The 72,089-nt window shown below is 29.9% G+C and overlaps 1 protein-coding gene across 1 annotated transcript; it reads left to right on the top strand.

Moving 5' to 3' along the window:
- The first annotated feature begins 36,091 nt into the window (after nucleotides 1-36,091).
- opa (odd paired) lies at nucleotides 36,092-62,201 on the top strand. The gene is made up of 3 exons (XM_035083827.1): nucleotides 36,092-37,310; nucleotides 58,502-58,671; nucleotides 59,413-62,201. The coding sequence occupies exons 1-3, from the start codon at nucleotides 36,389-36,391 to the stop codon at nucleotides 59,752-59,754; spliced, it is 1,434 nt and encodes a 477-aa protein (XP_034939718.1). The 5' UTR covers nucleotides 36,092-36,388; the 3' UTR covers nucleotides 59,755-62,201.
- Nucleotides 62,202-72,089: the final 9,888 nt, after the last annotated feature.

Below are 72,089 nucleotides of genomic sequence, written 5' to 3'. Positions count from 1 at the left end.
ATTTTTTTCGAGAAAATAGGGTCCTGCACCTGGAAAAAAGCGACGATTCCGCGACAGGACGTCGAATGTAACCCGACGCCATGTAAGATCTGCAGGTGCCGGTCGTTTGTTCGGCTCGCGGAGACCCCGCAGAGAACAATGAAAGAGGGTACCCTTTAAACGTTTTAAAACGTCTCCTACTCTATACATATATTTGTCCATCTTGTTCTTATAGATATATGAATGCATATATTGTTCCTTTGCTCTCTTTATCTTTGACCTCGACTCCTTGAGTCAATGAATCGAGATCGACCTTTGTATCACGCCAAATCCCCCGTCTACGATTTTACGCCTCGAGTCTTTCAACGACTGTTTGCACTCTTCAAACGTACTCCGCACGTGCTTAAAGTACGTTAATCGCTTCTGCTTAGGGTCCTTAAAGTCAAAAGAATTTTTATGCTCTAAAAAATCGTTTGGAATATCTACTTTTTCTTGCCATTCTTGTGTAAATATTGTTCTCAAAATTTTATTTCCAATTTTTCAAAATACCTGAGCCACGAAGTGACGATCCCTGGAAAATCCTTCGAACAAATCAAACTCACCATCATTACAATTACTCATTGTCGTTTCATGACAGATTGTAGTTATAAATAAATCAAAAAAAAAAAAAATTTTAAAAATAACCTGGTATTAAAGTGTATTTGTTTTTATAAACTACAAGCGAATGCAAATTAATTCTTCTTTATCTTTTTTTTTGGAATAAAAGGATCTGAAGCTTTTTTGGTATTTCAGTAAAAAGTTAAAGGACTTAATTGGAAAAAATAGTGAAGTAATAATCAATAAATTGCAGACGATATGTCTGAGGATCTAAGATGGCGTTGAGACAAGAAAACTCCTCAGTGTAACGACCGTTAAAAGAGTGAAACATGAAAGTTTCAACTCTCACGAGTGAGCACATGTGAAGCTCGATTGGTTGAGTGTAGCCTTTGGGCGGGACCACAATCGGTGTCGCTACTTGTTACATTCTCTTCTTTTTTATTTTTTTATTTTTATTCATCCAAGAAACGCCTGCGCACCATTGGAAATATAATAGTATAAAACTTGAGTAAAATCATCTTGTAAATATTATCGCACTATTTTTCTATTTTTTCGTCAGATTATCTGTATCAAATGAATAAATTGCCTGTTAGTTCTTTTTTCTTTCGTTTGAATTTTAAATTAAACACGTGACATCCCAAGTACGCTGTCGCGCACGCGATCGAGAAAACTGTAATGACAACTATCGCAACGGGTGGTATGACTTGGCGGCTCTAGTCCCAATCTTGAGATAGCCGACGACCAAAAGGGAATCACCAAAATATTTCATGTGGTTACACATAAGTAACACGTGAATTTTTTGAGTTTGTTTAAGTAACTGAGAAATTTTTTGCTTAAATTTATCATTTCTATGAATATTCATGAAATTATTAATCAGTTTGAAGTCTACTCATCTTATAATATTACTCCACTACACGCAGAGAAATGTATAGTAAAAATTACCCTGAATTTTATAGTAATTTGGTGACGCTGCAAGGTGAGGGTAACAATTACTGTGCATATTCTAAAAATTACCATACTGCATAGTAATTTTTAGGGTAAAATTCGGGTAAAAATTACTATGCAATATGGTAATTTTTCAAATGTGCACAGCAATTTTTACAATGTGTATAGTAATTTTTACCCTCACCCTGTAGTGTCACCAAATTACTATAAAATTCAGGGTAATTTTTACTATACATTTCTCTGCGTGTATTCATGCTAAATTTTGTAGTTAACGGAAGTGAACAAAAAATATATTCCTGTCAGTAATTTGTATACACCTTTGGTGTAACAATTATTTTATTTAAATGTAAACTTTCAGATCATTACATCCTACTCTCTAATTTAATTTAATCAGTGTAAAATTAATTTTTTTTTTTTCAGAGTAATTTTAATACCATTTATTTGGATCTTTAAGATGTATTAGATGGAATTCAGCTCAGAATTTTTATGTCAATATAAGAATTTAATTAATTAAAACTACAGAGTTTGAAAAAAAATTAGTAAATATTGTTGTAATTTTTGTTCTGTCATTAAGGATCTATTTAAATTCTCATCGAAGGACCACCTTCTTAATGCACTGACAAGCGGCTAAGTTGAGAGAAAGGTTTAGAGATGATGAAAAAAATAAAAGAGTGAATAAAAGGTATATAAGAGAGAGCGGGCGTATCATTGTATGAAGTTATTGTTACTCGATGAAGAAGCAGATGAGTTTTGCTCAAAGACTTTTTAGTCATTGTTGTATACCGACATTTTAAACCTTTTTTCTCTGATCATTATTACTTCGATCAGATGGAACGACCTCCCAAAAGTTTAATTTAAAAAAACATTATTTTATTAACAGTACAGTTTGTTTAAATCTCTTAACAATGTTATTGAAAATCAATTTATTAACCCGAGTCACAAAATTTTGTCTGTTGTATATCTAAAATTGATTATTTTACCTGTCTTACTCCAAAATTAGTCCGATATTTTCCTTGATTGTAGATCTACCACTGTGTTCCTCCCTTAAGCTTCAACTCATCTTCATCTGTTTTTCTCCGCTTCCCATACAAAGTTCAGAAACCGGCCCTAGATTGGGCCATTGCTAGACCAAGAATGTTGATTTAAGCAAAATTAATAGGTATAGAAATTATATACTACTAAAAATGAAGCTAAGATTATGGATCACTTTTTGGTTTTATTAGATTATATTTTACTTGGTTAAATTGTCATCATTCATCACTTCTCCAATCTTCCGTTTACTGCCAATAAATTATTTTCCAATAAATTCGAGGATTAGGTGATGAAAGTCGCAGTGCGCTCGCAAAATGCGCGAATGGACCATAGTCTTACTAGTCTAGTCCGGGTGCAAAATGAAATAGGGTAATTAAAAAGTTTCATATACACACCCTGCGATTGTACTTTTCTCATAGAAAAAATTGTGTAGATTCTAAAAAAAAATTGATTGCAGACAGAAAACCTGCCGGCGTCATACTTTTAGAAGGCAGAATATATAAATATATTTTATATTCTAATTCTCTCCTATTTTATTATTTCTACGATTCTATTTCTTTACCTTGTTTATTAACTACATACAGTAGAATCCCTCTAATGTTGACAATTCGGGCGAGGATCATTCGATAATGTTGACATTCCCCTTTATCCCCACTTTTCATGCCTTGCCTTTCTCCTATCCCGAGTAGAATTTATTTTAGGCATGCCTAAATACCTATTGGGCCCTTATTGGGAATTGAATGGGTTAGCGTAAATTAGGCATTCCCAACCTATGCCTGATCAATTTGTTTTTAGGATGAAGTAAAATTTGCCCAATTTCGCACTAACCAATAACTTCCCAATTACAACCTTATAAACTTAACTGAAACGATGTCTTAGTTCGTCATTTATTAGGAAATGTTTATCAGGTCCGCATTAGGCTAACAAAAATTACATCTAAATTAGGCACATATTACATTATCCTCATTAAAATGTTTAAAGAACAAATAAAAACTTTGTGAGGATGAATTTAAAATGAATTTGTAACAATATAAAAATTTTTTATTAAATTAAGTATTTTCTTTAGATTCCCATAACAAAGTATTGTAATAATAAATATATTTTCAGATATTGTTTTTTCTTTAAACAATAGTTAATTGTTTTTATTAAACCTTAACTGAATTATGTTGACTGGAAATATATTGTAGTTTCAGAAAAAATAAATAATTTAAACGCATGAAAATATTTAAACCATTAACATTATTTATTATGGAGATTTAAAATAAATAATGATTTACATAAATCTTTTAAAAGATTATACATATGGATTCGTTCATATTAATATAATAGTAATAATTTTTTAATTAAATGAATAGCCGAGCGGGTAAAGGCACTGGTCTCAGATGCGAGCAAGCTAGCGATCGTAGGTTCGAATCCCCCAAGGAACAAATTTCAGCATCTGTATTTTCGCGGAAATTTAATTATAATACGTTTAATAATTAGTATTTTAACAATATAAAATCATAAAAAATGAGATAATCAAACAAAACTTAGTTTTTATATTTAACTTGCCTTAATTAGGCTTTCCTCACTTGGTCCTAATAGGGACAAGCGTTACATTCCCAATGTGGGCCTAATGTGGTATCCCATTTGGCGCCTAACTTGAATTTAGGAAATTTGAATTGGATGCGAACTCTTTCCCAAAAATAAATTCTACTCGGGATGCGCATTAGCATGCACAGAACACAAAATCGATTGAAGGATCCATGTGCACGGATATAACCGCAATAATTGTATTTAAAGTACGCGCCGCAAAAGTAAAATTCTATTGGACGGTAAAAAATCATAGTGGAGGAAAATAAAATTAACAGTAACGGGATTATCCTGTCAACATTAGCGAGAGAGCAACATTAGAGAGATTCTACTGTCATGTAGTTTTCTTTGAAAATCTTCTTTTGTTTATCGTTTCTCTCCTCTCAAAAATGTTGCAATTCGATCAGTACTTCTTCCGATGCACTTGAGTTTATGTCAACTACACTTGAAGCTGACGAATCATTTTTATCTTTACAAAAACATAAAATTTTTTTGAGCTATCCATTGTATAGTAGAATCAAAAAAATAGTTCCGATTCGTATATTCTATCATATAGAATATACTATAGTAGTTTTTCTGTCTGCGATCAATTTTTTTTTTTGGAATCTACGCATTTTCTTCCGTGAGAAATGTACAATTGCAGGGTGTGTATATGAAACTTTTTAATTACTCTCTTTCATTTTGCACCCGGACTAGACTATACCTTCTTCTTTACCCTATTGCTGCCATAAAACTACCTATTACATAAATAAGAACTTAATGGTCTTGATTTTATTGTCTTTACTAAACTTCAATTTACTTCTTTATTAGTGCCATATCAAGCAATGCATCCAAAAAATGAAGTGTACCATATTCAGGACTTTAGAGTTAAATTGCTAGCTAGGCAGTTGCAAATATAGAGAAAACAGAGCGTGCTAAACGCGTGCCAAAGTCAAACTTCACGAAAAACATCTGGCCACTCGTTGAAAAAATCGAGTGGCAAAGTTCAAGTACACTTATCTAGAGAAAAAAAGCATTTCTGGGCTTTTGATCTCTTAGGTGTTCCTTAAGTACAGTGGTAAGAAACAGCTTGGTTCGTGCTATTATGACATTTTTTTAAAATTCTATACAATATATTACATCATTTTCTATATAAATACTCCAAAAAATTACACTTAAAAATTTTTAAATTTTATTTTTTATTGAATAATGATAATATATTATCAAATTCATTTAATAAATTATTTTTCAATCTAATGATTAATAATTTGATACTAATTATAATCAGGAAACTTGCTTTGTAAAATAATTTATAATTTTAATGAATTAATAAGATCTTCGGCATGCTTCTAAAAAAATTTATTCAAATTATTAAGTAAAATATTTTGTGGATTAAAGCAATTTTTTCTCAACGTCTTTACAGTTTTAAATATTTACTGATTGTTAGTGCCAATGCAATTACTGATTCACTTAGTGAAATCCAGTAAATAGTTACTGATTCACAATGCACTGCAAATCCAAGTGTGTTATTCTTGTAGACACTTTTAACACACTAAGCCTCTTCAACAAACTATAGATTTTTCACACATTAAAGTGTGTCAAAAGTAGTTTATACAATGTGTGTAGTAATTTTTACCGTCACTCTGCAGTGTCACCAAATTACCATAAAATTAAGGGCAATTTTTACTATACATTTCTCTGCGTGTATAATAAATAAAAAATCTTTAATTAATTTAAATATAAATATTCTCAGAGTTATTACTAAGTAATTATACATAGTTTATGGCGCTCATTTGGCATAAAAAAAGATGTAATAATTAAGTATGAGGTTACTGCAGTGGCTTTCTAATGTCATGAATTTTTTGAATGATGGATGAATCAAGCCACACTTTACGGTATTTGTGTAGTACAATTATCGTTTTGACGTATGCACATCATACCGGACATGAACTCTAGAGCATTGGATGACCCCCCACGGAACCTCTTCTTCGCGTGCCACGGGGGTCCACGTATTGTCGTAAAGGGAAAGCCTCCAGGGTTCCGCATCGACTCCTGAATGCCCTCTCTTGCACCCTGGGAGGCATCATCGCGCCCGCTCTGTAATTTCGCGATCGACTTGACGTTTTTCATAGCGACCTGCGATTACTTCGTGTGCGACGCGACGGTTGATCCCAACAACTGTGCAGTCAGCTATACACCTGGTTTATGAGCTTTTACAGATCGGGGAAAAAATTATCCAGTGATTGGTTAAGGAAAAAGTGATCAAAAAATTATAAAGCTAATTGTTGGAATCTAACTGCCTGATTCTTTTCTTTATTTTTATTCATTTTTTTATGGCTTTCTGGAGCATAGACTTTTTTCTAACATGTCCAACAGTCTCTGACAATTAATTAAATGCTTAAATAATTTTTTACAAGATTGTAAACATTTTTAAAGTCTTCATTTAATATCGTAAAATAATGACACGAGAAACGATTAAAAATAACTAAAAGTTTATTAAAAATGGTAGAGGGCAGATAACGTAAACTATTACTGGACCATTCAATTATTATTTCTGGATGATAACTTCGAGCAATCATTGGTAGTAAATAACATTAAAAAAATACTGGTCCGGTAATGGCAGTAAAGAAAAAAATTAATTACCCAATAATTAATGGTAATTTTAGCAACAATAATACTGATAATCATAATGGCAATAATAATAACGTATGATGAAAGTTTTTATTCTCATTTGAGTCTAATTCGAAGTAATTGATATATCCCTGATTTATTTACTAATTTTACAATAATTAAATAATTAAATTTATAAGGCTTGTTCGGATGATGTGCTCTACTTTCAGTTGTAAATTGATATTTTTTTTAAATTTAATAATCATAATTAAAATTTCTTGTATAAACATTAAGTAATTCTGCTGTATTTATTTTTGTCTTGAATGTTTTTGGTTAGAGCATAGCTTAATAGTTGTAAACCAATTAAATATAAATAAATAAGTCAAGTATTTTTAACAACAAATTCCGTCGTTTGTTGCACAAAATATAGATGGAAACCGACAATTATTTTACAATATTTCTTAAAACATTTTTATGGAGCAATATAAATGATTGGAAATTATAGAAAATGTTTTTAATTGTTTTTATGATTAATTTTCTATTATAAGTTGATAAATAATAAATTATTAAGGACTGGTTTATTATTTATCAATAAAAAAAATGGTAAATAAGTATAACTGATTGAAAAATGTAATGCAAATTCACAAGTAAATCTGATTTATTGAATCGAAAAAAATGAAGAGGTGGGGGACAAATCTTTCAGGGTGACACGAGTTTTTCGTTTAGCGATCATTACGCATTTGGCACTCATGTTTTTGAGTTGCTTGCCTCCCAGTGAGACCCCCCATTTCGCTTTTATTCTTACCGATGGGGATTCCCAAGCAATGGGCATAGTTTAAAGGTGTATGTGGGCTATGGATTCTTTGGCCACCGTTGCTGCTGTTACTCCGTATGTCGGATAGATGTACGTGCCCCCCACGTGCTTTACATGTGCCCCCCGTATCGCGAGCAAACCAAAAAACCACCTAAGTTCTAGATTCTTTAATTAAATATTTTTTCATGTAGTATTATTTATTAACAAAGCTCTTAGTCGGCTGAGAAACTTTTTTTCATTTTATTCCTAATTGTTTCGCGACTATTGATAGCACGTGATCAGTTGGACCATTTAAATTTTCTCAAGGGTCTTGTTATGGTTATTGTCAACGTCTTTGTAAATTTTTTAGGAGGGAAGTTCTTAGGTGTGGACAAAATGTTGCATGGCTCTATTAAATTTTCACAAATGCAATGTGCGATAAAGTTTCATGAGTGAGATTATTTATGACTGCAGAAGTTACGAATCAAGATGTAAAGCGTGGGCGATGCGACAAGATATGAAGGTATGGTGCAAAAATATATATATTTAAAAGAAGAAAAATATTTAAGGGCGAGAAATGTCTCAGACAACAGTGAGTTATTGAAATGTTATTTGTGGCCCATAGAAAGCTCCAAAAGAAGTTGTAAAATTTTATATGAGAAACCAATAATTTTATTAGATATTTTTTAAAAATATTATTGATCCAAAACAAATTTTTATTGACAATTGAACAATCAGTATAAATTTATTAAATAAATATTTAATTTAAAAAACAATTTATCATTTTAAAAATTATTATTCATTTTCTTTGATAATTTTTATTTTAAAACCAATTATTAATTAATTATTTTTAACATTATTATTTGAAAAAGAAGATTATAAAAATTCTTAATAATGAGGTAAAGTTTTGTTTTCTACACTGGTTTGTACTTGAACAAGAATAAAATTGTTGGTTGAATTTTTATTGTAGTAAAGAAATGTTTATTAACAAATAAATCATACGAAAATTTGTAAAACACGATCAGAGGAATTTTGACATTGTCTGTACTCAACTTCATAATTTTCACGTCCTACGCAAGCGACTATCTTGTGAAATAATCATGTGTATCTCGACGATGCATAAATTATATTGCCATATGACATTGGCAATATAAAATGTCCTCTAAAAATTATATATAGAAAGTCAATATATTCCATAGAAAAATATGTGTCAATAACTTGAGGAAGAAACAATTATATAAAAATAAATGAAAGAGTTGTATAAAATACTGAAATTAATATTTAAATTCATAGAGATATTCTTATAATTAAGAGGAAAGAAGAAGAAAAATTAAAACAATTTTTATTGGATAATAATTTTGGATAATTTAGTAAAAGGGTTCTTATACAGTAATATATGGATTTTAGGTTCTCTCAAGTCGAATAAAACATCGAGGAAATTATCAATGAATGTAGATAAGAATCATCGATAACGGACAGAGGAGATATAAAAAATAAAAAAATATTAAAAATGGTCTTTAAGGTCTCCAAAGTCTCCACGTAAAGAAGTCTAGACATTTTAAATTTGAATAATATTTTTATGAATGAGAAGACGCATCATAAATCCGAAGAGAATGTCAGAGAGGCAGGACTTTTTTCTATTATATTTCTATCTTATTTTTTTTCATTTTTTTTTATATTCTCAAATTTATTTTCTGTTTGATTTTTGGCTCTCTAATTCAACGCAGTGTCTATGACCCCATGACTGATTGACTTTATTATTCAATGTTATCATGTATTTATTTCTATAACGAGATGATTTCTTTTTTCAACTAAGTAGGGTCGCGATCCCAAGAAGAATAAGGTTTAAATTACCAGGGGATGATGCATAATCAGAAGCTAGGTCAACTGTTTTAAATATTCCACCACTTTGTCATAACCAATTTCGAGGATCAAAAAAAGTGATGAAGGTCAAAGTGAAGTAGGACATTGAACCACAACAGAGTTAACTATCAAGAAGTTTGGGGGAAGCTGAAGGTAGAATTTCAAAACAATGCTTTCATTAACTTGCTGAGAAATTCATTTTTTTACCTGGATGTTTGATTAGTGTGATGTCATAATTGATTTAAAAGACATCCAAAAGATCACTTCTTTTTAGCCTACACTTAGTGTAAAAGCTAGGATGGAATAAGAGGTTGTTACATTAGGATTCAAAATGATAATGATTATTTTTTAATTTAAAATAAATTGATGGTGGGACATTAATTGAATTAACAAATGAATTGAAAGCCCATTAGGAATTTATTAAATTAATAATTAAATTATGATTGTGAAATAATACAAATAATTCTAGCACTTTACCAAAGTCTGCAAATAAATTTAATGTTGAAATATGATGTTCTTAAGATTGTCACGAAAAAGTTACAAGCAAAACAAAGGTCAGTCATCGGCCATTTTGATGAAAAAATCGTATTTAAACATACAGTTTTATATATTGACGTAAATGAGAGTGAGAAAGAGTGCTTTTGACTTTATCGTTCAATTTTCCAATATTCTGTACTGTAAATACTTACGAAAAACGAGATCATTAATTCGGGAACGTTTTGAATAGATATTTTACAAAAAAATTGCAGCTGTCAAATATTTAATAAAGAAATTAATTAATTGAAAACTATAAAATCATGCATTTCATGTTTACAATACAGCCGATATGCAAGTCACCTTAAAAATTAATTATCAAATTTATGGTAATGATTAACAAAATATTTTTGTCATTTATCCAGTAAATACTTTAATCAATAATTCAATAAATTATCATTTGTTTATAAAAATTCAATGGGGCTTATTCAAAGCACCCATTAAATCCGCTCCTATGTGAAAGAACTATTTTCAATTTAATTTAAAATTGCACTTTCTTGGAAATATTTTTAATAAAAATAATATGAAGACTTTCTTCTGATAATTTAATCCAAATAATAATTTTTAATTCCAAAACTGTATTCCTTTAATTTGACAAATGATCATAATTAATTATTCTGAATAATTTTTATTATTAACAATTGAACACGTTAGATATTTTTAAAATAATAATAATCCAAAATAATTTGCATTGACACTTGAACAATCAGTACAAATTTATTGAATAAATATTTAATTTAAAAAACAATCTTAATATTTTGATTGTCAGAACTTAAGAGTCACTTAAAGGAAATTTTTAATTGTTACTATCAGGTACCCTTTTTTACATTTTTCATTGAATAATTAATTTTGATTGGTCGAAATATTATCGATAATTATCTCTTTTAATTTTCTTTTAACTTGTAAATGAATATTTTTGCGTGCAATGTTTCTGACAAAGTTTTATATTTCTTTGCATACTAAATTGCATCCAAAGCATTGTTAAATACAATCTGAATTAATATAATATTATAAAAAATATTTCTTAACATTAATTAATAATAATAAATTAAAAATTAATTTCTTAATTTTACATTTTCAAATTAAAAATGTATAGGCGCGTAGTACAAATTGCTAATAAAATTTAGTATCTAAATAATAAAATTCTTCAATCAACTTGGTAGTGAATAAAATTAGTTTCACACTTCATTAAAAATTATTAGAATAATTTCAGGATTATCCATTTCAAAGTAACGATAATAATTATTGAATACATGAAAAAATGAAGCTCCATGAAAATCCAATTTAGGAAACATTTGTTAGAAGAGTACAATAAAGATATAATGACACTCAATTAAATAACTTCATTGACATCATTGTATCTCATCTTCATCTCCCCTTGGGTCTTTACATAACATAAAAAGCTTTTTATCGATTCTCAAAAAATTAATTATTTAAAGTAACAAAATGTTTTTGTAACAAGAGATAGGTTGATTTATAATTTTTTCAAGCCTTCTCAATTTCTCATTCGTAACACTTTTGTTTGGAATAAAATTCCATCTGGCACGCGAGGCTTTAGCCAATTTGGGCGTCAGATCAGATCGGCAGGGACCACAAAATGTCTGCAGGCGGGTATGAGGTGAAGAAAGGAATGGTTGTAGGGAATGTAGAGAGAGCGAAAGTCAAGTTGAATGAGGAGAGGAGAGTTTATAGTGAATATCGAAGTGTATTATAGACATAGAGAGAGAAATATATTCGATGAGTAGAGTGAGGAGAGAGATGAGTTGGAACGGAGTAAAGGAACACATGTCGCTTGATGTATCCCGCAGTGTTTCGGATTCGATGCGTAGGATTCATATATTATATTGCGCGTGAGCGCGGGCCAAAACTTGTGAGGTAAAACTTTTTAAGGAGTCTATATTACACATTTGTAGTGGATTCAAGACGATGCATAGAGCGAAGCAAACGAGGAGACAGATGAACTAATGCTTTCGATCACGGGAGGGCGTCTCTTATACTTTTTACTTATGATTTATTTTGGGATTCGTAAGCAGACGTCAGTTTTATGTGGAGACAAATTAGTTCTTATCTAATCTATTATTTATTTCAAAAAGTTTTGAAGTTTTTATGATTTATGATACATTTTATTCTTTAAATTATTTTTATTTTCAAAATATTCTTTTTTTTTATTGCTCTTGTTGAAAAATAATTCACAATATTATGAATAATTGGTAGCTATATGACTGTTTCTACAATTAGTTCTAGTGGTTACTACAGGAAAAATGATATTTGAAAGAAATATTCTGCTATCATCATATACACCTTGCTGAATCGTTAGCCAGAATTGGATACATAAATGACCCTAGATGTAAATGTGGTGATGAAAGTGAAAGACTAAACCATGTACTTTGGCAATGCAAACTGTATGATCACTTGCTCCCTAAACCTATTAGAAGCCTAGCTAGCTGGTCCTAATAGCAAGGCTACGTGTAATATCGCTACGTGTTCCACTTTCTTTAAGACTGCAGTCTCAAGATTTAGCTTTTTATAATGTTTACTCAATTATAATGTCATTACTCTGTTTATCTTATTTTACCCTTATGTATGCTAACCATTCTTGCTTTTTTCTATTCTGTATGTAAACATATATGTCCATTATGTAGCTAATATAAGCTTCCACTGAAACTTCAGTTGCTTTTCAGGGATGCTAAGCAATGAATTGATAGCTGCATTCTATACTAAAGTGATCAAAGAATTTAATGTCTAATGAGTAGTTAATTGGTGATCAATTACTGGTTCATGGTAAGGTTATCGATTGACATCTAAATCATTGTTAAAACATTGTAAAATAGGTAGAAGATAGCTTCAAGGAAGTTCTACATTTAATTGAATATTCTTTTTTATGATCCAAGTTACTTTTAGATGATGATATTGAGAGTAGTAATGTGATACCAAGGACTACTTCCATAAAATCCTAATTGCTCGACAGTAAAGGTACAAGAGTGATAAATGAATGGACAATAAAGTCATGATGAGGTCATTATTAGTCTAGCATTGACCATCAAATGGTGTTATCACCTAGCCATGACCCAGTTGTAATTCAGTCATGGGTCCAATCATGCCCTGGTTGGGTTCATCCCTAACTAGCCCAGCTTCTTCAGTTAGAGCTATAAATTGAATTCGTTTCAGCCACCTTTTTTCCATGTTAACATACCAGGAATGAAGATTGTTGCAGGTACAAACCTCTGATTTGTTGTAGTAACAATATATTTCTATGTATTTCTCAGATTCTCATATAAGTGGAAATAAACCATTCCACCTGAATGGAATTAAAAGTCCATTTCTAAGTAGCTTTTTTGTTACAATCGTTAGTCAGAGAATAAATCTCTCATATCTAAAATGAGAGCTTTTACACAATATTTAACACCTCAGTACACAAAACATAAATGTACCAAACCCAACAAATAATTTATCTTCAAGAGTTCCACCCACTAACTGTCTAGAGAAAATTTATTTCCGTTAGATCTATCGAATTATATCATTCTCAACAACATTCTTTCGTTAGATTAGTTCAATTCATCGCTTGAAGGATTTTTTAAAGCCCGTTAGATCAACTAATAAATCATTTTTCATGTTATCTTTTTTATGTTATGATTCAGGAACATTTTTAAAAGATCATCATTGCGTTAAATGTGACATTGAATCATATGAACTCAAGATCATTTATTTAAAATTACCTTTTAGAATATTTACTTAGAACTTATTGTTATTAGGAAGCGTTTCTGCTAAAAAATTGGAACAGTTTTTCAATAAAATGTCAGTGGGCTTGCTAAAATTGTATTTAGGATTTATTGGCAGGTGTTTACTTATACTTTATAGATAGATCTAAAAGGAAAAAAATTAGATTCATAAATCCTGAGGACAGGTTTATTTTTGATAAGATAATTTACACCGCAAGGGGTCGTAGAAGCTGTCATCCCTTGGATCCAAGCATGAGAAAAAATTATGCTTTGGAGTACAATTTTTTTTTGTTAAGTTCTGCTATGTTTATTGATAAAATATTTTCATCTTATTGGAGTAATTTGTCATTTAGCTGAGAAATAAAATGGTGAAATTAGTGATTTAATATAGTAGGTTTGATCTAACAGTACTGGTTGAAGATCAATGACCTATTGCATCAATTGTACTTTCAGTATAAAGCAGCATAGCTAAAGTTGGATTTTATTGACGCCCAAAATTCAAACGAAGACGTAAAAAAAGTCAAGTTTCACTTTTCACAATGATATACAACCGTGGCTAGATCATGTGTAGAAAGAATACCTATGGCTTTATATTACAGGTCTAAACACCGTAAAAGTTTACGGCCGGTAGTGGTTTGCTGGATTTTTCTTTGACCAATGATTTACGATTTCATTTGGTACTGTGGAGATGACTTAAGTCAATTCTGTCGAAGAGAAATCGCAGTCGATTTTTTGTCCAATTTATTTCGTGACGCTATTAATAACGGTAAAATTTAAAAAAAAAAAAACAAGAAATAAATTTTTATTCTCATGATTATTTAATAATAGTTTATTAAATAATACATTATTAATTATTTAAAATCATTACATATTTAATTTTATCATTGTTAAAATATTAAATTAAAAACTATATTGGTTCTATTCAATTTTATTTGATCAAAAGCTAGATTTCATCAATGTTGAAATTTTTGTTGATCAATCTTAAAAAACATTCTCAAAGACTATTTCAATTGTTAAGTTACACTTTTATGATTATTTGATGATTTATTGATCCTTTTTCATCAAAAGTTGCTAACCAAGTTCCAAAAAAAAAAAAAAGAATTGCTTTCAAAAAAAACACATACCAAAAGTGACTTAACTTTTTTCCATAGATGTCAAAATATAAAAAAAGGTTTATTGAGACTTCACTATTGTCAATTTTTACCCACATTTTTTCTAATCATTGACAAGTCAAAAAAAGGCTAAAAAATACTCAATATTTTCCATGTCTATGCCATTATTAAAAAAAAAGTGACTGAAAATTTATTGGTACATAAAATGGTAAAAAATAAGTAAAGATACTGAGGTTATAAATTAAAAGACGAGTTAGTTTAAAGCCAAGTGTCGTGTAACTGGAAAAAAGGTAAGGCAAGAATTTTTTGGCAGAAAGCCTTGCGTTTCATCTTGAACGAGTCCTGGAAGATCATCGAAAAGCAGAGAAATAAAAAAGTTAAGGTACCAAAAAAGAAGAAGAAGAAGCAGCAGCAGTTAACAAAATAAGAAGAAGTATAAATGAATAACATGGATACAGAGCTAGGAAATAATAATAATAAAAAGAAATACGAATCAGAAGCTGGAGCAAAGTATTAGAGAAAGAATGCAACATCAGTTGGTATTTTCCTGCGAATGTCTAAATCACTTAAATTCTCAGAGACCTACCACGCGCCTATTCCTCCTTCTTTGACTCCCTTCACCACGAGTTCTTTCTTCAAATTCTATTCTATGGAATACAGAGAAGATAGCTAAAGTACAAGAAAGATATAGTTCTTTGCCTTCCTCTATTATCCGGCTGTTAAAACGATAAATTGACCGTATTCTTTGTGATTTCTGGTAGCCCTCCCTCTTTTCCCCTTGTGGGTCCAACATCTAGAAACCCTAAAAGTCATCGGACAACTCGAGTACGTGGGCTGGAAATTTTTTCTAGTTGTGAAAACTATGAGAATTGACTTACTTTCAACAAAAGAAAACAGAAATTGAAAAATAACATCACCTGCCTCATATGTCTGCTTGGTACCCTGATGGCTCTTCTGCATCATCGCCAAGTAAAAAAGGCCAACAGGACAAGTTTTGGTATACAAAGGTTCAAATTGGACAATATACCAAAGTTAAATATCATTGTGGGTGTATCTGCAAAGGAAACAAAATGAACATTTCCTCTCACCACCCAGGATGTGAAATATACAATCGTCTTTTTAAATTGACGAACAGACAGACTTTACCTTTTACTTATTAATGGCTTGACAATCATCTTATTTATTACTTATATGTGCACATCAACCTTTAACGACTCCCCAGAGCATTTCTTTCATTTGGATAAAGAGTATTTTTACGGAAATTTCAATGTTGGCAAAAGATCAAGAGGGGAAACATTCCTGTGGTTTCAGTTTTCATGTTCCCATGGGGTAAGTCAATTTCGGAACTCCTGAAATATTGAATTACTGAATCATTTGGATTATTAAGGAATCATGAATAGGAAGTTTAAGTTATATTTTATTATAAACTGCTCAAGGAAGTTGATACCTTACACCTGCTACCTAGGTCATTGGATAATAATCTTAGCTAATGCTTATCACTCTAGCTTTTTTCATTACAATTATTTGTCAACATTTCTCACAACAATGCTTTTCAGTCATTAATTGTTAAAACTTCATCTTGCACTTCAATGTTAGTTGCAATTATAAACCACTCTTATTGAAACTCAGTAGCCAGAAGTTCCTTACTTTTATTTTGTTTCAAATAAATCATCAGAATGCATTCAAATAAAATAGTAATAAAAAACAATTTGATTGATCAGAAATTAAAACAAACATTAAACTTGATGCAAGTATTTTATCTAGTGCTGGACATCTTGTCTTTTGGTGTTGGCAAGAAATTCTTAGCTCATGAGCAAGATGACAGATCTTTATCTGCGGATTTCGGGAGACTTTCTGTCTCTCAGGAGTTGGTCACACCTTATGAGACCTCGGGAATGCCTTGCAACCAACTGCATCTCATCTCCATATGTCTCTGTATGTCTATACACCTTGCTTATTAATACTCATCTGTAGCTATTTAAATGATGCACGTATATAAAATGCTTATGATTTCTGCTATTTATTATCTCCAATGATGATTTTTATCAGAAAATATATCCCAACAATAAAAGTTATGATATCGAAGGGAGCAGATAAAGCTCAATGGAAATAATTAGATGAATATCTTGTATTTATCATCATACCTTTGATCGACCGACTTGGACAAAAAGGCGCCCGATTCGCAATTATCTTATTGGACGGCAATTCATGAGTCGAATGATACCTCTATTATAATCTGCAAGCCACCCATTGCGTGAGAGAAAATTTTTTCTCTCCCGGAAGTGATTTCGATACATTTATTCTTGTTCTATCATTTCTCTTTTTTTCAATCATCAACTCACTTGGATTTATTTTTCATTTCTTCACTGTAATTAACTCATTGATAGAAGCATATTTCTCGTTCATGCACCAAGGAATTCATCAACAAAACCTATTTAAAAAGCTCCTTTGATTTGTGCATTCTTTATCAACAAACATCAGACTGATTTATCACATTATCAAGACATATTACAATTAATGAATACTGATAAAGTAATTCGTATGTAATCTTGATATCGTTGGAGACAGTAGTTTTGTTGTTTGACAATTAGACATCTGGGTATGTAACCAGTTTTCGTTTTCTCCACATTATCCCAAGATCTTGTTGCACAGATAACTTAGAAGCCACTTTCCATTGGCAGAACATTGAGAAAGATGTTTTGAAAATACGCAAGAAAAAATTTATGAGCTTTAGAAAGTATACCTTTTTCACATTTTCTAACTTTTTCAAAAATCCTTGAAATTTTCCTCCAAGGATGTTCCAATTTTTAGAATATTTTTAGGTGGATTTCGTTACGCAATTTTACCCATGCAAAGAAAAAAAACTCAGGTCAACTAATAAAAATAACACAAACATTGTGCATTTTTTTTAATAAACTTACAAGAAATACTACTGAAGTCTCATGTTTGTGTTGATCAACTTTCACTTTTTAGTATTATTCAAACTTTATTTCCGCAATAATTATAAACAATTAAAATGCATTGTTTACCAATTTAGTTGGGAAAATAAAAATTAAACCCAAGTCGAAGGGTTGCACGAAAGGGATGTGAAATAACCTCAAGGTCTAGCATCACTGTTTAAAATAATAGCAGCAAGTAAAGGCCACTGGGTGAGTGGGTGAGTGACTTTGCTTAGCATTGTCGTTTGGAGGTCTTTAAAGATATATGACTGTTGGTTCCCAGAAACAGTTTATATTCCCGATAGGGATGAGGTAGAGAGATCGTTATACCTGCAGGCTGAGGAGGATCAACGTGGGTCATCATTTTCAAGATTCCGCGGGCCTCAAACCATGATCTTCTCTCTCTTATATATTTTTTTACCACCTCGTTTATTATCGCAATGAATGTGTGAAATGTCTAGAATTCCCCTTTACTTAAGCTGCTATCAAAAGTAGTATTATTATTTAATTACAATTCTTACCCAATAATACTCTAGCTAATAATCTTCAATTACTAATTATTAGCCATGTTTTTTAATAACAATCAATTAAAAATGAACTGGTAATAAAGAGGTCATTGTTAAGTAATGATGAAGTAGTTAATTGATTGCTTTAGTTATTGAGGTTAATGATTACTTATTGATTGATAAATAATAAAAAATAATATAATTAAATAAGATAAAATTAAAAAATAAAATAAAGAATGTGAATTAATAATAAAATAATTAAATTCTGTCTATAAAGTAATCACAATTAATCATTGATTTCTTTTTAATTCCACAGAAATAATCTATTATTCCTTTTCTCTGACTTCTATTTTCATATTTTGAAAAATGAATAATGCCTTCCGGTTTTCATTTTGAGTTTTGTACAAAAAAAAAGAACTTTAGGATAAACAGAGTTGTTAGTAAAATGTCGTAGGAAGTCACGAAGATAGAGAAAGATGAAGGAGTGAACGATAAAACGAGATAGTTCTTTTGGGCATTGAGGCCCCTTGAAGTCGTAAATAACGCTGAATGTTGGGCATCATAAGTCAGGTAGACTGGGTCTCCTCGCATGCAGCTAAGTCGAAAGCTGCTGCCTATAATGTTGTATAGAATTTAGTTTGCTGAATGTACGAACTATTGGATGGTGTTTGGATACTGGTGGTTTTCAGAGTCACGCCCTGGAGCAACCCAAGGGGGTCCTGCATCCACTGTAAGAGAGAGAGAGAGATGATGATCGCGAGTGTAGGGTGGGAAAATGGATATAACACAGGTGTAATATATTTCTTTATATCTCTGAGACAACTTTATAATCTGCTAACATCGATGAAGAATAAGAATCGATTCTTGGAGGTGAGATGATCTTTTTTTTCTATTAAAAATAAATTCTTCGTGTATTTATGATGAATTATTTTACTTAATCCTGATACTGTGATCAAGTTTCCCTTTTCTTATATTCAGGAATCTTTGGAATTCACTCTTTACCCAAGAAGATTCTTGTATGAACAATAATCTGTTGATGTGAATCATATCGATCTAGATGTTGGAGATCAGTATACACCTTCATGGAACATTAACAAGTAAGTAATTAATATTAATTATATTAATAATCATTCCAAAGTTAATTTATATTGCAATCATTGCTATAATTCTTATTCTAAAAACTGATGAAATGTTGTTTTGTTTTTATTTGCAGAACATCATCAGCAACTTTTCAGCAACTGTCATCGGATTTTTCAAAATTTATTTATTTAAAATATAATCAAGGCTGATAAAAAAGATATAATTGATAATTATTTAATTAACTTTGAATTAAAAATATAAAATTACTGGTAAAAGCATGAAGAGTGGTCTAACATTTGATCAATGACTTCAATCTAGGTCCAATATTAGGTCAGAAATAGACCAGTCTTTATTCCTACCAAGGAATGATGATCTGTAATTAATAGAAATTGAAAATTTTAACTTACTTCAATAGCAGAAAATTCAAACATCTAAATAATGAATCAGTTTTTAAAAAAAAGAAAGTTTTCTTTTAAATTATCGCTGGACTAGCTATTTTTGTTGATTTCTGTACAAGAATATCCTTAAACATGTTCATTTAGAGTTAAAAGCATGACTCAAGAAGGATTTTTTAAACTATCATTTACCACGCTTTAACAACTGTAAAATTAATTACATTTAGAGAATGACGAAGGCTTTCTTTTGCTGAGAAAAAAGTAAATATTTTGGAGAAAGTACTTCTTAAGATTGTAAGTTAAGATAAAACAGTTTCTTACATTTAGTTGTCTGCAAAGTTCAGGGTCATGACTGTGTAATTGTGAGTAAGTTGTTAAATGATGGCCAACTGATGTCAGGAATACAAATAAAAAATAAAGATCTCCAAAAATATCTAATTTATCATGTGAAATATGCATGAAATGTAGATTTTGACAGATTGAATAAGAAGGGCGTATGGTAGGTCAGTAACTATGACAAATCTTTCCAAGGACATTTATTCATTCTAAGGAAAAGCAGATGAATAAACGTAAATTTTCATTTAATTTACAAAAATGATGTCAGAGCATCAATTTGGATTGATTGATTGATACAGATCTTTCATGAATATCAATATTTACTTTTTTCTTCTTCAATGTTATTCTATTTCAAGTTTCTTTTTAATCTAATGAATGTATCTAGATTTTTCAATATTTACTTTAATTGTAAAAAAAAAATGAATAGAAAGATAATGACCTGAATGTTGTGAATGACTACTTAATGAAGCAATCAACGATTATAAGGTTGAGTAAGTTGAATCCCACAAATTTTTTTGCTTGCAAATTATATTCGATTCCATCTCTCCACCACCTGGTTATTCTATACATATATGTATATTTCAAGAGGGGACATATCTTTCTGCACATTACGATAAGTAATGAGGTTCTTGTCAACCCCAGTGAAATGTCAAAGTGACAGACACGATAGACGTACGGATTTCTTGAAAACTTTTATTAATTTTTTTCTGCCAATTAATCATGATATGGACAAGTTAAGGGAACTAACAATTAATGAGAATTTATAAAAGATTAAATAAAAAATTATGAAAAATAAATTTAAATGCATAATTCATTGTTTGAATTGCTGGAGAAGAATGATGTTGATTTTGTGATGCTAAAAATAATATTTATAATGGATTTAAGGTTGTTAATTTTTTATGAATAAACTGTGTCATAATCTTATCAACCCTTGGATCAAACAAGCGAATAGCATTAAATTGATGTTATCAATGTAGTGCTATAGAAAATCACTTTTGCTTAAGAGCTCAAACCACAGATTGATCTTAAGGGTAATTTCATCCCCTGGCGAGTGTTTTTAGTACAAGAAAACTCGTTTAATATCCACCACATGAACAGTTTTATATTGAAAATAAAGTTCAAGTATGAGCTTTTTATTGATCATGTTTTAATCATACTAAAAATATTATTTATTAATTGATAAAAAATATTGAAAATGATTTATTGAAATTTATTTTAAAAAATTCATTAAATTTGTTGTTGGTAAATTTTTCTTAGCCTTTCTGTACATGTTTTATACATCAGAGATTTTTTAAAAAGCAGTTAAAACTTATTTTTACAATCAACTAAAAGCTGTAAATGAATAAAGAGTCCAACTATCAGCTAGAAATTTAACTACCATTTTGATGTAGCATCTTGATATAATAATATCTTAACAAAGAATTCGCAGTTCCATTCGTTCATTCAAAGTCGTCAAGGCAATTTGGACTTTTTATCACCATATATAAATTTTCGGGTGCTGTAGGAATAAATTTTTTATTTACTCTTCTACACATCTATACCAACATAAACGTCCTATATCTTCAACCAATATATAATAACCTTTTTCAAGAAAAATTGATAATCAGAAGAGAAAAATAACTCATCGTTTCAATTAACAATTCAGAGAGTTGTTGAGCACGCGAACGAATTCGTGTTCAGGTATATATTCGTTGCTTACAACAAAAAAAGGGGAACCCCCGCTGTAAAGTTGGAGCCGTGAATCTATAAAGGCGACCATTATGGACGCGTCGTCGCGTAAAAACGAAAAACGTTAACTGGCAAAACCAGACCCGATTCTTCTTCGTTTGTGACGTCTCAACTGGGTCTCTACATTCTGACTCTACTCTACTACTAAACTAACATTATATGACCCTGAATCCATATGATATTTGATTCAAGGGAAACCCAACAGACATTTGTTTGCCATTTACGAGCAATTTCGATGGAACCCAGCCGGTCCAGGGAGGGAGCTTTTCCCTCTTTTCATCAACCACTAGTTCTATCCTAGACTTATACTCACTGATGCTGGTGTCCGAATGCATGAAAAACGTCCCATTGTACTGCTAACTATTAGCTTTCCAATTTTTACGGGTCCATCTCGTCATGATATTCCTGCTGCATCTGCCAAACATTTTCGTTGACTTGCTCAGTCAATTCTCTGTAGCTTTGATGGATTCGTTTGGGTCGACAGGAATTCGTCTCGCTCCTTTACTGCCAACTCATCTTTGTCCTTTTGCTTCATCTACTGCCGTTGTCTCGTGTCTTTTCTCGTTTGAGAATAAGAAGGCTAGACCTCCTAACCCCATCCAGATATTATTTTCAAGAAACATCCAACTTAACTCTTTTGCTTTTGAACGGTTTACGTTTACCGCTGCTAAATGCTATATTAATGGTTCTGAAAGCACAGATTTTTCAGCATTATTTTTAACTATTTTTGCTAGGAGGCTGGTAAGTCATAATATATTAACAGAGGCAAACAAAATGGGCTCATTTTGATAAATTGACTTGGAGATACATTGAAGTTTGCACAAATAGCAACGTTTAGAGAAATGTAAATTTTGCTTTTAAACATTTTTGCATTGTTGTTGGATGAATGTGAGAATAAAGACAAATGCATTGGATGATTAACAAGCTGCAAGAAAAAATTTTCACCTTCATGCTGTGCAATTACAGTTCAAGGTATTGGAAGAAGTCTAGTCAAAATAGAGGTGAAATATAAATTAATAAATTTGAGGATCTTTTAAATAAAAAATTGAGGCATGAAATTGACAGGAATAGAATTAGAAATATTCTTAAATATCCTCAGAACAGATTTTCCACGGTAAGATTGAAAGGGTTGAACTTATTCTTTTCATAGATTGAGCCATAAATCATTGGATCCTTAAATGATAACTTTCACGGCGAACTGGGTCGTATGTTTATGTTACTTATAAAAAATTGCATCCCAATACTTTCCAAAGTCGTGTGCTAGGCACATGGTGGAAACGGGTACAAAGAAGTGGACCCCCTATTGCTCAAATTGTTCTCTTCTTTCCGGATGTTATATGGCAGCTTCACCGCAAGGTTCTATGCTTTTCTCAAGTCCCGGAAAATATGACCGTGGAAAGTCGAGCTGACACTTTTTCTGTTTGTTTCTAATATGTATCTTATTTTCTGGGTGAAATATTTCTAGACCTCCAACGAATAAAAAAAAACTTCAACATTGCTTGAAGAAGTAGAGGAAGATATTGTATGTACTCTAGCATCTTGCTTGGATCTCGACTAACTGGCTCCTGGAAAAAGTAGATTTTATTGCGAGTGGCCCCTTTTATAGTGATCTTTTTTTTACTTCTCTTCTTAGAAACTTTTTCATTGGATTGCTTCATTGTCACATTTTCCACTCCAATACAAAATTATCTACATAATAAATCGTTTGACTTTTTGTCAACTACATTTCTGAATGAATCTCTCAAATGAACTTGCATGATACAATTGAAGATATTTTTTAGATCACAATGGAGGAAGAAAAAGTAAGGTGTGATGAGAAAATGTTGGATTTTCTGAGACAAAAATATAAATAAGCTTTTATGGAGTATGTAGGAGAGTTTGATCTTTGTTGATCTAAAAATAGAAAATATTTTCCTTGATCTTATAAACTTATTGATCATCATTGAGTTCTTAGAATTAACTTCAATCTATCAACAGTTGTTGATTATTAAAAAAAATTTTCATCAACAGTTGTTGTTTTTAACCATTAGAAGTCTCTTATTTAATGAAGAATTGAATAATAATAAAAAATTAACAACAAAAAATACCATTGTAAGCTTGAAAGGATAATAGAAAAAATTGTAGTTACTTTTTCTAGCTAATTCTTTTCTAATAATTATGTAAGAGCACGTTTTCAAGACTATACAATAAAGTTGTAATTTTTTTTAAAAGGACATTCATTCATACTACAGAGTCAAAGTTGCTTTCAGACATTTAATCAGATGGTAACAAACTCAGTTTTATTCCTACAAATTGCCAGATTCTCAGATATCATGAATAATAGATGCTGAACCTTCATGAAACATAGCTAGAAAAAATTATTCTATATTATATTACAACTATTTGAAGGATTCTAAGTCTCAAAATAGCTCAAAATCCAATGAAATATAATATTATCATTCATTGTTTTATAATAATTAAGTTCTCCATCAACAGTGGAATCAAAAATGATCATTTGTATTGATGATCACCATTGTTAATTCAAATTAACTTTTCATATTGGAATAATAATTAATTATTGAAGTCGTATTGGGATAAAAAATGGATTTATGATTGGAGATGATTGCTAAAGCAATAAAACCAATGATGCAAAACCAGAAAAATAAAATAATTTACAAGCAATAAATGATGTTCGTTGGAGGCATGTTTATAAATATGAAATATTAATGTTTCACTGAATTTAATTTTACTCTACTAAAATTTTTATGAAGACTTAAAACGTCGTTGTATGATCAGAGAATGAGCATCAACTAAGCAGAGATGAGCAAAAATGGTCGAGGCTTGGATAGAGTAAGGATGAGACAAGATGGTATAAATTCTTCAGGTAACGTCGTCAGGCAAACGAGACCAAGGTTAGTGCAAGACTTGGAGAAATAATAGTTGGTAGTCAGTTTCTACGGTAAATGTTGCAGCACCTGAAGAAAGATTGCCACCGAATTTATGATCAAACAAAAAGCATAGGCCATAAATATGACAAAATATTTCTATAGGATATTATTTATAACCAAAGTTGTATTTCGACGAGTAGCAATGAGGATACGACTTTTCCACATGAATTATTTCGTTACGCAAAAATCGTTCGAGTCACTTTTGGACGTAAAGTCAATAAATATTGCATTTAAATCCCTCACATAGAACATCTTTCATTGTTTATCTAATTTATAGTTATTTTTTTTGGATGAGAAAATAAGTTTTTTTTACCAAAAAATGGAATGAGAATTATTTCTTTATGATGATTGAATAAAATTGTTGATGAAAAATTGAATTACGAATGAAAAAAGATATTAATAAATAAGAAAGTTGATTTTATAAATTGTTGGAGATAGTCAAGTTCTATTTTTAAACAGATTCTGACACTTATAAAATGCAATAACTTCTAAAACTTATTCCAGTAGTTCCAGTGAGTTGTAATATAACTGTCTTGAATCGTTACGTTCTGAAAATATGGAGATATCAGGAAAATTATTATTCCAGTGTCTCGTAAATGCAGATGTTTATTGTATTACCTATAGATTCTAGTAAATTTCTCCAGGTCTCCATATAATTTCCACAATTGATGTAGTGTTTCTATTTCAATCCAACCTTTTATAAACTTGCTCCAAGAAAAATCTCAAAGCTTTTTAATTTCTCTTTAAATATTTTTCTAATCAATCTTTTACTGTTGTTTAATAAAACATGTTTATTTTTAAAATTCGAGAATTGGTCTAATTTTGATAACAAGAGAGTTGTTGGTTGGAAGTTGACTGGAGAAAAAGATACACATAAGCAGGATATGGGGATAACACAAATGATGTTCACTTCCCGCCAATCCGTTGGACACAGTTGAAGCTCCTGTGCTATAAGTATGAGTACTCAAGTCTATTCTCTGTAGCACTCATTCAATTCATTTTCATTAGCCACTGGAGTAGTTTCTTTTTATTTAAGCATTTCTTTAGACACATTTCCGGTCACATTGTTCACAATGTAATCTAGAACAGTAGTGTATTGATGCCCATATAATTAATTTCATTTCATCTAATCTTTTTTCTCAGCTGATGGCTTTCAGTGAAAGCTTTGATGAACTTATGAAGAATCTTACCAACTTCCAAGTTAGAAAATACAATTTTCTTGAGATTTATTTCAACAATTGTTGCTCATCATTAATTTAATGAATATAAATAAACTGAATCGTTGATGTTTTTGGAATGATCTTGAATGTTGGTATGATAATTGATAAGTTAGGTTCATATGGGATTCCTCAGCACCAGTGCACAGTGATGGCAACATCTAGACTTTTGCTGCACAATTCTTCAATGTAACTAAAATTCTGTTTTATTCGACCATATCTCAATCTAATGAGCAAAGCTTTAATAATAAAATTTATTTTTAATTGAACACCCTGTGCAGTAGGGTTTTTACAATACTTCCGCTTACAATTTGTCTTAATTCTAAAGTTTTAAAGTTTAACATTTAATTTTACTAGTATTTCATGCACTCTCAATGCCTACAATTTCACCACCTTAACTCACATACATTGCACACTCTCACCCTTACCCCCCTATCCCGATCTGATTCTGATTGGCAAAGCTTTCAAAAATATTTACCATGTTTTGGAGTGTATGCATTCTTTTTCCAAGCATTATTTATTTAAATAAAAATTAAATCGGGATTGAGAACAGATGTCAGTAAAATTGTGCCTTCTCTATTCTTGTCAATTAGCAATGAATTATCAAAGCTTCGCTTATTGAATTGAGACATGGTTTAATAAAACAGAGTTTTAATTATATTTGTGAATAAATCTTCTTATTTGATTATTAAATAATAAATTTAATTATAACTGGAAAGTTTCAAATTGTTTGAAGGATAGTTTGACAGAAAAACAATAAATAAAACCAAAAAATATAAATTGTAGAGTTGGATCAGTTTTGATGAATCAAAATTGAATTATTACAAATGATTAGATAAATTTAATTTAAATTTAATCTTTTGATTTAGATGATAATCATTTTTATTGTATGGAAAATTTTAAATTTATTTAGTTAGGTAGTTTGAAACAATTGTCAAGAATATGATTTAAGTAAAAGAAATAATTACTAAAATGATGATTGTTTAATAAAAACAAGGTGTTCTAAGAAACAAGGGAATGATTAATGACTGTTGGAAGACAGTAAAAAGAAGCCGCTCTATTTATCTAACACGTAAAACTTTGTAAATTCCTCTCGTGAAAGAAAAGATCGGTGGAGCTGATTTTTAGAGATGAAACAACCTAGATCTTGTCTTTCAAGTCATTAGTGAGAAGACAATCGATGTTAACGTTACAAGAAAAGACGTCTTTGATTTTATTACATAATAAAAGACATAGTACGAATTTTTCACGTTCTTTAATTAATTTGATATCGAATAAATTAAATTTTAACTAATTAAAATATTTATACGATTTTTTGTCCTCAATGATGATGATGATGATGATGATGATGATGAAGATGATGATGATAATAATAATAAGTAAAAAGTGGTAGAAAGAACTCATTAAAAATTATTGGTTGGCAAGAACATAGTGAAACATTTTTATAATTTAAATATTCTAGAATACAGAGTATCATGATGCTACCACTGCATCTCTGCCTTCAAGGCTGTCACGAGTCATTGATGGACATGATGACTGCAGATTGAAGTTTGCAGACTATTAAATAAATAATAAAATTAAAAGCTGTTTCAAGTGCTTCACTATTTTCTTGCCAACCCAATAGATAAATACTTGTGTTTCAGATCCAACCATTTCAAGTTCATTTTTTTGAATAATATGAAGAGGCTGGTCTCTCTCTATATATATATATATATATGATCACTCGAAACAAAACCATCGTGTGTTGCATAAATCATCAATTTTTTATCCACGCTTCCTTCGAAAGGAGTCTCACCGATATATTTCATTGTCACCCATCGACGATATTCAAATTGGAATGACCACACCAAGCCAGTATAAGGCTACGTTTACCAAAGTAATAATTTTTTTCATCATTATCATATTCCCTGAATTCTTCATCCTTCTCTTCACCTTTTTATCATGAATAAATAAATACCTTTAGGAATTACTCATTAGGAAAATAGCCTTACCTTTCTGGGTTAGGATCATTTTGTAGTTTTATCAGATCATTATTCTTATGTAATAACACTACTAGTTGCTCATAAAGATACACATCTTTCATTATGATCATCAATTCAGAACATTTTTTTTAATTTTCATCATTAATCTTATTAAGTCAATGACTCATTTATTATTAAGTGAGTTTAGTTTGATTGTTGAATTATTTCATTTGATTCTAAATTGAATCTTAAAATATTAATTTCTCATTGGAAAGTTGTTGTAATAGAATCGATTTTTTAAATTTGTAATTTTGTCAAATTTTTATTTTTTAAGACACTTCAAAGCATGTTGGAAGGTTTAAAAATTGATAAAATTTCAAACATATTTTATTTGAATAATAATGCAACTAAGAAGATTTGGAAAAGTTTAAACAAATTTAATACACTTGTTTCTTTTTTAATAACAAAAAAACTGTAAAATTAATTAACTGAAGAGACATAGGAAACATATTTCATTTGTTGAATGACCAATCTTATAAAATAATAATGAAGGAAGATCTCTAATGTGCTCTACTAGTCTCAGTCGTAAGCTAATATTTTTTTTTTCATTAATACATCAATATAATTAAAACCTGTTGTATAAACATTAATTAATTCTTCTGTATTTATTTTTGTCTTGAATGTTTTTGGTTGAGGATAACCCAATGACCATCACCCAAGCAACTGTACGTTGTTCTTTTCAATAGCAATTTGTTATAAATAATTTAAAATTGTTGTAATCTTTTGAATGACGATTATTAATTTCTTATTAGGTAGCAATTGTAATGGAATCGATTTTTTAAATTCGTAATTTTATCATATTTTTATGTTTTGAGACATTTGAAAGCATATTAGAAGGTTTAAAAATAAATTTATGTACGTACGTACAATTGTCCGTACGTATAATTGTACGTACGTATGAGAGGTTTTTTTTCGTTTCCGATATCCCGAGAACCGGGACGACTGAGGTTAATATAATATGGTTGTTAATAACTCCATATGACTCTAAACAATTATGTATTGTTTATAACAAATTCAATTAGTTATAAACAATCAAAAATGGTTTGAATTTATTGAATGAGCATTACTATGATTATATTCGATAAATATCAATAAAATATTGTTATAAATAACTTGATATGATTAAACAATTGTGTATTGTTTATAACAATAGTAATTTTTTATAAACAAAAAAACTAAAAGATGACAAAATTACGGATTTTAATTAATGAGAAGTTCGTCGTCAGGGCACAAACTAAGCTCAGACTCATTTTTGTTAATAAATTTAATTAACGTTAATAAAATATTGTTGTTAATGACTTTATGTGACTTTAAACAATTGTAATTTGTTATTAACAAATAGATCATTTAATTCAATAAGCTTAAGACTCATCAATACAGAATTAAATATGATCAATGTCATTTGTTAATTAATCGATAACTTCAATTCAATTTTACCAAAGTCTTAAATTGAAATCTAGATAATTTGCATTGAATTCAAATTATAAAAATAAAATAACTGTCGTTTAAAAACCTTCTATTCATCAACATCAAAATTGTGAACCATTGATTAATATTTTTTCTTTCATCTTCATAACAATCGTAGAACTACTTCTTATTCAAACTACTCCTGTTGCTGTCGTGATCCTAATTATCCTGAAAATTGGAATGAAAAATCCAAAAGGAATCATACACAGATGAAAATGCATTTATTGAGAACCAATTCTTTGGTTCATTGATGGCAGCCAGGAAATTTATTATCAGACAATTTATATTTCTTTTCTTCGTCAAACCTACTATAACTACATCCACATATATATCTGCCATTTTATTCTATTATGATGACGAAAACATAATTGAGAGTGAGAGAAACGTATTAGGGCAAAGTATTTCGTTACAAACTCGGACTTACCCTCGTAAAAAATGATCGGATGACCCCCGCAGTGTAACAGATGCAACTTCTCTGTAGAACCAATACCTCTGCCTATATCATTGTTCTTACATATATATGTACATCTAGGAGATGTGTGAGATTGGGTTGTAAAGTCGAGTAATTTACCCCTATGCTATCGTCACTGTTATCACACAAGTGGCGACTATATTATCACTGGGGTTATATGCTCCGATATATCCTACTTATATCTTAAGTTTCTTTTATTATCAATCAAATAGCGTTCACGTTTCATTTAGTCTATCGAATAAAATGATCATAATGAAGATTGTTCATTGTCACTGATGTGATCTAAACACAGATAAACCCCGCATTGAATTTCCCATATTTTCTCCAGGAATATTTTTATTTATTAAGTCTTTTTTATGTTACAAACAAGATATTATAGTGATAACAATTTAATTAAATTGGTATTTAATCATGAAGTAATTAATTGCTTGAATGGTATGTATTTATTGCTGAATGAGGGTAAGAAGTGTGATCATGAGGGAAACATGAATAAATTAATTAAGAAATATTTTCAACAAAAAAGAATGATGTTTTTCTGAGATATTATTAAGACTGGGCTTTACTAACCTCAAATCACCTCAAAGTTTTCTCGTCAAACTGTGCATTTTTTATTTGTTTTTTTCACGTGAAAAATATTTAGGAATGTTTAGAAAAGTGGTATGCACATCGGAAAACAATGATTTATAGTACAAGTGTAATAATAATCGTAAAAATAAATAAGTTTTCAGTGAATTTCGAGGTGTCATGGCGGATTCACTTGTCATAAGCCTTGGAATTGAAAAAGTATTCATTTTTACGATTATTATTACACTTGTACTATAAATCATTGTTTTCCGATGTGCATACCACTTTTCTAAACATTCCTAAATATTTTTAACGTGAAAAAAACAAATAAAAAATGCACAGTTTGACGAGAAAACTTTGAGGTGATTTGAGGTTAGTAAAGCCCAACCTCAATATGTATTGTAAAATATGTGTACAGTACCGGACATAAATGCTGTGTGATTTTCTATAGGACGGTATAGGGAAATCACATGTATAACCTTAAAAAAATTGAACAGCATTTATGTCCGGTACTGTATATCTCCATCTATGGTTTAATTGACTAACGACAGTTTATTAGTTAACGACGTTTGCTTGACGATTAGATTGTTTATAACAACAAGGGAAGAGTTTGTTTATCTCCAGTTTACGATTGAGACTTGAATTGACAGGACGTCTTCTCTTTATTAATTAATAGCTGTCAATCTTTAATAAACATTTTCAGTTATTTTATTAATTTTAGAGTTATTACTTGTTTATATTTAACAATATTATGAAAATGACAATGTTACAATAAATAAATTTGATTTATGCAGCAACTATAAATAATTCAAGTTCAATTAATGAAAGGCATAAAGTTTTTGTTGCAATAAATTTGTGAATAACTACACAAGAATTAGCTCTGCGGGTGAGTTGTATCACCTGGTGACGAGCAGAAAAGAAAATGCAGTTTATAAAGTTTTTATATTAACTGCATACACAAGATAATCCATGCACTTTGTAAATAAACTGCAAATAAAAATAGCAAAAAAAATGGAATGAAAAAATGGTTTGAGTAAAAGAACCAAGTACGTCAAAAGAAGAAGAGACAACTTATATCAAGAACCAAGTGGTGATCGTTCATATAATAAATGCACCTCGCACTGTATAGAACACGATAAATGAATAAGAACGTTGTCGTTTATAAATTAAAAGCACTTCCGATGAGTAATAGCGATTGCTCCGAGTGTAATGACCATGGATTTATATGAGCGAGAGCAAGAGCATTTTGCGGGTACTCGTAATGCTTCTGAATCCTAAGTATCATAAAATATATATTTTTTTCTTGCTACTTCTGACGAGTAATTACGACTAATGTGGCCCTTGATGAATTGCTGAGACTTGGTGGTTTGTAATATTTTTTATTTCATCATTTTTTCTTTTTTAACTTTTAAATCAACTTTTACATTTGATTTGAGAACAAACTCTACCATGAAGGCTCTTTCGTACATATGTATACATATGTAATGTCTAAGAGACTCGAAATCACATTGGCATTCAGAGGGGATATGATGGACAATTTGTGGATGATGAAGTGAAGAATGATTCTATATAGCCCTTCATTTTCCTTGATGATTAATTAAATGTAATGACGTTGGTCCCAGTGAGCAATGACCCAGTCGAAACAATAAACCACCTCCTGAGACTTCTTCTTTTTTTGTTCCCAATGTGGCCACATAATTTCTTTGTATTTTATAATCAAAGAGCTTCAGTTGAGCAATGCTTTTTAAATTACTTGCAATTGTTGATAAAAATTAGTTTATTTACTTTTTCAATTCCTTGTACCAGTTTGCATCTCACTGTTGACTTTTTTTTATTAGCAAATATGGCAGCACATGATAGTAGATCCAACTGTGTTAATGCTTTTAAGCAAAGTCAGCAAGATCTAGAACTGCCAGATCCAAAGACTTTTTGATGAGGAACAGCAAGTTGATAAAACATAGAATGGCAATAACACTTGATGACAAAACACAAGAAAAGAACATCAAAAAGATGTAACAGAAGGAGAACTAGGAATTTATTGTACCAATAAAAAGATGAACAACTAATAGATTAGTTTGTCTATCAATTTAATTTGCTATCCAGATTAGATCTTGTCGAATTAGCTTAACCTCGTGTTTCGTTTAACTAAAGCTGATCTTGATTAGAGATTACACCTATGGATCTCGTTTACAGGTACCCGGAATTCATGGAATCCGGTTCTATCTATCGAGTTTGCTTGACTTTATAGTAGGCTAGAGATGAAGCTCTAAAAAGTTTGGACTAGGGGTCCAGTGATGAAGCTTAACCTAAAAGATGATGATGGCAATGATGACGAGCAACCACAACTATTGGACTATTCTCAATACTCACATTGAATATGAAGCTAAATCTGCTGATGAGTGATGATCACCAATGGTACAGGTGATTTTAAGTATTTTTTTAGCTTACTCAGAACTTATCCCTTTAGATTTAGTTGAGATTATCCAGATAATACGTTTAGAACTCATCCAGGCATAATGAAATTATTCCTGTGCAGTCTGACTGCTAGTAATGAATATATTACTTAAAGCTTCTAGGGCGTAAGCAGTAAATACTACTGGGTAGATCCATTGCCTTATTGCTCGATCACGTACTACATCACAGGTATAGTCTTTGAAATCCTTTTTAAAATCATTTGAGTTGGATTCATAAGTTGTGGACTGTACTTTGCAGATGACATTTTCATTCCTAAGCTTTTCAGGAATGTTAACTTAATTATTAAGTCGAACGGTGATTGCATTATTATTGGCATATAGATTTCTGAATATTGGAAAGTAAACATTGCTGGCCGTAAAGTAAAAATTGTGTGCTGATAAATTAATTCAATTATTGTTTTTTCTCTTTTTGTTTACAAAAGAAGTATTAGAATAGCCAAGCGAGTGTATCCAGCGTAATGCTGGGACGGTGGTAATTTTTAAATTCCGTTAGGATAAATATTACTCAGTATGCAGGGTAAAATTTACCCCTAGGGTCAAATTTGAATACTGAACGAATAACATTCATCAACTGTAGATTATTTATAAATTGAAAAAGTATAAAAACTTGATATATAAATTTTTATGAAACAAAAAAATTTTTGCAATACGTTTTGTTTACCCCAATTGTAATAAATAAATTGCATAATTAATTAAAATTGCTATTAGATGATTTTTTTCTATTATAATAAAAAAAAAGAATTTTCTTCTATAGAAGGAAAAGGATTAAAAGAAATTGATGAAAAGGTTTTTTTTTAAAAAAAAATAATTTAGATTTAATTTGAAATTATGAATAAGTTATTTAATTTTTATTGATTTACTGTACATAACATCTTAAATATTATGGCCATCTTCTTACAATATAACTATCACCATTGCTGATTGTTACAATGTAATAAATTGTTCATCAATTTTTGTACTTGGGAATAGTATTTTAATTTATCACTTTTGATTCACATTGACGCGTACTATACGAAGGCTGTTGCACTACTGAGAAAAATAGTATATCTACGCATACGTATTGCGCATATGGTGATTACGAATATACCCGAAGACAACCGACAGTTGTAATCTCACCGCTTCAGAGTATGGAGAAATATAATGGTGGGTCCACACGATACAGACTATTGTTTGTATAGATATCTGTATAGACTTAAAGTCTGAGTAAAAATTTTCATGACAAATATAATGACGAAATGTATGTGCAGACTTAGATTATTTTAAATCTGCCATTTTTCAAAAATTGTCATCACTAGCAGACATACACGCATACTTCCAGCTTCCGTGCTCAGACTTTTGTTTGTACTGATTTGTTGCGCAGACAAAATTTTATAGAAGTCTGTATGAAGTTGGTATCGTGTGGACCTACTATGACACTCTTGAATAATAAATATTACACTGCAACTCACTAAAAAGTGGTTGAAAAAAAAGAAAAAGTGACCAGTTCCAAAGTATTATTTATACAACTTGTGGAATGGTCGAATCCCCAAGAAAAAAAAAATTTGATTTGAAATTTTATCGCTAATAAATATTACATTAAAAAATTGAGGAATATATTAATGTATAACTCCCAATTGACATGAATTAAAATTAACTGGAAGTGTAATGGAATCCACACTTTACAATAAATTTATTCGGAAAAATTTCTTTACTAGAGCAGTAAAGTAAACTTTGCTGCACAGGCCGATTAGTCCTATTTTTCTCACTTGCCTTATAATTATGGGAAGAATCCGGGTCAATTATCCTTTACTTTTTTCCCTGTTATAAAATAATTGTTATTCGTAAAAAGGTATAAAAAAGTTAATAATCTTTATTGAAAATTTAAAGTAGTATTTCTTGGTGAATGCAATGCAGGTAGCTTCTAGAACCCAATTTATATGGCTTGGTTTTGAGAAGATTTGCTAGAATTAATAGGTGTAATCCAGAGTTGACCTAACTAAGCAGGTCATTCAGACCCAATAAACTTACAAAGCTTTCTTACTGACTTTTGTCGGTCAAATTTATATTTATGTATTATTTCAATAATCCAACAGTTTGACACCAATTATTTCCAGTGAAAATAAGTTTATATAGGTAGTGACATTTAGGGCTGCAAAAGTCAAGATTTTCTGACCATACCAACATGAAGTATCATTAGACCTTTTCTACAGACATATAATAATTAACTTATTCAAGTAAAGTTTTGTGCCTTTCATTATATTCTTTACTTAGGATTTTATTACTCTGTAAAGAGCATCGGGATTTTTATTGTTGTTTATAATCAAATGGAAAAATGGCCCACTCTTGAATAGGTTTGAGGGTATCAGAGGCAAAGGTTGTAAGGTAGAGATTATGAAGGTTGGAAGCTCAAGAAAAATGCAAAAAGGAATTATTTATTTAGGAAATTTGTTATAAAAGTTAATGGAATTCTTCATCGCATTACGATGTCATTGGAATTTGTGCTGAAATAAATTGAATTAAATTCTTGGCTCGTGTATGCTATCTGAATGCACTCAATTGAACGGAGTAGATCAAAGGATGAAAAAACTCGTCATCATCATGATGAAGATTTTAGTCTTGAATGATGTTGATGGAGATTCTTAATTTGATGGCGACATTATCGACACTTTTTGATATTTAAAAAATTTTTGGAGCAACTTTTAAACAATTTTTTTTATTTATACCGAGCTTTACTAAATTTTAAACAATATTAATAATTAATTAATTTTCAAGATCTTTTTTTCTTAAATATATGATGGTAGATAAACATCAACTTGATGACATCAAAACAACAATTTAATTATTCCAATAATAATAATTTATTATCTTAGAGTTGATGATCACTAAAAATCAGTTTCTTTGAAGGAATAAAACTCATTTTGTTATTAATCTATAAATGAAATTGTTTATAAAAATATTACAAAATCATTTGAACGAATAAAAATAAAACTCTGAAGGCGGGCATGTCGAAAGGTGGAGCAGCAGTCATGCGCTTTGATGAAGAAACGCCTGTGATTATCAGAAAGAACCGATCAAACACGTTCCCCAACGGAGGGTGAAGTCAATTGGGTGATTGTGCACGAATGGGGCATTGGTACCTACTAGGTTGGAGTCGTATTGGCTCTGAAAGGTTCTTAGAGTGGGAGAAAGTGGGGATAAGACGAAATCTAATGAAATTCGTAGTCGCCCCGCAGCGAGAGCTCAGAGAATCTCCTCAGTCCCGCTGTGAACTCAGCAAGGAACGCTACGGATTTTCTACCTGTTGGTGTCGTCGACGAGCGTCACCTTTGGCCCCGTCAGCAGTCACTGGCGCGAGTAAGTTGACACTTGACGTACAACAGCGCGTGTCATTTGTTGATAATCAGTGATTTTTGAAAACTTAAACTTACGTGATTAAAGATTTTAAACTCCAAAGTGCAGTGAAATTCAAGTGTCCAAGAGATTAGTGTTTTAAAGCATGCTAGTGTGTATTTACTTTTGAGAATCAGGATTAGAAGCGAGTTAGTACAATGATGAATACTTTCTTAGACTCGGTGTCATCACACCCCCATCATCTTGCGAATTTAGGCATCAAATTATCCCCTGGTGGTGCGACGGATGGTCTTGGAGATGCTAATAATGGTGTCCAACCACCAACTGGAGATGCACCGTCTCAACAACATCATCATTTCCATCCTCAAGGATATCCTCCACATCATCCTCATCCAGCTAGCCACATGACACCTCACATGGGTCATCCCATGAGTCATCATCCAACCTATGCAGCTAGAGACTTTCTGCTTCGTCGTGAACATGAATTCAACGCGACGGCAAATCCAACAACACCAGAAAGTGGACTTGGACTCTTTACTCCTCTTCATCATGACACCAGCACTGCTGGAATACAACAATTCCCTCATCATCCAAGTCAGCATCCACTAGCAGCTGCTGGTCATTATCCTGGACATTACAGTCAGGATGCTCGATTACCACCACCGCATCACCAGTACCTTGGTCCTCCTCATCTAACTCCTGCATCAATCCACCATCAACAACATCCAGCAGTGAATCACCCAAGCCACCATCCTCATGGAGCCTTCCTAAGGTACATGAGGACCGGTGGTGGCGTTCAAAGACAAGAGATGTCATGTATGTGGGTTGATCAGGATAGTCCTGGACCTGGAAGGAAACTCTGTGGGAAATTATTCAATTCTCTACATGACATTGTAACTCATCTTACGGTTGAACACGTGGGTGGACCAGAATGCACGACGCACGCGTGCTTCTGGCAGGGTTGCTCCAGGAACGGGAGGGCGTTCAAGGCCAAGTACAAGCTCGTCAATCACATCAGGGTGCACACTGGCGAGAAACCATTCCAGTGTCCGTTTAATGGGTGCGGCAAAGTCTTCGCCAGATCCGAGAACTTGAAGATCCATAAGAGAACTCACACTGGTGAGCATTTGTTACATTATATTTATGTTTTTTTCTATTCAATCCTACACTACATCCTTTATTGCCAAATGGGCTTTGTTTACCTTGGATTGATTCACATGCTGTGGAAATAGACTTGGAATGTTTTTGTGATATACTACAAGGTTTCCAAAAGGACCACGCCTCTCGATTATATACCTGAGGTTTCATTCTAGGAACATATATAACATGTATGTGCTCTTGTATACTCGATATCCTTGTGAAATCGAGATTACCAATCTTGATCATTTAAATTGCTATGATCCACTTGTAACCAACATATCTAATTTCATATTTTTCACCAACTACTCCTAGAGAGTCATTCTTCAACAATCATTCCAAGTATATCCCTTATCACATTGATGACAGTCTGCTCCCAAGCAATAATATCTATTTCTACAGCAGAAAATGAAGTGAAATCCTTCGAGTGAATGATAATCTAAACCAAATTAAAGGAAACCAAAAGTATTTTAAGGATTTGTGAAGATTGAAAAGAAAATTGACACTTTAGAAGATAATTTGAAGCTTTTCCTGTTATCTACTTTCATACCTTTAGCTTCAACAGCAAGTTGGAGATACTGAGATGAAGTTGATGAGTAAAACTCTTGTAAAATTCCAATTTCAAGCATAAAGATTAGAAAATGAGTAGTTAAAAAGAGATATTCATTAATCAGTTTTAAAATAAATGTCAATCAATATTTAATTTAGTTATCAGCAATAATTGATAAATGTTAATGATCATATTTTCTTAATGATAATTACAAATTATTGCAAATTAATGACATCAATTTGTAATTAACCTTGTGTTTCACACTGATATTAACATTGCAAAATGAATGATAATTCATAAAATTATCATAATACTGTAGCAATTATCACGATAACTATAAAGTCCATTAATCATCATGATATATCATGAACAAATTTTTCATCACTTTCTGATAAATATAAATACTTACAAGCCATCATTTTTATTCTTGTTTACTTAAAAACTACCATCATCAACTATCAGCTATAAATTATATCAAGATTAACAAAATTTTTCATGATAATAAAACGTCCCACCCAGTTTATAATGCTTATTTCGCAAAAAAATCATCTTAACACAGACAAATTTGTGTGTTGAGGAATTTAACTTCGAAAAGTGGCGCCTTGTGAATCGTTCGAATACAATCAAAAGTCTGTTTATGATGACAAGAATTCGTGGGCACAATTAAGAAATTACCTGATCATATATCGTGTCTCTTTATGTCCCGACATGGACCCGTTGGGTCCAGTAGAATATTAACATAACGTTTATAAGGACATAGGTAAAGCAGGTCGTGCAATAGCGTCCGTCGGGTCTGGATGTTGGCCATATTCCTCCTCTCTTATATCTCTTCTTTCCTCTTATTTCATTTTTTAATATACTCTTCTCTCTTTTTCTTATTTCTTCCAACTAAATTCCTCGGAAATTTCTCCATCAAATTCCTTAGATTCTCAACGCGTTGATAGAGATGATTTATGTCAATCTATTTAACTCCACACTCTTATATAATTCATACACAACTGTAAAACTACTTACCAAGAGATCATCAATGCTTTGCTTCATGCTAGACCACAGTATCACATTCAATATCATTTTTTCCAAAGACTCTTATGTTTGTTAATGTTGTCTAAATGATGCTAAACATCAAGAAATACCAAAGCAAAACAATCTCTCGGATGGTTTTAGAAGATTCCAAACATAAGAAGTGGCAAGCAATTTTGTTATTAATTATTTAAAAATCTTTTGCTTTTAATTAACTTCATTAATCATTGGAGCAAATAATTCAGCAAGTTAATGAGAATTTTAGATTCATTATAAAGTTAATCAATCCTGTAATTGGTGAAGCTTTAAAATTGATCAACATTTATTTATCCTACATGTTGGAAGGTACATTCTACATCATTGATGGAACTTGCAAAATGATTTAAAATCTATCAGAACCCTTGGTAAAAAGAAATCACCATGAAAATCATATGAAAAATAATTATCTAGTTTCTTTTTTTTTGAGTCAGAATGAAAGTATCCATCAACTGATGGGTTAATGTATGAGCAGAGCAATTATTTAGTGACTTCCGCACGTGTGATCAAGAGGCTGAAAGAGAGAAGAAGAGCAAAAACAAAGATAGAAAAATAACACGATAATGTGTGACAGTAGTTACAGAGACATATATCATGCATGATTAAATTTCATTCTCATTTCGGCTACGCGAGATTTTAACGCCCACCCTGGAAATAATCCTAAAGTGAGAAGTAGATATAAAAGAGGGGATGAAGAGGGTGAGTATTCATCTCTCCCCTATGGATGAAGCCACACAAATAAACAACCCTTCAATACATTTTTCTTATTCTTTTATTTCTCTTTCTTTTTTTTTGTTTTTTTATTTTCGTTCCTCTACGTATTATTCATTGCAACCAAACGTGTCGAAATAAATTGGCATTTTTCAAAACACTCGATTCTTGCTCTCTAATTCTTCTAGTACTGAAATGCTTTTGTTTCATCAACATTTATTAGAGTTTGTATGACTCTTTTTATAATCTTCAATGGTGTATTATGAGCTTCATTTGTGTGTTATAAAATAAATTAAATTGAATAAAAATAAAGACAGAGTATGAGTACATAAAAATAAACAGAGAGAGAGATGAAAAAACATTATGTAAAGGTCATAGCTTTTATACGATGGACACGACTGTCGAGCAGTCCAAATATTTGTTATTACATTCAGCTGGTAGATAATATCAGTAGAAATTTGTGGCTCACTGTATGTAAAATCACAGCTATTTCATGTCAAAACCATGCTTCATGTTGGCTTGAATTGCTCTACAAATTGAGGCATGAAAATTTAATTACATTTTAGACTTACAACTGATTATAAACAATTAATTTATCCAATGATTTAACACCAATTCTTGGATATTCAACTGTCAGACTCTTCATCATCACATTTATTCCGATGAATTTGTTGATAAAAAATGAAGCAGTAAATTTATAACAATGACATGTTTTTTTACAGTGATAAAAATGAATAATGCTATCGATTTATTAAGTAAAATAGAACCTAATCCACAGATGGGCTACATGGCAGCCATTAGAAGAGAATTGATATGCGTTATAAAGAATAAAGCATCAGCATCCCTTAGTTACATGATGATGATCAGCGCACGCGTAGTCGTGATTGGTTGATGTTGACAATAGGATTCTCCCTTCAAACACTTTGCTATTGGTCTGGAAGTAGTTCTGAGGGGTTATGGGCTACCAAAAAGAATAGGGGATGATACAGGATGAGTCTCTGTGCTCATGGGGTGTTAGAATAAGCGTTAAGTAGTCTGAAAGCTTGTTTGGGAGGTTCAGTGGAAGAAGATGGAACAAGAATTTTTAAATGACATTTTTTAACCGAAATTCAATCAATTATTTTTTTTAAACTGAAGGGAATGTTATTATAAAAATGATCATATTTGGTTGGAGATATTTTTTCTTTCTTTTTTTCTTAATTGGATTATAATTAGAAACTTGCTAATGAATGTTGAAAAAGTTGCTCCAGACTTGGTTGTTAGGAGTTGGTTTGAACTATAAAATATGTATATTAATAATTTATTTATAAATTGTTTTTTTTTTATCGAGTTATCTCTTCAACTTACGAAGAACCACAGAATGATATTTCTCTGTATAAAAATCCCATACTCGTGATCATTTTCTTGACAGTTGGAGTAATTTATTCTCCTCATTTCTTGCTATTTTCCCCTCGAATGTTGTGATTATTCTTCCTACAAACGCCAGTAGGACTTCTTGTGATTTTTGCTTCGACTTTTCAAGTCTTACTTCTGAACACGCAATCAGCCATGCTGGATTCAACTTCTTGTTATCATTTCCAGTTGAATTATTTCTCTTTTCTCGTCATGATAATTTATCATTCTAATTATCATTTGTTATTTTATACAATTAAACTCATTAATCTATTGTTTACATTAAGATTAAAAATTAAAAACAAAAAACAAATAAATTTTCAAAAAATTATTACTTTCATTTGCCATACGGTAAATATTTTTTATTTTAAAACTATTAATTAATTATTATTAATATTGTAAAATATAAATGGGAATGAAGACTAAACAATTAGTAAGACTAATTAAAAGTTTATTTAAGTTGAATAAATTATAAAAGATGTTTGGTTAGGGCTAGTCTCACACTGATAGAAGAGGTTATAAATGTTAAAAAACGATTTTTTTAATATTAAAATCAATGTTTTTTAACTAATAATATTTTATAACAATAAAAAAGTCTTAGTCATATTCATTAATTATAACCTCACTTTTTTATTGATAGAAATATGCATTAAATAAAACCAAATCCTAACCTCATTCGAGGTTATGTCTTTTTATATTAAAAAAACCATATAATCCACAATAAAATATAAATTATATTAATTACATTAAATTCCTTAATAATTAAAAAGATTTATTAACAGTTAAAAAGCCTCTTTTATTATTACAAATCTCTTTTATCAGTGTAAACATAAACAAATCGATCAAGTATTGCTAACAACAAAATCAGTCGTTTGGTAATTAATACATAGATGGAGACATACAATTATTTTACAATATTATTAATAAATTAATTGAAATAGAAAAGACTTTTTTGCATTTTTCAACTGCATAATATACTTGAAGAAAGACTGGAGTAAAGGAAGGCTAAAAAACAAAACGTTCCGTCGGGAGAAAACAAATATGTTCTTTAGTAAAGTATGTTTAATTGATACAATTTATTACTAGACTATTTATTGTTGTTTTCGGGTGGTAAAATGCCGGAAGGCTACGCTTACTTATCTCACTTGAAACTGATTTAGACGAGTGAAGATTTGTTGCAAATGCCGGCGCCTGAGGCGCCTGCTTTCGACGCTTTGCTACTTCTTCTTTCTTCTGCTCACTTGCACTCTGAGTCAGACGTCTAAGAAGAACCTGTAGAGGATATTAAACTCACGAGGGATGAGAAAGATACGCCCACCAGCTGCCAATATTCTCACCACAAGGGTCGTAATTAAAGTCAAATGATTCGTGACAATTGAGCCATTATTTCACTTCAAAGTTATTATTACCTAGTTCGAAACAATTATTAGGTCATTTTTATTAACCTGGCTTGAGATGTTGTACTTTTAAATCCTATTTTTGAATACTGATGCTTTGTTTTCTGAAGGATTGATTAATAGAGCTGTTATTGATCTCGATACATTTTTGCAAAAAAATTTAATCAATAATTGTGGTCAAATTTGATTAATTAAAATTTAATTAAATGTCTGGACTATTTTTTTTATTTATTGCAGATTTATTTAGTATTGTTGCAATTATTTTTTTATTCAAATTGTTAAGCCTTTTTTTCTTTTGATAGATATTTATAACTTAGTTCTTGATAGAATCATTCTTTAAGTTAGTCAATGATTTATTATTTAATTTTTAACTCGTAATTTTTATGACAATTTAGTAAAGTAAGAAGAAATAATTGTTCTGGAATTAAGTATAGAACAATTAAAACGTTTATTAAATCGATAGGAAGATTTCTATGACAGGGAAAACGTCTCGTTAGTTCAGGTTTCAGTCAAAAATTGAAAATAAACCAATTAATTGTGTGCTGCTGTAAACAAATCCTGTATGGAGCTGCCATGAATGACAATACAGCCAAGATTTGGCCAATGTAAAATTGTCAATAATATGCCAACGATTAATTATTTATTTGGGCCACTTTAAGTTAACTAATGAATATTTATTCATAGGGAATAAAATATATGATATTAAAAATATGTTAAAATATGATTTTTCGGCCAAATCTTGTATAATCGAATATATAATTGATAACATAAATATATTTAATTATATTTATTTATATTTAATTATATAAGATTTGGCCAGAAAATTATATTTGAATATATTTTAAAAATAAAATATATTTTTTTCTATACAAGTATCGGTAAATACAGAACACTATAATTAAAAATGAAATTAAAATAGCGAACTTACTGTTTGCTAATTTATACAGGGCCATTATTGGCATGGTTTCATATACAATGAAAAAAAAAATTTATTTATAATTAATATATTATGTTCATAGTTAAAATTCTATGTTAACTATTAGTAAATCTTACTTCAATTAAACATGATTTTTTCCAGTGTACATACATATATTTCTCATTTTATTTTATATACCAAATAATTGGTATCATTATAGATAAAGTCATCCATAATTATTTCTTTTAATACAATTGTTGACAAACATCTGATCATCAACAGGGAAAAGCGTCGATCTTAGGCTTTAAACAAGACCTGAAATGCTAAAGCTCTACGCATTCGTGTAATATTCGAATCAAACAGTTAGATTCTATCAAACCTTAACCAAGGTCGCATTACTTTTGCATTAACAGTGTTTTAATTTAACTAAAGTTTTACTACTGTTCCTCAACAAAATCCGTTGTTTTTAACTGTATTAATATTCATATCTGCCTTTTAACTATATTAAAAAAATTTTTCTTTCAATTAAAGACACAGCCATGGTATTATTAAAAGGTAAACATTTTATGTTTACCTTTACCTGTCGATGTAAACATAAAATACATAAGCATATATTCATTATTACGAAATAAGTATTCTTAAATCAATAACAAAAAAATTTTTTTATTACTTTACCAAAGAATTTCACTTAATAATATTTTTATTTTTAATTATTTCTGTTTGTTTTAATTTTTTGTGTTATTTTGTTTACCTCACTGCAAATCCGGGGAAATTTAAGTGTTTAGTAATAAATAACTCCAAGTGTTTAATAATAAAACACCTAAGTGTTTACAATATTGAACACCATAAACAAACTATAGCATTTTAGTGAATAGCAAGAAGTGTTTAAACACTTAAAGTGTTTATTTTTTAACCATGTAGATTTGCAGTGTTTTAATTGCATTCTTTTCATACAGTTTCAAAGGTTATTTACATGCAAATATTTATTACTTTTCATTCTTATTCTGTCACATGGACAATTGTTGATATAAAAAATAGTTTTGGAGTCAATGTCTAATATTCTTATTTGTTTTGATAAAATGATTTCTTTAAATTCTGTGGCACAATATTTTTTTAGTCGTGTCAATTGAAAGAGCCAAACTGTTTCAGTTAGAGCTCAAAATAAAAAAGTCATCGATTTAACAAGTGACTTTTTGGATCCATATTTTTAATTTTAATTGAAAAAAATTGAATTATCAGCTATCGATAATTGTTATTTTATTATTATAACACTTATAATGATTTTTAGTATGTTTATTTTATTTTATTTTAAAATTAAAATTATTATTATGTTTTTTTTTATTAAAATTAAATATATTTATTATATATAATAATATATAATAATTGAAATAAAAAAATAATTAAAAACAAATTATAAAAAAGTTAATTTTCCTTAATTGTAAATTATAGAAAATTAATGAAGTGTTAAAAATTCATGTGTCAATTGTGACATTTTGAAACACAAGACACATTTATTGGCTTCTGTGAAAACACCAAACCGAGACGGCTTAATTGTTTCTCTTTTTCGTTTGATTGGCTTCCAACAGCTGAAAAAATAATTCTGCACACGTGGTTAATTTCATCATGAAGATGCTAAAAAAATAAAAATAGCAATCATTTATCTTTAAAAATATTTATACAATTAAATTAAATTTCTAATAAATATTTTCACTTGTTATATCGACACTTTACAGACGTCAGAAAATTTCTCTTCAATTAATCCAACTATTTTTGTTTCATACTCATACATACCCTTTACTATTTTAATCCAAGAATCATTCTCAAAATAATTAAATTAAAATTTTATTTATATATTTTTTTATCACATAAATAATTTTTTAATTTGATTAAAATTTTTTCTAAATGTTTTTATCCAAGTTTCAATTGTCAACGAAAATGGGGTGAATGAGTTTGAGGTTTTTTTTTTATTGTGTGAACAGTAGCAGTATCTTTCTCTTTACATGAGATATTTGAAGAAAGTTACACGGACAATAACGATCATCGAGAAAATATCGAGTGTCCTGTAACTTTATACTTTCCTAGGACTTAAATGCCACTTGAGGATTACTCCTATACAAATGTCGTACATTCAATAAAATGTATTCTATATTTTATTCTTATATAAATATACACATTGAAATTCATTTTTGAACTTTGCTCGCGTGGATTAAAGCACAAACTCAATGAATGAACCAAGAAATATGAGATTTTTACGAAATTTACAATTTATGTTTGGCAACAGTTTCATGGCAAGAAAATGACTTGAAATAATTTATCTTGGCGCCGTTAAATTCACATCTTCCTACTGATAAAATAAAACATTTTGAAAGATTAAAAAATAAAGTAACAATAAATGAAAAGTAATTACTCAATTACCAACATTGATTAAATTTTTTAAAAGACAGAAATCATTTTTTTTGATGATTGAAAAATTGCGGTTACTTTTTTTCTTTGATTACATCAATGATATTTCCGTAAAGCCCAAATAAATCTTGGCGCCATTGATTTTATTTATCGATGAAAAAAAAGTCTTGGGTATGTTACAGGAGATATATAAGACATAAATAAATTAAATAAATAAATTATAAAAATAATAATAACAATAAAAAATAAATAAAAGGAAAAAATAGGAACAAAACGGAATTGCGGGCTAGCGTTGGATGATTTAGGGATCGTGGGTCGGGGGTCGCGGGTCGAGACCAGAGATTGGAATGTTGGACCTTTTTTTTTCCTTGTTCTTCTTCTTTCTCTCTTGTGGACTTGAGATCGCTGCTACTCTCCCAGGGGCGAAGTTGGATTAAATGATAAGAATAAACGATTATGAATCAAACGTTTACAGCAGTCGTTAGTAAAATTCTATGTCGACACAGTTTACTATCATGTTTCATTATTATTTATCTTTTTTTTTATTACTCTTTTATTTTGCAAAAACAAAAAATGGCAAGAAAAATATCCCTTATTGTATTAGATGGTTTTTTGCTTACTTCACTTTAAATTAAATATTTCTCAAGGACAGATGGAGTAGGAAATGCTGAAAGATTTCATTCCGTGGGATTCAAATATAAATGAGAACGGGTTGTGCTCGAGTTGCTGTCAAAACCATCAGATACCCATAGCTTGACACTTACCTCATTCTATCCTTAGCTTTTTTTAACTTCTATACATTGTAATTTAATTTTGTAACCTGATACTTCTGCCTCCGGGGCTACGTATCAACGAATTATTAACTTGGTCAAAGAATGTTGTAATTTACTTGACGGAAATTTCTTCAACTGAATCAAACACGCCCCAAGATCGACCACTTTGGTATTCATTTTATCTGACAAAAAATTCCTTTTAATATCAAATAAGAATTCAATTATTTCTATTCATGTTTTTCATAATTACTAATGAATATCATTTGCAAACATCGCCTGGTCACTATTTAATAATCATCTTAATTAATATTAATGATCATCTAGAAACGTCTCTTATGAAGATCATATGAGATTTCCTTGAAATTATCTCCTTTCTGAAGCTTCATGCTTCGTTAGGTTCGAATCAACTTTCTAGTTCTTTTATTTGTTTCCAATTTGTCAAAGATCCAATGTTTAATTTTATCCAACATGACAATAAGTCAAATTGTTTATGACGACCTGGCAAGCAGAATCCAACAGTCGCATTATATTCCACTTGAACGTGGTACCGTATAAACACATGAAGTCTACGAGTTATCCAGAGTTTCAAGAAAGTTTTCTTTTCCAATATGGTCAGTAATATAAATATTCGTATTTAAATTTAACTAAAAGGTTTTATTAAAGATCACATTTTACATTTGTATATGTTATGTGATGTTGCTATGCTTTTATATATATATATATATGCATGCCAGTCGATGCCAGCGATGATAACAAACGATAACGATATATTCACGTGAATAAATGATAAAAATTTATTATATGCTGTTATGTGTAATTATCACACAGGAAATAGAGAAACTCTGGTAAATAAACCAAATTGATTAATATTGAAAGTAATAAAGTATTCTATTAGTATTTTACAATCAACTATTGGAATTTACTTTCAATATTTATTTATTTTTATTCAAGATATTTTCTCACATATTCTTAGAAAAGCTATCCTTTAAGTAGATTTTTATTTTAATGTCAAGTCATGGTGGTAATTACATTTTTATTTCCAAAGTTCACATTTTCTCATTATGTTACTTTGATTTATAGTGAGAAAAGTTCAATAATTAACTTAGAGAACAATTTTTAATTCATTGTATTTTAAATTAGAGGGAATTCATTGTATTGTTTAATCTAGAATTTATTTAATTAAATTGATTTGAAAAAAAATCATATTTTGGAGTAGAATTAATTGTTTCTTTATTTTTTGGAGTGTTATGTCTTAACATAAAGTTAATTAATTAATTTATTTATTAATTCGGGTCAGAGATATAAACATAAAGTTCTGCATTTTTGCTCCAGCTTTGCAGTCAATAGACATGGAAGAAGTACAGAGATCTTTGATTGTGAAAAATTATTGAACACTTTTTTGGTCTATCACTTATTAATAAATTTTTTAAAAGTGAATTTATTAATCATAAAAACAATTTTGTGTTGAGGTAGTTATCCAGCGAGAGTGATTACTTACAATTTTTTTTAAACCGCATTATTTTTATAGAATAACAAAAATGAACATTTTTTTCCTCTGAACAAAAAAGATCTGACGTCTAGAAATGAAGATATTTGCAATGAAAGATTGCGATTTTACCATGCAGTCTAATGGTGGAAGGTAACTCGTGATAGTTTTTCAATAAATATTCCAAAACGGAAGTTACGATTACGTTTAAAAAAAATCATAAAATTAATTAATATGTAATTAATGCTTCAGTGAAATTTCATACAATTTTGACGTTCAGTTATTGAACAAAAAATTATTAAAATTAATTATCCGACAACAAATGGAAGAATAGTAATGTGGTGGTACATACATAAAAATAATGTCGATGTATTGGTACAAGTCTGTACAAAGAATTGTTTCAAATCGTAGAAACAATATTATTAATAATACTTTCCAGATATTATTGAATATTAATTGTATCATATTATAAATAATTTTTGAATGTAATTCCACAGAAGTTTGGATATTTATTTTCATATATAATTAATTATATTCAGTTGGGGCACAATGAATTTTGATACGAGCTACCTTAAGGAACAATTATGAATTATGTTTGCCAATGAATAAAAATAGACCATCGTCACAGGAGTAATAATTAATATCACCGAGTTTATTAATCACCAAAATTATTAGAGTTCCGAAACAATTTTAATTGAATGAAAGTGAATTTTTTCAATGAGAAAAAAATGAAGCTTCCGTTGAGAATGAATACAAAAGTGGTTAGTTAGATAATTACAGTCGATTAAAGTAAAAAATGAGGGACTTGGTGGCAATCAAAAGGCATATGTAACTGTGGTGGAAGAGGCTCAGGAATAATCTTTTAAATGTCTACGATCATTTTGCAAAATCCTAATAAATAAAATTGCACCGTGAAACGTTGGGCAAGCACGCCAACAGCATATCAACGATAAAAAAACACCGAAAGGGGTTGCTATGGGAAGAATAAATGAACGAAAAAAAGTTCTATAAATAGAGACGAAAGCAAAAAACCATGGAAGAAAGAGAAGAGCAGTCGAGATTGAGACAAAAAGAAACAAACAGATAAACAAAACGAAGCGCGGGAACGTTCGAAAGGGTGCTCACTATGTTGGACCGTCCGTTATATTTACGAAGAGGCTGCCCTCTAATGGTTTCGATCCGCTCGGACGCACACATGAGAAGAAGAGGGACCACTATCTAAGCCAGAATATCCAACCCTCTCCTTCTATTCCTCTTCTCTTGTCCCTCAATACATTTTACACCCACACCAACTGCAACAACTGCTTTGGTGGTGAACACACTCACTACAAGCATGTCACAGTGTGGGTGAGAGCGTGAATTATGTCTCGTGCGAGATGTCAAATTGCTCGCCATATCGTAAAATATACAACTCCACGCTGTGGGAAACATTATGTTCTTCGCATTCTCCTTGTCTTCTGCACTACTCAATTCCTATGCATTTTCCACGTGAAATCCCAAGCATTCCTGATACTTTTTTGGACAATCAGGGAAAATTTTACAGTTTAAATCAATAAAATATATTCACTTCCATACAGAAATTATAATATATCTGGTCGCAAGTGATTTTATGGAGTTGGAAATACTCCAATGGTTGCTTAGAAAATGTCATGTTGTGGACATTTTTTGTAATGAGCATCATGATGTTGAAGATCACATTGTTTTTAATTACACAGAGAAAAAAGTAACGGATATATGACCGAAATTTTTATAAAATTATTATTATAAAACGAGGGAGGAAAAATAGGAATAATCGACCTGTGCAGTAAAATTGACTTTACTTTTCTAGTAAAAAAATTGTTTCTGAACAAAATTATTGTAAAATGTGAATTCTGTTACACTTCCGGTCAATTTTAATTCATGTCAATTGGGAGTCATACAATAATATATTCCTCAATTTTTTATTGTAACATTTATTAGTGATAAAATAACAATGGCACTAAAATAATGTTACATTTATCTAAATAATATTGGAAAATTATCTTCAATGATTTATATGGCTCATTTAATTATAATTGTATTTATAATTTATCAGCACACAGCTTTTACTTTACGACCAGTGATATTCACTTTCCAACATTCAGAAATCTATATGCCAATAATAAATTCCTAGAACTAAATATGAGACAAAACAAATTTCTTTGGTGTAAAGTTCAATTTCAATCCCCTAAAGTAATAATAATATTAATAATCCTTTGAAGATGATTATAATTCATAACACCTAAAGTAAAATCAACATTATCATTTTTACTTGCTAAGGAAAGTGTTACAAGCCTTACTATTTTTCTCTGTGTATCATCAAGAAAAATGTTTAATTATTCATCCAACTTTCATGTATGAAGATAATTATATAATATTTTATCCTCTTTAAATAAATTTCTATTCTAAGTCTGAAGTAGTTTTACAAAATGTTTTTTAAAAAAAAGTTCTAACAAAAGTTGATTGAGAAAGTTGATGAAAGCTTCAAGGAAGTAAGGAATAAATTCCTATTACAATTAAATAATCATAGGAATTAATTATCAATAAATTCATCAATTTAACTTGGATCTGCTTACTAATCTAGCATCTTTCCTGCATCTTATCTATTTCATTTAAATTCTGAGACAAGTTCAACCATTGCCCCTTTTAGCTTCATTAGATGAAGTTACTTCTTGGTTCATATCCAAACTCTTTTCCAGTGATGATCATGTTTGCTATCTAAATTCTAGTATATTAATAGATAAAAATCACTACCACACAACTTTAAAACCTGCAATTCCTCAGGGAGAGTATATCCAAAAGCTGAAGAAGGTGGATAAGCATCAACTGCCAAAGAGATAATTAATGACCAGCTTAGGAAATGCAGGTCATTAAACTGATCTAGTGTTAAATACCTTAAAAAACCATCTGATATTCCATTCTCTCAAGCCCTGATTTAGCAATCTTTTAACCACGCCCTCTGTCCAGTCATTAGATGACCCCCAGTCAGTTCATTAATAAAACAAAACTGGCCACACGCATACTTTTAAACATTCAGAAAAAGGAATGCGATTGTTTAGAGGAAATACGGGTGTGTAAGTGAGGGGAGGAGTAACGAAAACATTTTAAAACTGTCGAATCATTGATAGTTAATAAATACCAATCGATCTTTTTCTTAGATCTATTTAATGACTAAACGTCCTAACAAAATTAACTGTGACTAAAGTCCATTTAGATTACTTCTAAATCAAATCTAACCACCATGAAAAAGCAATTTATTTACCATTCTCTGGTTTATATACACCCATGTATTTTATCATGTATGTATACTTGTTTTATTTATCTTTTGCCGCATGCCAATCCTTCGTTTTTACTCACATTTCAAAGCTTCAGTTGTTGACACAAGAAGACAAAAGATGAAAAAATACTAAATACAAATCCACTTGAGGATTTTTGCTTGAAAAAATATCCCTGGTGATCAGGATATTAAAGATAATCTGCTTACATATCTTTCTTTTTTTATTTTATTTAAAAATATTCTTTAAACCAACATTTATTTGTTGCTCAAGATGAATATTACCTTGGTACTTATATCATAATAGTTGGATCAATTGATGAATTGATGGCTTTTCTATGAGAGCAAATATTTACATGTTTGTTTGTTGATGCAGAATATATCCATTTATAATTCAGAAGTCGTTGAACTGATTTCCATTCAATTTTCTCTTGGTTATAGATTAGTCTTATCTAATGTACACCATTTACTATCGCATCATGCTGTGTTACAACGTTAGAAAGAGTGAATTAGTAGGAATGATAAATCTAGGTTGGACTAGAGTTGAACATACATAAGTAGTATCTAATAAATTAATAGATTATCTTAAATAATATATTGAATTATGATTCATTATATTTCTTTTTTAATAAAGATACAAACATGATACTTTAAAAAAGTCTCCAACATCTAGACCTATCAATAGATATTGTCACCATCATCATCCAATTATTCATCAGAATTTCATTTTAATTTATTTCTAACTGTCATTCTGTAGGAAAAATGAGATAATTACAAGTGTGTCAACAGAAATAATATTGAAAAAGAAAGAATTAAAACAATGCTACATGATGAGGTATTGGAGAAGGGTGTAGAGAAGCGAGTATTTTCGACACTGAAACACCTTGTATATAGTTGTCACAGTCCAAGAGCATATCTTAGCACCAATCTGATGGTAATTGAATATCTCGGGTAAAAGAATGGGCAATGTCACCGGAGAAGAACCCTTCTATGTCTGAAAATAAATCACAAATTCTTCATCTACATATGCTACATGAATATTACACATGCAAAATCTATACAAGGAGAAGTGAAACATCTGAAATGTGCATCAGTGAACTTGAAAGAACTACAAAACGAGTAGTACAAAAATCTACTTCCGGATTGGAATAAACTTGAAATCAAACGACCCAATGACTAGCGTAAATAGCTATTGAATAAGTTTCGCCATGGAAAAATGAAGCGTGCCAAGGGTATGGCTCTGAAGAGCTCTTGAATGTAGTGAGAGTGTTCTAAGGCTGCTTTAGTGGTGCAGGGGCATTGAGTCAAGAGAGTTTGACTAAAGTTTTCAACGTTGAAGCATGCAAGAGGGGGTGAAATGCTTTTGGAAAATCTCAAACTTTAGCACCAATACAGTCAAGTCTAAATGTAACCTTCCTCCCTTTTTATAATGTGGATCAAGTAAACGATGATGAAGGAACGAAAGAAAGAAGGTAAAAGGGAGGGAGTGATGAAAAAAGAACGTGCGCGAGAAATTCTCGCTTTGTTGGCCAGTGCTAAACGCCACGAAATCTTGGTGAAGTATGATCCGGCTTGTTAGGATCCTATTGTCATCATGCTTTCCAATTCTTCGAGGCCAGTTTTTCTCTCATCTCCTTGTTAGACACCGCACCAACTACTCACCCGTGAGACCGGAATTGAAAATACGTTTTAAAATGCTGTGGATTAACTGAAAATCTATATTTCCTAGGAAGGCATGTTGGATGATGTCAAGTAGTAGGATTGTGGTATAGTTTTTGCGCTCTATGTCTTTTTATGTCTATCAAATCATCCAAAGTTTCAGATTAACAAATTCAATACATCTTGAATATCATTTTTAACTCATGGTCTTGGTAATGAGTGAAATTTTTTTGATGCAGTATGTATTGAAGATTCTTTTGGAATTTAACAAAGGAAAAATATTCTTATGAACATCAAGTTTTCTGTTATTTTTTTTTTTTTCTCTCTCTTTAGAGTCTAAAGAATTTAAGGAAAATTCCTAGAATTATTGATCCCGAAAAAAGTATTTTTTCTTGAAAAAGTGATTAAAATTTTAAATACTTTCAATTTTTACTAGTAAAAATACGTTGTAGTGTTTAAAAGAACCACCTGTCAGCTTTAAATGGTTGAAAAAAATTATTTTAAATCTTCTTAAAGCAATGGGTTACAAAAGAATGATATATCTACATTGAATACTTATCAAATCAATTTATTTTTTCTCTGAAGCAACAGTAGATATGATGTAGTTTAGGAGTAGTTGATTTTATGATTAGAAATCGGTATGCAGACAGACGAAGTTGAACGAAAATTCAAGGAATAGACAGACAATTCCCCGAAGATTTGCGGAGAATGTTGAGAGTCATGGTGAATAGCTATGGTAACTCTAGACGTCCAGCAGCATACTGGTATGGCGCCCCTATCTTTTATACGCGCAGTTTCTGAAAATCTCCAACTTTGATCTCGACTTCTTCTCTCAAACTCCAACACGCGTACGAGCGCGTTTACATAAACATAAACACGATACACATTGGGACAGGAATCCAAAGTGTAGAATGGGTCTTTCTGGGATCTTGTGGCTCGCGACGGTAGCATCATCTCGGATAACCAGTCAGGATACATGACCCTAAACTGGCCCTCACGTCTACTCGTCTGGGCTACCGAATTTTCAGGAATCAAGATAACACAAGTGTCCACGATTTTTTGAATCCAAAACATCATAAAACTCACTAAAGTTAGCTCTCATGAAACCCAAAGAATTGCAAAAACTGCTTGATGATTTTTGCCATCATCTAGGAGTCTAAAAGAGTCTTTGAAAGTTGGAAGAAATTCTTGTGATGTTCGACAAAAGTTTTGAGGTTTAGGTATTTATTCAAGACTTTTAGCAAACAAACAAGCCTAACAAGTAGATGGAAAAAGACCATGCTTTTAGGGGAGATGTGTGGAGACCTTTGGACCCTTGTTTACCAAGAAATTTCTAAGCAGTCGGCTCTCGCGTGTCCATCGCCAAAAAGTGAATGAGGGATAAAATATGAAAAAGAACCGCAAATCCATGGGTAAATGTAGCTATGTGTACTGATCATTCCGCCATATTGCTTATGAAAGGGAGGACGCCCAGGCAGATGTTACTCTCTTCTTTTCCTCCCCCTCCCCTCCAGAAGTGGTAATTCGAGTGTTTGTCCCCTTCAATTCCCCTTCTATTCACTTCCATCCACATGATTTCCATGCGGAAAAAAAACCGCAACTTCAATTTGAGAAAGTTTTTAAAAAGATTGTACTCAATGGGTGCATCTAAGTATCAATATTATTTGTACATCAAGATTTAAGGCTTTGGAGATATTTTAGAACTTCTTTGATACTTTTTTATTTTAATATTTTGACAGTTTTTTTTTGAAATTGTTTAGCATGTTTACCTAAACTACTTGTCCATGCCATAATGAGATTAAATTAATCTATTTATCATCAATAATTACCATGGAGTATTAAATTTATCAAGAGTCTAGATGTCGGAACTTCTTAGAGTCAATGAGAGTTTACTGCTGAATATTTTAAACCATCAAGAATAAGTAAAATAATTTATTAGTTTCTTTTTCAACGGTCATTTCAAAGCAGAAATATTTTCCCAGTAGAAATCATCCTATTTTTTTTGTGAGTGTAAGTTTAAATGTTTTATTGTACTGATTTTAGGTGTCATGACAGAGTCAAGAAGTCTGAATCCACTGGCTTATCTAGATCCAATATCTCTTAGAGCTAATCCCCACCGATATCTATCAATTCTCTTGTCCATTAGTATCTCCAGTTCCGATCTATCTTTTGGTCCTAACGTCAATCACTGATCGATTTACGCCTGCCCACCTTAGGATCCAACACTCTATCCCTAATATCAAACGAATAACAAGGAAATTATCTACTTGAGAACGCATCCAATAACTGTGGTGATGATCAGGAGGTAGACCCCAAACATCTTCCAATTCGATTCGAGTTATTACATTTTTAAAGGGAGAGAAACTCGAGTGAGGTGTGCGCCATCAAGAGAAGTTCAGGGGTTGCTTCTCAACAATGTCTGGTGGCCCGGGACTGGTGTCCTACATGGACACAATGGACGCGAAAAATCATCCATTATCCTCACGACTCAAGGCTGTAGGACCCGTTGCATTAACACAATAGTGTACGCCCATATATCACTCCTGAAACATTTTTCCAAAAAACTGCAGCAGCTCAATGAGTTTCTGTAAAATCTAAAGTGGTCTCTAAGAAGTGAGAAAAGAAACCTCGAATGCTTTAAAATCATCTTGCTTATTTTCTATACTTTACCTGTATTTCAAATATCCTCTGCTTTGACTTCTTCTTGTTTTTCGAAACTTTTCTTTGCCATTTATTATTTTTTTTTCTTCTTTTTACAATTTCCTTTTTTGCAAGGTCATCAATAATGAAATGTTTGGATTACGTCCAGATCTTTTGTGCTCATAATGATTCTGGTTTCTTTATTCAGTTTAATAGAATTTAGAAGAATATTTTGAAATATAAAAGTTGAAAATAAGATGAACGGTTTTGTGATTGATCTTGGAATGATATCGATTTTTCTTGAGCAGAAAAAAAGCTATTCCTTGGATTGGATGGATCCAAGTTCTAATTTCAAAAAGCCAATTCAAAACTTTGTGATATATAGTTGACTTAAACCTACCAGCCCTACAAATTAAGAGTCATTTATCCAAATCCTATAACATTTGCTATCCTTGTTCATCATGATGGTATTTAGTTTCTGAATGGTGATCTACTTTCTCGACATTTACATCAACAATAATCTCCTTAAGATTCTTGGTAGATTCACACTCACCAAATTCTGTTCAACACTTGCACGAGTTAGCTTGAAACTCCCCAACTACCTTAGGATGTAGGACATAGTTAGCAGAGAGGTCTAGTCAGCATAACTGGAGTTGAATCCCTTGGGTTTTCTCTCTCGAAAACGATTATAATAACTATTTTATCGAGTTGAGATCTGGACCATTGTGCTCTCCATTCTAAAAGTCATAACACGAGATACACTGACTCGAAAAATGTATCGGGGATCGTGGCTCGGTCTTATATTCACTCACTCAGGATGTCTTTTTTCTCTCTTCATTGGGTTGCAGGACAGTGAATTTAGACTTGGTATGAGCGCACGAGCCGACGGTGAATGTGTGTGCGAGTAGATCGGAGAACAACGTGAGCAATATTTCACAGCATATTGTTGCCATCTGCACTACGTAACCCCGACGAGACAGAATAGAGAACGTAGCGACGCTTTTATTTATCTTCTATTTATTTGCCAACGCGCTACTGAGAGAACCCCTCTCTCACTGCTGAGGACATTTGAAAAGTTATTAATCGTTGAGTTTTTAGAAAAGAACTCCCTCGTCTTTCTTCACTTTCTTCCAAGGCTCAGATTTCACACCGGATTAATACCATATTATTTATCACCTCAATTTTCCTCGAGAATTTACTTCAATTTAACGAGCCACTTTTATTTTAAATAACACATTTTTAATTCTCTATTGCACTGATAATTAAGGCTAGGCTTTCCTAACCTTAAATCACCTCCAATTTTTCTCGTCAAACGGTGAAGTTTTTATTTGTTTTTTTCTGACAAAAAATATTTATAAGTGGTAAAAAAAATGGCATACATGGCTGAAAATAAAATTTGACGGTGTAAATTCAGTAATAATTAAATAATAAATGTTTTTTCTAGTGAATTCTAAGGTGTCATGGCGGACGCTTTTGTCATGAGTCCTTCACTAATAGTCCAGTAAGGGTGCAATTAAAAACAGGGGTAATAGAAAATCTAACCTCCCATTTTGAACCGAGGATTTTTTTACATAAAATTACACGAGGATTCCGAAAAAAGCATTCGCAGGTAAAAAAAATTTACGCGTCATTGTGTTTTTTTGTTATAAACAATTTTCGCCTTCTCGAGCTTGCATATTTTTATTAATAACTTTTTAAATATTCAAAAATCGACAATATTTTATAGGACAATTGTTGTTCTTCACAGTGCAACGAAGATTTCTGTCACCTCATTTTTCTTATTTTCGAGATATCAGATCTCAAAAAATGAAAAAGAGCCAATTTGTTGGTATTACAGAATTCTTTCCAATCGATCTTAAAACGATTTCTCAGCAGAATATCGAACAATTCGATTGTTGTTCTTTTTCTCTAATTTACTACATAGTTTGTTGTCGATTAAAACCTTTTATTTATAATTATTCTCTAAATTTATCAATACTTTGCTGCGAATGGTTTTTTCGGAATCCTCGTGCAATTTTACATAAAAAAAAACCTTGGTTTAGAATGGGAGGTTAGGTTTGCTAATTAAATTGCATCGTTACTGGACTATAAATGTTGATGAATGAATGATGTTTAATCAAAAAATTTCAAAAGAATTTTTCCTACAGTAGTTATAATTCTTCGGCCAATTTTTTATTTTAGATTTAAAATATTCTGTCAAGAACAAAACTCATCTATTATTTCATGATTTATTTAGTGAGAAAGGCATGCTATTTTTACAGCAGAAAGATACTAAGGAACATATATATATATTTATAAGTAAGTAGCAGAGTGCAGAAAATAAAGTGTAGAAAAAAAATTCGCCAAGTTTGCACTTCCGTCTTCGCGCCTTCACTCTCTCGTTCTCTTAGAGGGTGGTGGTTGGCAAAAGGGCGAGGGGTTGGCACTCGCGCGACGGCTAAAATATATTCTCCGTCAACTTCCGCTTGAAATAAATAAAGTCATGCTATCTTTCTTACTCAGTATCGGCCTCTTTCTTACTTCTTTTACACTTTACCACAGAAGGACTGGCATTCGTGTTCAGAAAACCTTATCTTGTGATATCTTTTCTCCCCTCACGTGAACTGTAAGTCGTAGCTTCAAGGGAGCAGCTATAAGAGTCTATTAAAATTTAAATGTCTGTTGGAAAAAATAATGAAATGAAAATGAGATGAAAGCTTCATTAAAAACAATGAAAAAATAATATACCTTGGAGATATAAAAAAAACATTTCAGGGATTTCTTGAAAATAAATCAGTAGTAATTAGTGTGAATATTATTATTATTTTTATATTCAATTGTTAAAATTAACTTTAATATTAGATATTTTTTTTTGTTGATTCTATTAATAAAAAATTCATTGAAATCTTGATTTTCCAGGTGAAAAACCATTCAAGTGTGATTACCCAGGGTGCGAAAGGAAATTTGCAAATAGCAGTGACCGCAAGAAGCATAGTCATGTTCATACATCAGACAAACCCTACAACTGTAGAATGTCCGGCTGTGACAAATCTTACACACATCCTAGCTCGTTGCGCAAACATATGAAGGTAAATTTTTATTTTTATCACTGCAAATTGTAATGTTTTATTTAATACACTTGGAAGTGTTTAAAAAGTTACTAAAGTATTATTCAAATGAATGACGTCATTTTAAAACACTTTATTATTTAATACACTAAGTGTATTAAAATAAAACACTACGATTTAGAATGATTGTATTGTAAATTTCCATGAATATGTGAATTGTAGTATTTTAAATAATTGACCAATAATTTATTTCATTTTGAAAAAAAGATTATTTTTAAAAACAATATTTGTAACTTGTACTTATTTTCATCACTTTAAAATCATAAATAATCTTTTTTTAATCTAATCTGTTTCTTAAGTTCGTTTTTATTTTCTATATCTTTAAACAAATACAATACAACCAAAAGATGCTAAAATAAATAAGGAAAAAGGCAATTAAGAATTAACTTTATTTATTTTATCATCAAAACTATTGAAAAAGTTGGTAAATATTGATAAAATATTATTTTAAATGACTTCTCATGACCAACAGCAATTAAATATTGTTTATAATAATACTAATTTGTTGTAAAAACTTTAAAAAAATAACAGCAATATGATAGAATTACAAATTTCAATAAATATATTAAATATAAATAGATTTGCATAAAATTGTAACAAAACATGTGCACTCAGACTAATTTTTAAACAATTGTAATTATTAGTTTGCCTTAGTTAAAAATTAAATTGAATTGATTAAAAGAATGAAAACCTTTTTTCCAGGTGCACGGAGTATCGATGGGTGAAGGAAAGCTCAGTGGTGGCTATGAAAGTGAAGGAGAAGAAAGTAGTAGTTCTGGTGGTAGTTTATCAGTGACAGGTCACACGGAATCTCCACAACCAGCATCAGTTGTTTCGACGACGACAACAACTTCTCCAACAAACCCGTCAGCTAACGTTAGCAATCACCATCCCTCATCAACAAGACCAGAATTAACTGAATGGTACGTCTGTCAGCCACCGACAGTTGGATCTCAACATAGCCCCTTACCTGGTCCACCACCGCCTCATCATTTAGGACATCATTTTAATCCACTTATGCATCATCAAGCAACGGCTTACTGAGTGTCACAAAATTTTAGCTGTCAAATTTAATGCAATTCAACACTCACTACACTGTGAATCCAAAGTGTGTTGTAGTAAACACACCTACATATGCTTCATGTAAAACACTATAAATAAACTATAGATTTAACATATTTTGGACTGTGTTACAAAAAAGACTGCATTGCTGCTTTCCAGTTCGTTTATAGCAATTAAATATATACATTATTTTAACACACTTCAGATTTACAGTGTAGAGAATGAACGAAGTACATTATTTAGTCACGTTTGTGCCTCAATTTGCTAACCAAAAATTTTATTAATTAGTTATTTAAATAAATGGACAAATAAATAAATTAACTAATTAATTGATGGTTAAAATGATATTCGTATTAATGTTAACAATTTAATCGATGAAAATAAATATATTTCCAGTGATTAGTGGAAGTATACTAGCAAAGAGAAGGCAAGGGCGTGGAGTATTCAAATCGAACGGAGATATCGCGTGTAACTACACTGTAAATCCAAAGTGTGTTACAGTAAACTCCTCTACACGTGTCCAATGTTAAACGCCGTGAACAAACTACAGATTTTAATACACCTTGAAATGTATTAAAAATGACTACAAAGATCTATAGTTTGTTCATAGCAATTGAACATTGAACACATTCAAATGACACAAAGTGTGCGGTTTTAACACACTTGAGATTTACAGTGTAGTACTTGGTAAATGTCCTCATATACTATGACCATTGCAGGCACACTCGGTCATTACAGAGAAAAAAAATTCTTAAATACAAATTTTTTTTTTAATGAAATTTAATAATTTATTATAAACAATTTCTTTTTGTCATTATTAAACAACAGAGTAATTAAATCTTCAACTTTTTAGTAATCAAAATGTACAAACGACGGAATAATCTTACTGAAATACGTCAAATCCCAAGATTTCGTAAACGTGTTAAAATAATACGCATAAAGTGTTTTCTACAGTGAGAAAAAAATTTCGTTAAATGAAAGAATTTTTTATTCAATCAATAAAAGAAACTTGGAGTATTCTCAAGATAATATTTTAATCGGGCTAATAGTAGTGTTATCAAAAACACATATTGTCATTTGTTTCAATGTTGCGACAAGTTTGAAAACAAATTTTCAAGGTTACGACAAGAATGAAAACAAATGACATTTTATTCATTTGAGTAAATAAAATGATTTCAATCAAATATTCATAATTTCAAAGAAATATTTTATTGCGACTATTTGACATTTCGATGTTAATGATCGAATGAAATATTTTTTGTATAAAGTAAATTTTCTTCTCAGTGTATATAAAATGTCCATGAACGAACTATATAAGATTTGTAGAAACTTTTTACACGTTTTATAGTGTGTAAAAAATCTATAGTTTGTTTACGGCATTGAATATTGAAGAGGCTTAACGTGTTAAAAGTGTCTACAAGAATAACACACTTGCAAGTGTGGATTTGCAGTAAAAGAAATACAAAATCTAAAGTTTTTTTTTAAACATAACTATTTATTGTTTATGAAACAATATATTTAACATTAGTAATTATTTCAAATTAATTAATTTCATGAATTTCTAAACTTGAATGATACTAGCTATAAAAAAAGGAATGAAAGGAAAAAATAAATGCAACTCTTTTTCTAAAGCGAGATGTCTTGAGAATTTCTGTTGAAGAACAGGCTTCGTTTACGCTCATAAATATTTCTTGATAGTTTTGACGCAAACCAGGCATCTTTGATCATTTCTAAAAAATATTGTTACATAACAATAATAATAATTATTATTATTTTTATAACACATAAAATATGATAATACATCATATTCTTCTTCGATATAAAAAATATATCATTGTTGATATATTAGATCTTATTTGATATTAACCATATGCGAATTTTAAATTCACATGTGTTTAACGTTTAAATTAATTACAATTCGCAATTAAATAATATGCAAAAGTCAAAAAGGAATTGTTTTTAATGAATTATCACATTTTTTGTCAGCAATGACCGAATAGTGCCCGCTACGGATTTAAGATACACTGTAAGTTCAAGTGAATAAAAACTAAACACTTAAAGTGTTTACAATGTTAAACATCATAAAAGTTCTATGACAATTTTGCAGACGACTTTTAAAGACTTCTTACCATTCACTAAAATGCTATAGTTTGTTTATGGTGTTCAGCATTGTTAAAAATTAGGTGTTTAATTGTTAAACACTTTAAGTGATTTATCATTAAACACTTGAATTTTTCCGGATTTGCAATGTAAGAGTACACTTACTGAGTACTAATTACACGCAAAATCTCCGTTCAAGTTCACTGTAAATCGCAGATCTAAGTATGTAACTACAATGTTAATCAAATGGATGACGTCATATTTAACACATTTATCCGCATTAAAACAATGCATTTTGGAAAACTGAGATTTACAGTGTTTGTAATGTCTCTGTGTATTTCAATTATTTTAAATAATTATTTAATATATTTTAAACAAAGTTAAAGATGAATAGTAATAAAATTATAATTATCACTAAAGTTATTTTCTGAGTTTTTATAAGATTTCGTTAAAATAGAAAAGTATTAAAAATTTGAAAAATTAGTTGAGGAAAATCATTTCTAGGAAGAAATATATTTAACAATTATTTAAAATAATAATTTTATGGAATACTCTACATCCTTGTTGTCCTCTTGTGAGAGAAGGAATTATTTTAACTAAAAATAAATATGCATTAATTAATATTATTAATTACAACTGATATAATAATGTTTTATCAAATAGAATAATTTTTTCTCTCCTTCTAGTAATTGGAAAAAAGAGCTGATAAAGTAAATTATTTATTAATTTATAATTTTTATTGAATTTATAACCGAAATTTGTGTAGCGATGCAATGTTCCCAATGTATAACGCTTGTAAACATCATTTTCTTTCAGAGGGTTCAACAGTGATTGCTAAGGGGATAAGATGATAGTTGCGAAAGTAATTGTATAAATATTTTCAATTTTAGAATTATTAAGTAAAGAAATATTGTACATATTGTTAGATAAGGTTTATTCATGATTATAAGTTATATAAAACTAGAAAAAAGATAAGAAAATGAATTAATTTTATTGTAAAATATATACTACAATTATTATTGTGTGATATTCTGTACAGCATGAGGCAATGTCCTCAATTAAGTAATTGTATTTTAAGGATAATTAAAATAATTATTCAAATTTGTGTATGCGCTTAAGAAGCATTTAATGACAAGAAACCTGTCATCTATGATCATTATGTATTATATTATAATATTATAGTATTTGTTTTACAAAATTCAAAATATACTGGCGATGCAAAGATTACTAGAAATAATAACTCGTTATTTAATTATTAAATCCTTCAAATCCATCCATTTGTTGAAGAAAAAATTAATTAAAGTTTTAATCATAATTTCATAAGAGCAAGTTTTTTCTACTCCATATTCTGATGCTTTCAATAATCAATCATCAGTAATAAATAAAGATAATTTTTTGTATGATTAATTTGAATATTTTTTACATTGAAGAATAAAATCTATTATCTTAAAGTTTGTCCATGAAAAATCAAATGATTTCACTGACTAATCACTGACAGTTGGAATTTGATTCAAAGCTTAGATGTAGTTACGTTTGAACGCATGTGCACACCTGAAACAAAGAATGAGATGGAATGATTAGATAGAAATGACACGCCTCTTTGACAAGATTATACAAAGGTAAGGCACTGATGCTTTGAGGTGTCTTCAAGATCTTGCGATTTGGGTGATGGATTATTTCTAATAATGCGCGGTCTTTGGCTTTACAAAAGATTGTTTTTATCTATCTGTAACAAAAAAAAATATCTATCATTCCACCCAGACAATCTTTTCTTATTATTGACCTTTGAATATTTTCTCTTATAATTACTTAACAATGATAGATAACTATAATTACATAAGAGCAAATCCTTATTTATGTTTCCTTTTAAATTTATTAATTAAAACTAATTGCTTTAGCATTCATACGCTCTGATTCACTGGTAGATGTTTAATTAGATAAATCGATGATTGATTCAGCAACAAGCAAACATCCATAAGCATAAAATCAATAACTTGAAAGTTTTTTGATTCAACTTGGTGCCTTTTTTCTTCTGGAGAAAATTCTTAAGTGAGTAATATGATTACCTTTGCACTGTAAATCTCAGTTTTCCAAAATGCATTGTTTTAATGCGAATAAGTGTATTAAATATGACGTCGTCACCCATTTGATTAACATTTTGGCCACTTTTTACACACTTAGAAATGCATTAAAGGTGACTACAGTGTTAATCAAATCGGTGGCGTCATATTTAACACACTTATCCGCATTAAAATAATGCATTTTGGAAAACTGAGATTTACAGTGTGTTTATATCCTTTTTTTATAATATCCGCGGTCAGAATATCTTTGAAAAAAATATCCTCTTGAAATACACTCTTATTAGATAAAAACATTTGATTTTAAGCTATAACCCCCCCCCCTCCCCCAACGATCACCCCCACAGTTCTAATTCGCCACTTATTTATTTATTACACGAGTAAAAAATGTTAATTTTCAATCACAATTTATTTTATTATTAATTTTATAAAAAATTTAATTACTTTAACATATTTAAAGTTTCTGAAGATTCTGAGAAATAATTTTTGGTAATTTTATACTATCGCAGTCCCCTCGTTATTTGGCTCTAGAAAATCGAAAAATCAACATTTTGGAGTGATTTTTTTAAAGTGATATATTTCCTATATTTTTTTTCTATAAATCCGCCGTAAAAACGAGGATTTAAAAAGAAAAATCATTAAAATCGGATAATTTTTCAATTTTCTAGAGCCAAAAAACGAGGGGACCGCGAAAGTAAAAAATTACCTAGTTTTTTTTTAAACAAAAATGTATTATTGGGGAATATTATATAAAAGGATATTTTTAAGGAAGGATATTTTTGTCGAGGATATTTTCCTAGGATATTATAAAAAGGGATAATAACAGCCGTCACCAGTAATATAATGAAAATTTATTATAAAATTGAAAGCGAAATATTATAAATAACGAAATTTAAATGCTTCTTTTTGTTGTTTCTCGTATTCATTTATTAAGCGTTCGACTGGTTTGAAGAAGAGGAGAAGACAGCTCATAAAATGGTAAAAGTTATCGAGAGTTGGTCTCACGGTTTCTTTACGTCCTGACTTCTTGAATATCCCAGTTGGTAGCCTGAAGAGAGAACAACAGACAGAAGAGTGAAATTGATAGCAAAGGACAAAAGTTCCATCGTATATGAACCTTACCGTTTTGGATGAGCAATATAATATGGTTCTTGTATATTATAATGCTTCAAGTTTTCGTGCACACATTTGGCGCCATGTGATTCATAGAGTATTCGGTCGTTTGTTTGCGAGAGTGACGGATTATTGGGCATTCATAAAGAGTATGTCTTCAGGCTTATAAATGAACCAAGTCAAGTTCGACTATTAATTCACTTTCAACTCCATTAATAAATAATCATTCTTTCGTTTCTGTAATTGTCAATTGATTCTTCTAGCTATTTTTTACATCACTTACATATTAATTTTCACGTCTTTGTTGATCAATCTAGAGGTTGTTTTGATGAAATGAAATTTTATATTTAAAACTTTTTAAATGAATGCTAGCTTTGGTCATTATTGATCATAAAAGCTCTAATGGTTATTTATAATCAGTGTTAGACATAAAGAGAATTTTAATTTTCCATTCCCGTATTACCACCAAATTAATAATTATGAGGCTCAAAGTATAAAATAATAAATATTCCAAAATTAAACATTTTAAATTAAAGAAAAATAGGTCTGAGCACACTTTGTCTATGCTAATACAACAAACTTCCCATTAGTAATTTTTTATAACAAATTCATATTGTTATAAACAATGTATAATTATTGAAAGTCATATCTTGTCATAAGTAATATTATTTTTTTTAAATAATTCAAATCGGTGTGATATATGCATTAGTTAATCGACAAATACAATTTTTAATTGTTTATAACAAATTCATATAGTTATAAACAATGTGTAATTTTTACACATACACATTTACTTAATGGGAAGTTTAAATAACTTCTTTAATGATAATTTGTTGATGAGCTATGATCAATTGTTTAAAAAAGCAGTGGTACTTTTTGATATAAACAATTAAATATCTCGAGAATTATAAGTCGTAGAAAAGTTAAGATTGGTCTCATTGTTTTCTCGTGAAAAGCACTAAAAATAATACTTAATTGTTTAACATTATTTTAATTGTTTACAGCAAATGCAATAGCTATGAATAACGTTTAGTTGCTAACAGTAATAAATTATCTGTAATAATAATTTAAAAAAAATTTTTTACATTCACTGTACATCGTATTTATTGCGTTAGTAAAAACGATTTTCAATTGCTTATGAGGCAAGTACTGCAATATTCTATTACCCATTTGTAATTTTTAATTTATATCATGTTTGTACTTTTTATAATATACAAAAAACTAATTTAAAATTATATTTAATAAAAAAAACACATTTTCCCGTGTAGTCACAATTTCATACTGATGTCTGTCGTCACTAAAAACACCTCAATGAACAAAATCGGTTAATTTTTAACGGACTTTCATTTTGAAAATCATATTGACTAGACTATAGTAATAGATAACGGAAATTTACATATTTTTCAAAATTTTATTATTCGATAATGAAAAATTATAAATTACAAATTAATCACGTATAGATAATCGAATTTTAAAAATCTTTAATTACACATACAAATGGGTATTTTAAGCACAAAAATTTCGAATTAAAATTTAATTGGCAATAAAACTTTTCTGATTATGAGTGAAAAATTTAATTATTTATCGCAATGAATATTTTTTTTATTAGTAAACAAATTAAGCTTATTATATATGTATAAATATAAACAAGAATCATTAATAAACATTGTCATTAACAATTAAATATGATTATTAACTCTTGAAATAAATGCTAGTTTTGGTAATTATTGATCATAAAAACTTTAATAGTATTTTATAACAAATGAGTATAACATTGGCTTTAAAATTGAATAATGTATTTATATATTACTATCATTTTTACCAATTTAGATATTCACTTCAATTAAAAACTTGAATTCTAATTATCAAAAATTTTTACTATGTGGTAATAATAGTATTTTTATTTCATTTTTTGTGTCAAGAATTTTCAATTATAAACGAGATAATTATAAATTAATTACTGTATAATCAGAATTTAATTACCAATCAATGGCTTATTTCCTTATCGATTAGTGATGACTGAGAAGTAGATCATCAGGTAAAACTAATTAAAACTTTAGATTTAATCATAGAAGATAGTTTATTTGTAATGTTTTTTTAATTACATATGGTTATTGCATATTCTTCAAAATGATCCATTAAAAAAAAAAAACAATTATTTTAATATTATAAAAGGTTCTAGATCAGTTTTTGCAACAAACTATGCAGCATTCTTTACCCATTTTTATAAGTCTTCGTTGATTATCAGCATCTTTACTTGACTTCTTACATCCACATGGAAAAAATTTTCTAGGAATTTTTACTAGTTAATTTAGAGTAAATTTTACTAACCAAAAAAGTTGAAAGTTAGCAATTTTTTTAGTAAAAATATATAGCTATAGCTATAGCTGAAAAAAGTTAGGAAAATGCACAAGTTTGGCTAGTAAAAATTATCAAAAAAGTAGAAGAAAGTCCTATGCAGGCTGGTAAAAATTTCTAGACAAAAATTTATAAAAAAAATTCATGAGAGTTAACAAATAATATTTAATTTAAAACTCCGTAGTGTAATAAATCAATTATTGTACTCATCTTCCAATGATCGCGATTAACCATCATATAACTGAAGTAGACCGATCTTCGGATAAAAACATGGTCAAGGAAAATGAAAAAAGATTAAGTTATAAAATTTGGCAAATAGACGTGTTCACGCAGAGAAATGTATAGTAAAAACATCTGAAAGTATAAAATAATCCTTTGATGTAGGCGTAATTGTAATTAATTGTTATATTGAATAAAAAGTAAATTTCTGAATTTATAAATTTTTTTCTAGAAATTTTTACCAGCCAAACTAGTACTTTTTCTTAAGTTCTTAAGTTAGCTATTTTTACTAAAAAAATTGCTAATTTTTAATTTTTTTGGCTAGTAAAATTTGCTCTAAATTGACTAGTGAAAATTCCTAGAAAATTTTTTCCGTGCAGAGACGCTTTCCATCAAAATAACAATGTCAGGCTTTTTTCCAAGGGTCCTTTATATTTAATATTGATGATAAACTTGATCAATTGTATTTAAATGATATAAATTGTAATATAATTAACAAGATTCCATATAATTATCAGAAACCAATAATAATTTAATCAGAGTGAATGTAATGAAACATTACCTAATGACTTTGTACCCTGAATGATCTCAATTTGTATAAATAATTGAAACAGATAATCTCTATAAATCTTGGAAATATAAATGAAATAATAAAACAATTTATTCTAAAATAAATGCAAGTTACAATTTGTATGTACGAGACAACTGGAGCGAATGAAAATCGTGGGATTACTCACGTGCAGAATACGAAAAGGAAGAGTTAAAATCTACTAGGACTTATACTGGAATAAATATATGTGTATGAGTATGTACATGATCTACGGGAGTTATTACAACGGCAGCGAGGCCGCAAGACCAAGTACGCGACTGCCACGAGAATGCACACGAGTCCTTTAAGCTCTTTGGCCCGTGAAACGATATATATTCCCTTCTTCATGAGAGTCTCCTTTTCTTTTGATACTTGTTCTTAATGCATCAGAAAGAGATGGAGAATTATACACTCACCTTGTCGAGTCCAACCGGTGTGTCTTCTCCCGCGGGGTCAACTCAGAACTGCTTCAGGGTACGAGCGAATTCTCATGCATCGATTCATTGTTCTCCGTACTAGATACTAATTTTTATTACATTTTCTCTTACTTGGTGGCTTCAAAATTATTTTTTCTACTAAATATCATTCATTTCTTTCCATTTAAACATTTTCTTATCCTTTCAACCATGTTTTTAGTACCAGAAAACAATCACATAATTTTCATTGACTCAAATCCTTTACTTTTTCTTTGATATCTTTTTTTTTCATTTAATAGCATCAAAAATATTAATTTGTGAAATTTAAAATAAGTCTTTGAATTACTTTAGATATAAAAAAAATTGATTTCTTGAGGTAGGTATCCAGCGAGAATGATTACTTAAAATTTTTTTTAAACCGCATTATTTTTATAGAATAACAAAAAATGAACATTTTTTTCCTCTGAACAAAAAAGATCTGATGTCTAGAAATGAAGATATTTGCAATGAAAGATTGCGATTTTACCAAGCAGTCTAATGGTAGAAGGTAACTCGTGATAGTTTTTCAATAAATATTCCAAAACGGAAGTTACGATTACGTTTAAAAAAAATCATAAAATTAATGAATATGTAATTAATGCTTCAGTGAAATTTCATACAATTTTGACGTTCAGTTATTGAACAAAAAATTATTAAAATTAATTATCTGACAACAAATGGAAGAATAGTAATGTGGTGGTACATACATATAAGTAATGTCGATGTATTGGTACAGGTCTGTACAAAGAATTGTTTCAAATCGTAGAAACAATATTATTAATAATACTTTCCAAATATTATTGAATATTAATTATATCGTATTATAAATAATTTCTGAATATAATTCCACAGAAGTTTGGATATTTATTTTCATATATAATTAATTATATTCAGCTGGGGCACAATGAATTATCACTGTAAATCGTAGTGTTTTATTTTAATACACTTGAAGTGTTTTAAAATGACGTCACCCATTTGATTAACATTGTTGTAACTTTTAATGCACTTGGAAGTGTTTAAAAAATTACTACAATGTTAATCAAACGGATGACGTCATCTTAAAACACTTGATGTACATTAAAATAAAACACTACGATCTGCCGTGTTGATACAAGCTCTCGAGAGATAACTTCCTTTAGTAAAAAATTATTTAAAAAAATAAAAAGTTATTATTAATTTAATGCAAGTATAAAAATAATAGCTTTTAGTGTATTTTTAATTACATAAAAAGGATTAATGATTACTTTTCAATAGCCATGAGGTAATTTTAATATTATTAAACTAAAGTATTAAGCAGTAATGAATAGGAATTATGAATTAAATTTAAGAATGCATAAAATTTGTGATGAAATGAAAAAATTTGTAGAACTGATGAAACAATAATTTGATAAATAACTATTTTTTTTTATCAGTAGAATAGCACTTCTATAATTGTTAATATGTCATCAACGATTCATATATAAAGATTACTTTTAGCAAACAAAATAAAACATGAAGAAAAGATAAAAGTGCGGCATATTAACACGTAACATATCAAGAGATCATAAGAGTTTGCGTAGTAGAAATTTTTAGTCCGGTATTTTATGAATTTCAGAGGTGAGTTAGGAAATAAAAAAAAAGAGCAGAAAGTCTTCTATTATATTTTTTAAAGGACCGAATATTTGATTTGGAAGTAATATATATATAAATTTATTTCTTTTAGAATCCTCAGAAATTTGACGACATTATTATGGCAATCTTATTATCATGTAAATAGCGATATTTTTTATATTTATTATTTTATATCCCTGTTTAGTTAATAAGTAAGTAAATTTTTCACGTTCACAAATAAAATACTATTTTTTAAGATTGGATTAAAAGTAATTAAAATATAATTTGAGATATATTTTACAGATAACAATAAAAAAAAAAAAAATAGAAAAACAATGAAGGTGGAACAATCATAAATGTCTTCGTAAATTCTTCGCTTGTTAGCATTACAAACTAAAAAAGAATATTTTTATTTAGTATTTGACATTTTATAACCAAAAAGAGAATTCAGAAATAAAAGCGAATCTTTTTAAAAAGACTTGTTGATCAGAAGATGTGAGATAAATGACATTTAAACAAAATTAAAAAAAAAAACATATCCAAGTGTTGTTAAACACATAATTATTATTAATTAGTATTATTAATGTGTAAATGTAATTTTGATACAGCTGCCATAGCATAATACATCTGCTCTTATTATTATAATGAATTATTTATTTGTATTTCTAAATGATCCTTGAAAAATCACGATATTATGCTAATACAATGATTAATATATGAAGGAGGTCCGAAACATTAATATTTCAAATTTCTCACTATCCTCCTTTTAGAGCACCATTCGATGCTTGAAGGTAAAAAATGCTAGGATACTCACATTTTTAAGAATTCCCATTGAAAATATTTTATTCTCAGAAGTTGATATTAAAGAATAGAATTTTTATTATTATTCCTATTTAATTCATTTTTCATTAAAACATTAAAAATATATTTTTTACTATTTATTATTATTACATTTTATTACTTTTTTATAGTCTAACTATTTATCAGCAATCACATTTTATTAATGATAATCAATATTTAATAGGTACTATAAATTATTTTTATTTATTTATTTTATTTAAAAGTATTGAAAATAAATAAATATATAACATCTTCTATTTCTATGCTAAATAAAAATCAGCACTCCAAAGAGCTCATAGTCTAAATCCTTGGGTAAGACTTAAACGAAATTAGTGTGAGCCTATCATTATGTGGTAGCGAGACCACTCCCCCGTCACATTATATGTTTATAAATCAGCCCCGTGCGTGGTAATAAAAAACGAAAAATCTGAGAATATATAAGATATATAAAAAGAGTTAAAAGTAAAACAAAAAATAGTATGAAAGAGTAAATAAAATAAAATTTATGAAAAAAAAGAAACTAACGAGAGAGAGAGAGAGAGAAGGGAAGAGAAACAGCGAAAAAATAAAGTTCCAGGATCAGAATTGCGGTTCCCGTCGAGATGCCTGACCAGGTAGAGGAATTCTTATGCTAATGATTTTATGACTGGGGAAACGAATGCTCATCATATTGCTTTTTAATCGCAGTTGGGATTTTCACATGGATGGACACGAGTGAGGCGAGAAGAGACATGGAAATTTAGTTTCCTGGTGTGTTAATTTCACTTTTTACTACTTTATTTCCCTCATTAACAAAACGGCTCTTTTATCAAATTTACCCAATATTACTTCCTTCTTCATTACAATTATTTATTGATAAATCATTTAAAATTTAATACATAAGTAAAAATATCTATGTATTGATATCTTTCATTTCAACCTACTAGTCTTCTTGGTCAATTGCTGGAGATCATGCTCCTAAATGTTTGCAAATAT

The sequence above is a fragment of the Chelonus insularis genome, unplaced genomic scaffold (assembly GCF_013357705.1).
Source record: "Chelonus insularis isolate UGA/USDA-ARS -01 unplaced genomic scaffold, ASM1335770v1 contig_36_pilon, whole genome shotgun sequence".
NCBI lineage: Eukaryota > Metazoa > Arthropoda > Insecta > Hymenoptera > Braconidae > Chelonus > Chelonus insularis.
This window is presented reverse-complemented; position numbering and strand designations above follow the sequence as displayed.

Excerpts from the sequence above, each read along its gene's own strand:
- opa (XM_035083827.1), top strand. The coding sequence starts at position 36,389 with ATGATGAATACTTTCTTAGACTCGGTGTCATCACACCCCCATCATCTT. Across the intron at positions 37,311-58,501 it reads CCATAAGAGAACTCACACTG|GTGAAAAACCATTCAAGTGT; the intron begins GTGAGCATTTGT and ends TTGATTTTCCAG. Across the intron at positions 58,672-59,412 it reads CGTTGCGCAAACATATGAAG|GTGCACGGAGTATCGATGGG; the intron begins GTAAATTTTTAT and ends CCTTTTTTCCAG.